The 50,986-nt window shown below is 45.6% G+C and overlaps 5 protein-coding genes across 11 annotated transcripts; 2 read left to right on the forward strand and 3 right to left on the reverse strand.

Annotated features, from left to right (window-relative positions):
* Positions 1–274: 274 nt before the first annotated feature.
* LOC136746566 (SID1 transmembrane family member 1) lies at positions 275–21,486 on the reverse strand. Of its 2 annotated transcripts, XM_066699150.1 has the most exons (26): positions 21,092–21,486; positions 13,778–13,899; positions 13,232–13,402; positions 12,807–12,852; positions 12,460–12,561; positions 12,242–12,325; positions 12,027–12,117; positions 11,711–11,782; positions 11,328–11,421; positions 11,038–11,084; positions 10,860–10,931; positions 10,257–10,396; positions 10,028–10,101; positions 9,674–9,740; positions 9,459–9,532; positions 8,797–8,920; positions 8,522–8,639; positions 7,965–8,101; positions 7,463–7,571; positions 6,661–6,675; positions 6,108–6,184; positions 5,384–5,430; positions 4,961–5,066; positions 4,584–4,694; positions 4,113–4,226; positions 275–3,813 (listed from the first exon to the last, which is right to left on the reverse strand). In XM_066699150.1, the coding sequence occupies exons 1-26, from the start codon at positions 21,296–21,298 to the stop codon at positions 3,751–3,753; spliced, it is 2,484 nt and encodes an 827-aa protein (XP_066555247.1). In that variant the 5' UTR covers positions 21,299–21,486; the 3' UTR covers positions 275–3,750. The 2 variants fall into 2 exon arrangements, with proteins under 2 accessions (XP_066555247.1, XP_066555248.1); XM_066699151.1 differs by lacking the exon at positions 6,661–6,675.
* Positions 21,487–22,173: 687 nt separating this feature from the next.
* On the forward strand, positions 22,174–28,737 carry spice1 (spindle and centriole associated protein 1). 3 transcript variants are annotated; one of them, XM_066699155.1, is made up of 17 exons: positions 22,174–22,320; positions 22,584–22,716; positions 22,859–22,906; positions 23,095–23,241; positions 23,374–23,476; positions 23,997–24,118; positions 24,318–24,424; positions 24,513–24,667; positions 25,069–25,206; positions 25,352–25,629; positions 25,797–25,928; positions 26,141–26,453; positions 26,590–27,041; positions 27,344–27,515; positions 27,709–27,808; positions 27,997–28,090; positions 28,405–28,737. In XM_066699155.1, the coding sequence occupies exons 2-17, from the start codon at positions 22,618–22,620 to the stop codon at positions 28,456–28,458; spliced, it is 2,514 nt and encodes an 837-aa protein (XP_066555252.1). In that variant the 5' UTR covers positions 22,174–22,320; positions 22,584–22,617; the 3' UTR covers positions 28,459–28,737. The 3 variants fall into 3 exon arrangements, with proteins under 3 accessions (XP_066555252.1, XP_066555251.1, XP_066555249.1); XM_066699154.1 differs by having other exon boundaries at positions 22,175–22,320; positions 25,072–25,206; positions 27,341–27,515; XM_066699152.1 differs by having other exon boundaries at positions 22,176–22,320; positions 27,341–27,515.
* Positions 28,738–29,184: 447 nt separating this feature from the next.
* On the reverse strand, positions 29,185–34,930 carry LOC136746568 (uncharacterized). 2 transcript variants are annotated; one of them, XM_066699157.1, is made up of 10 exons: positions 34,628–34,930; positions 34,438–34,506; positions 33,319–33,615; positions 32,931–32,951; positions 32,266–32,517; positions 32,133–32,180; positions 31,839–31,898; positions 31,686–31,751; positions 31,303–31,539; positions 29,185–30,860 (listed from the first exon to the last, which is right to left on the reverse strand). In XM_066699157.1, the coding sequence occupies exons 2-10, from the start codon at positions 34,475–34,477 to the stop codon at positions 29,566–29,568; spliced, it is 2,316 nt and encodes a 771-aa protein (XP_066555254.1). In that variant the 5' UTR covers positions 34,478–34,506; positions 34,628–34,930; the 3' UTR covers positions 29,185–29,565. The 2 variants fall into 2 exon arrangements, with proteins under 2 accessions (XP_066555254.1, XP_066555253.1); XM_066699156.1 differs by having other exon boundaries at positions 34,624–34,930.
* Positions 34,931–35,423: 493 nt separating this feature from the next.
* LOC136746569 (pyruvate dehydrogenase E1 component subunit alpha, mitochondrial) lies at positions 35,424–43,133 on the reverse strand. Of its 2 annotated transcripts, XM_066699158.1 has the most exons (12): positions 42,958–43,133; positions 41,965–41,979; positions 40,120–40,188; positions 39,740–39,913; positions 39,344–39,470; positions 39,084–39,175; positions 38,579–38,671; positions 38,341–38,496; positions 37,965–38,036; positions 37,722–37,789; positions 37,338–37,446; positions 35,424–37,033 (listed from the first exon to the last, which is right to left on the reverse strand). In XM_066699158.1, the coding sequence occupies exons 1-12, from the start codon at positions 43,012–43,014 to the stop codon at positions 36,869–36,871; spliced, it is 1,197 nt and encodes a 398-aa protein (XP_066555255.1). In that variant the 5' UTR covers positions 43,015–43,133; the 3' UTR covers positions 35,424–36,868. The 2 variants fall into 2 exon arrangements, with proteins under 2 accessions (XP_066555255.1, XP_066555256.1); XM_066699159.1 differs by lacking the exon at positions 41,965–41,979.
* A 750-nt stretch (positions 43,134–43,883) lies between these two features.
* On the forward strand, positions 43,884–47,728 carry prdx4 (peroxiredoxin 4). 2 transcript variants are annotated; one of them, XM_066699161.1, is made up of 8 exons: positions 43,884–44,110; positions 45,014–45,131; positions 45,428–45,544; positions 45,721–45,843; positions 46,295–46,425; positions 46,782–46,816; positions 47,278–47,324; positions 47,567–47,728. In XM_066699161.1, the coding sequence occupies exons 1-8, from the start codon at positions 43,930–43,932 to the stop codon at positions 47,568–47,570; spliced, it is 756 nt and encodes a 251-aa protein (XP_066555258.1). In that variant the 5' UTR covers positions 43,884–43,929; the 3' UTR covers positions 47,571–47,728. The 2 variants fall into 2 exon arrangements, with proteins under 2 accessions (XP_066555258.1, XP_066555257.1); XM_066699160.1 differs by lacking the exon at positions 47,278–47,324 and having other exon boundaries at positions 43,886–44,110.
* Positions 47,729–50,986: the final 3,258 nt, after the last annotated feature.

The raw sequence follows: 50,986 nt of genomic DNA on the forward strand, positions 1-50,986 counted from the left end.
ATTCATAAGGGATAATTTGCCAAAACACATCTTTTATTTGCACCCTGCTGGCCAGAGAGGGATCCATAAAGCATTAAATAAACTCTCTCATTTATTTTATTTTATTGTTTTCTTCTTAATAGATTTGAAATAACCAGGACTTGGCTCCTGAATTCCACCAATCTTTTTCTTTGAAGGGTTCACTAAAGAGCTGTGTGTGTGATTAGTGGTTAGAAATCCTGATATTACACAAAATTATAATCATTGAGGTATAAATGACCAATTAGACTTTATTAAAATGCAAAATTTATTAAAACATGCCTTTTCCATTTATATATGTACTTTATCATAAGCATCAAAATAATCAACACAGACCATATAGAAAATAGAAAAGCAAAGGAGCTTAATGGCCATTTATAATAAAACGTATAGTAAACAACAGGCACATTTTGAAAACTCATACACAGTAGGCTCATGAGGGTTTTTTCATGTCTGATACAAGGCCTACATTATTGTGTCTGTGGTAGTTTTAGGTGTGGGAGGTCAAAGCAAATATTTTGTTATTTTTGTAAGTCACCCTGGACAAGGGCGTCTGCTAAGAAATAAATAATAATAATAATAATAATAATAATAATAATAATGACAACCTGGAGTAAATGGTTTTGTGAATCTGCTCATCTGCTCTTGGCTTCCTATCTGGTCACATCAAAATTCATTACAGTCAGTAATGATTCCCTCAGGAATGGCCAGGAATTGCATTAGAGACCTTGGGGTGGCTTCAAATGGAAATTCACAACCCAGTGCGGAAAAGCAACATTTATAAACAGATTAATGTCTCGAAAATAATATAAATTTGTATATATATATATATATATATATATATATATATATATATATATATATATATATATATTGTATCCTTTGAAGTTTACAAACAAATTGTTCTGGTTCTCCAGGTTTGTAAGACAAGATGAGTAAGAACTGGTATATTTATCACAATACTAATTTTAGCTCTGTATTTTCAACTTTCATATCAAATTACTTTAAAACACTTGATACATACAGATAGGCGAATTAATCAAAGTATGATTTTCCAGTCGGATCCACAGTGAAGGTGATGCAGTTTGAGTGTTGAGAGCCTTAATGAGCTTCAATCTTCAATGCATCTCAGACAGGCTGACAAACACAGCAGAGGGAATTAATGCACTGCAGGTAAAACATCTTCTACATCAAACACTGTGCATTTCAAAGACAAAACAAATGGATGAAATACAAACAGAGACAAATGTACTGACCGAAGTTTTTTTTTTCTTTGGAGACAGTGAAACAGAATGTTAATGGTCCATTACACAGATTATTTATCTACAATTGGTTTTGAATATATATATATATATATATATATATATATGAATAACTGCATGTCTTTCCCTGCATGTCTGTGTAAACAAGGTCACTGTCTCACGGTCTTACTGTGCTATGGTACTGTGCTATAGTTCAACCCTGATAGCCAGAAGAACAAGGTCTGATAAGAACCAGTTTTCACCAGCAATATGTGCTTGATAATAAGCCCCCCTTATATTAAACATTATGTATGCCTTAATTTTACCCCAGTTTCCTTCCTGCCCAGTTGTCATGCAGAAACTGAATTTCCACTTATCACGGGAATAAATATGTAGGCCTGTTATCTTTCTCTCCTGTCTGGTCTGCATAAAAGTGCCTGTACTTCATAACTCTCCTAATACTGTGCTTGAGATTGCCTTTCCTGGACGTCTTCCGTGCAGCTGCTCGTAATAAATTCCTTTCGCTTGAACATACATCTCTGGATCATGTCAACTTTTCATATATATATATATATATATATATATATATATATATATATATATATATATATATATATATAAAAAAATCACATGGCCCAAGGGTGGGTGATCGAGGGGTGTTACTTCCCAGCCTGTGTCTTTCAGTTTTTACAGGCCAGGATTAAACAAGCTGTCTCGTGCCAGGTGATGGAATGGACAAGGGGAGAGAGGTGCTTCCCCTTGCCCAACACTGAAAAAGAAGGCCAATCGACACACTTAGGGTCAGAGCACCACACCACAAGAGAGAACAGAAGAGTGTGCTTATGTGGGTGAATCAAAACGAACACTAACTGCGTCAATTACTTCGAGCTGATCCTGGCTAACAACCCTATTCTGTACGAGAACCCTGACTCTAAAAACAAACTGAGAACACCTCTCCCATTGGTTCTGTAAAGAGACCGCCCACCGGCGAACAGCCCAGGGGTCACCCCGCATAGCCAGCCCACTCCTAAGCAGAGTAAGGCTCCATGGGGAGCAAGGGTGTCTTTTGGCAGTTTATAACCCCTACCGATTACATTCCTTCAGTCCCCAAAAACCACCTTGTCCTTCATGGTGTGACAATGTATATCTATATAAATAAACAGTGGAACTACAGCCACAAAATCTTCCAGCAGCTGTGACAGGTTTGAGATCTTCACACTTGTACTACTACAAAAGTTATAAAATAGTGTTGGCTTAAAAAAGACAACAAAAAACTGAAAATAAATTTCATAAAGAAGGAAACAAACAAATAAACAAACCATCAAACAGAACAATATGAAAAGCCAGTTTAGATTCTGGCACCATCACCACACACAAGAAACAGGCACTTCACTGATTATACTCTTGGTACTTGCACTGCTGAGAGACCAACACTGTCAACAGAGAAGACGAGACAGCGTTTCCAAAGCACGACAGCAGGGCACATGGGATGCAACCAACGGTTTCATGCAAAACAACGTGGATGAATGATGAACAATGAACAAAGGGGACCAGTGTTAACTAATGGAAGTTCACGCAGACCACTATGACTCTCTGCTTTCCCACACTCACAGCCCTGGTCATGAGGCTTTTGAAACACCAGGTATGTGGTGGGTGGAAAAAGAATTTGAGTTTTGTTGTTGTTGTTTAAGTCCAATGGTGTCGGACTCTTCACTGACAGGCACGTATCCAATGTGGCGTACTCACAGCATTAGCCCACAACACACACTTAGTCCGGCTTCACAGCTCTGTTCCCTCCCCCTCAATTGATTTACCATCAGCATAATTTCCGTTGCTTTAAGAGAAAGACTCTGGGAGTTGTGCCGCACCAGCAGCCAGCCTCTATGCCTTCAGCAGCCTTGCGTGATCTGTGCCTTGAACAAGACCATTGATGTGTATGAGGAGAAGTGTATCTCTCCGATACTGTGTGGTAAAATGGAGTTCAGCTTTAACAGGAACTACTGTTGGCAAGGCATAAATAAATACATTAATAAATATTTGGACAAAATCCTGCATGTAATGACATTAGACAAATTAGCGGTGCTGGGAAAAAACATTTGTTTTGTAATTAAATCTGAAAAAGGAAGTGTCTCAGCACACATAGCTAATTGGCACGAATGAGCTGTTGAGACAATGGCTGCAGCGGAGAAGGACAGGATGTACTTCAGGCTGGTTCCCGCACACACTCGCACCCACACAGCCATCATCTTTACGCTGCAGGTCAGGACAGTGATGAACGAGAAGGGAGCCGTTCGGTTAATCAACAAGCTGGGACTTGATTGAGAAAGAGATCGATGGCAAAAAATTGTGAGTTATTTAATTTGGCTCAGATTGAACTGGAGTTTCGTGGCCCCTGGGTTGCGCATCCTGGCCTCCCTGCCCAACGTAATCCTGCTGCCTCTACTCCCCATCGCACCCCGCTGTGCCCCGTCACACCCCGTCGCCCTCTGGCCTAAAATACTGGGATCTTGTCTCGCCTGACATGGTCCAGGTCATCATCCAGTGTCAGGAGAACCTAAAAAATACAGATTGAGAGGCCATTCAGCTGTTTGACTACAAACCTCTTTTCTGGTATAAAAAGATCCACTTAAATGCTGCACTAAATGTTATCTACATTTCATCTCTGTAGTGCCTTAAAATGCTAACCATTAAAAGATACAAAATATATGCTATAAATGTTATGATATATACAGATTTAGCAAATTGCTATTGTTTGTAGTTAGATGTAGAAAACAAACAAACATAAAAATGTAATTAGAAGTTTGATTTTGCAGTTTCTTGAGAACAGTTCAAGTTCAGAGGTCACTCTCTCACCAGGAGCGAGAAGAACATGGCAGAAGCAGACAGGAAGTGCCAGATGTCATGGTCATCGAAGAAGCTGAGCAGCGTGCAGGGATGGTTCTGCTCTCGCGACTGTGCAGGCGACTCCTGGGGGTCACACAGAGGTCACACAGAGGTTACACGAAGGACACAGGCAAGCCAACAGGACAGGACAAAAAGGGCATCAGGGTCTGTGGCTTTAACACTGCAGCCATGGTAAAAATCTACCATATTAATAATCTCCTGCCTGTCCAGTACAATATATGACAAACCATTAATAAGTTATATTTTGGCATTATTATGTTCACCCTTAATTACAAAGCACTCCTTTAAATACAGATGACTAGATGACTGCTCCTCAAGACAGAGACTAGCCTCTGCACCACACAGCCAGCAGCCCACAGCATGGTAGACATGGGCCAGATGTTTGGTCTCTGTCCCCAGAGCCCAGTTGTGCCGCCTCACCTCCCAGCTGGTCAGATTCTGGAAGAAGAAGTAAAGGGCCGCCCCCCACATGATCGCCGTGGCAATGATACAGAACAATGGGATGGGCTGCAGACTCTCAGAGCTCCGGAGCTGTCAATCAAGACCACAGAGGAAGTGAAGTAAGGACAAGTGACAGAAGAGAATGCTTCAGGGAAGTTTGGAAACCTTCCCCAGTCTTTCAAATTACTGCAGTTCACACTATTTTCAAATTCCTTTGCATATTTTTAAATGCTTTAAGTATTTAGGAATTCACATTCACCCTCTACATGGGAACAGACTCACTACTACTGTAGCAGCTAACATGATTAGATACCTTCATATTGGCACAAATAAATAATCATTTTTGCAGTCTTTACCTTCATGATGATGTAGAAGGCCAGGTAAAGCAGCAGGTTACAGATGAAAATCCCAAGGAGGTAGGAGGCAAAGTCCCTGGGCTTTAAGATAAGCCCACAGATAGCGCTGCAAACATCAAATAAACACACAAACACACACACACACACACACACACACACACACAAACACACACATAAAAGTGGAGACAGAGTTTATTCCCTCCCATCAGCACTGACAGCTGCCCGCCTGTCAGTGAGCGCTCTCACCACAGCCGTGCCTCACCTTATTTAACCCTGCTGTTCTGTTCTCTTATTGTTTTGTTTATTTAAAACACCTGTTGGTTTAACCCAAACCCTCTATGCCCCTCCTCCTGTTACAATATGCAAACAAATTATGATATACTTGGGGTTTTTGGGATATTTGAAAAATGGTGAGCTACTTACAAAGACCAGTTTACCAGATTGCCAAGGATTAGAAGAACCATCCTGTCCTATGGAAATAGAGAGACAAGAAACATCAGACTCCTTGGGCTCACTGACAGACCCAGCCCAGTTATCTGCCTCAGTTCTGTTCCAGTTTTGCCACCATGGTGAACGATGGCTATGGTTTCACGGGAACTTCGGGCTGTCTCCTGAAGGAAGGCCAGCTCTGCTTGTCATATCGTATTACATTTAACTACTAATGTTGTGACGATATGATGACATTGAAGAACGAAAAACAATAATGACACAGTGTGGTTAATTTGTGGTTGAGAATTTGTTTATGATTTCTGTCTTCATATCTGAATTGTTGTCACATTGAATTACATCTATTACAATTTGATAAGCATCTCCAACCATTCCAGCCAAGTTGTGAGCACTTACGCATCCAAGGCCAAAGGTACGCAACACAGGGTAAGTTTCTAGCATGCGTTCCCTGCTTCTCACATTATTGACATTTTCTGTTGTTCAGTAATCAGAGAAATCAAACCCAGATGGCTGAAATCTGCTTCCTGCTTGCTCTGCTCCTACAGCAACCAGGCCACCTAGCAAGCAGTGACACATGGTATCATATCGAATGCTTTTGACAAACACATGTATTCCTGACACATTCCTTTATGGTGCGTAGACATGTGTGTCGATCACACACAAACACTCAGGCAATTTAGGATACAGAATGGTCCCTTACCATGTACATTGGCCTGTTGCACTGCTGAACACAGTCATTGTATAGGACCATCCCGATGCGTCTGAAAATGTTCATATCTGCAAGAGAAAGCAACATTTTGAGCAGTGGCTCATATCCCTGGAGCCTCTGAACAAAGTACATTGTAGAACAGCCCTTTTCAAATGGTACTGATCTCAAAGCACTTAAAGACATTATCCATAGCTTAAAGCCAGCTATTCCCTCCACGTATTACAAAAGGATCAATATTGGTGAAATTGGATAGGACCCTGTAATATGACCAGTAGTGCCTCTCCTTGCGAGGAATTTAAGAGCAGTCTGAGTAAAAGCCCATACTTTTGTCTTTTGAGGGGACAGAAACATCCAACACTATTACTAGTACTACAACTACTACTAAAGTGGCTTATATTGTCCTACAAATGATCATAAATCTTTAAAAAACAATTAAAGACTTTGCCTCCTTGGAGCTCAGAAAGCTTGTCTCCCCAGAACTGAGGGAGGAATTTCACCGGAGGTGCAGAGCTAGAACGATATTAATATTGAGTGTGAACAGTACCTGCGTTTGCAACATCTTCAGCAGAGGAAATAAAAGGGGAAAGGGAGAAAGAGTGAGAGAGAGAGAGAGAGAGAGAGAGAGAGATCAGGAAACATTGAAAATTCACAATACCAGAAAGCAGTCGACGACTGAGCCAGAGAATTTCTCCATAGTTAACAGAGATGAGGAAAACAGACACCAATTTGAGCTTTATTGAACTGCACCATCTCCGTCCTAATAAATTCAGCATAATATCAATTGGATCACAGAATAAAGAAACTCATCTGGTTGACGCACAACCCATGGGGTTTCTGGTTTCAGCTTTTAGAAATCCATCCCGAATAATGGTTCAGTCAATTAATATGGGAAATGTGGGATCCCATTGCTATACACAAGCTTTTCCACCCAGGTGTAATGCAATTTCAGCCATGATTGAAGTCTACTTTCAGATCAGCTGTTTCCTCTCAATTTACATTAAGCACTTGCATGAGAACATTAGGAAAGTACTCGAAAGCAAGAGTAAGAGCTAGAGGGCTCTGTTCAGGGCAAACTCTAGTGCCAGGCTTCGAAAACAGCCCACAGCTGGGTTACTGTGGAATTCCAATCCAGTTTAATTCAATTCCACTTCAGTTTAAGGGCTGATTGTACTCAAAGTATGGATTAGCTGTGTACTGGGCAACAGTCAGTCTGGACCTCTAGTAGAAGAAGAGCTATGAGGTTAGAATAAGGGTTAGGTTGAGGGTTAGAGTCAGAGTGAAGTTCAGGGTTTGGGGGCTGGGGGTAGTGTTAGCAACAGGAAGTCAGGAGCCTCACGGGCACATACCTATCTTGAACCTCCCCATGTAATAGATCTGGGTACTCAGAGCCAGCGATGCCAGGACATGAATGACGGAGAACAGGATCCAAAACCATGTGGCATTCTTCCCAAAAATCTAGAACACACGGGCAGAGAAACATAGTCACCCCTCTGTACTGGGCTGCACTGGGGCAGAGAGACTATATCTGTATATATATATATGTATATATATGTTTGTCTGTGGCCACTTTCACATGCAGTATATAACATTACAATGATGAGTGTGTCACAATACATAAGGTGGAGCAGTGCTACAGAAATAGGTTTTGTTTATTTTCATATACAATACATCCCTCGAATCCTACAAGGACCGGGGGGAGGCAAGAGAGTGAGAGTGAGAAAATGAGAGAGTGAGAGAGTGAATGAGAAAACGAGAGAGAGTGAGGGGTGGAGTGTGACTGTAAGAGTGCGTGGATGTGACAGGGAGAGTGAGACTGAGAGCGAGGAGGGGGGGGCGGCGCTGTCTTACCACCCCCAGCACAGCCAGGAAGATGACTACAGCGAAGGTGGCATAGGCGAAATAGGCACTGGTGTTGACGTCAGGGTGGCGGGTCTGATACAGCTTCAGCATGCACAGCCCCGCCAGCATGTACATAAACGAGGTGTCTGACAGAAACACACAGCACAGGACCTGGGGTTAGGAGCCACAGACGCAGCAGTAATAACAGTTATGTAAATAATAGTAGTAGTTACAGTAGTTGGAGTTTACCAGCAGTACCAGTCAGAGAAGGCATGTCTATAGTATAAGCACTAGTAGACGTAGTTGCAGTAGTAAGTGCAATAGTTTAAAAGTAGTCATATTAGTAGGAGGAGGAACAGTGCCACAAGCATCAGCAGTGAGAAAAGCAGTAGCTGTAGTTAAAATAGTAGCTGACGTTAGTAGTAGGTGCAGTCTCAGTATTATTAGCTGTAGTCAAAACAGTCAAGGTTGCCATAGCAGTTGTCCTAGTCATCCTACAGCTGTGACCTCCATAGCAGGCAGACCCCCTGTCTCTCTCTCTCTCTGAGGCGGCTGGCGTTGCTCACCGAACTGGAAGTTGGAGTAGTTCGGACAGACGTGGTAGCAGGCACTGAGCACCCCCTCCATCATCAGCGCGACGGCCATGGCGTAGAACAGGCCAAAGTGTTTGGGGATACCATACTCCTGAGAGGGACAGAGTTAGTCAATCCACAGCCACTCATGTCCGAACTGTGTCGGCCTGCTGGTGCAGTGAGTGGTGGAGCAGGGGGTGGTGCAGTAGTGCAGTTAGGGGTGTGACGGTGCAGCTGTGTGCTGCTGCTGGTGGGAGGCGGTGTCTCACCATGGCGAAGACATCCCGGGCCTCCAGTGCCCTTTGGTGGAGGAGGTCTCTGCGCAGCACGATCAGCAGGAACAGGAAGCCCAGCAGTACGTAGCCCACATTGCTCAGGATGTTGTTGAAGGAACTGCAACACAGCAGCCCAGCTACACTGAGACACAGCCACACAACCTGCACAACAACCTACACTGCACAAGCCTGAAACAAAGCTTGACAACCCCACCGCGATTCATCGCAACCAGCCACGCCCAGGTCTGCCGACAGCCTTACATCACCACCCCATGAAACAGAGAGTCTACTTCAAAAATGTATATAGATGTACAGTTGTTCTATCACAGCACAGCTGCAACCAGGACATGATCTCATTCATGGCACTGCCCTCCTGTTTCTGAAATTAATTTCAATGCTTTAATCCTGCAGAACATTGTGGGAAGGGAGACAACAGCACCATCATGTGGCTATTAAGTGCTTAAATTCACTATATAGACACATTTGAGTTCTTCTCAAATGGTATATTTGTTGTTTTTCAGGTGTTTTTTTTGTATTAGTCCTAATTTATCATACAGTTTAAAAACAGCTGGTTACTGAGATTGACACTTTGCGTGCAAACTCAACCTGTGCCTTCTCTCTCACACACACACACTTTTGTTTTCCCGGGAGCTCACCTCAATACACCCAGAGGGTGCGCACACAGGAAATTGTAGTAGCAGATGTCCTGATTGCCTGTGACATTCACCACCTGTTGCATAAAAAACATATCTGTTAAGCACACATACAACAGACAGTCAGACAAATAAAGCCCTGTGAGAGTGTGATGTTGACAGCTATTGTACGATGTCATCCATAATAAATCACAGGAGCAGACTGGCAGACGTTTTACCGTCTGGTAGGTGATGACTAGCTGGATGACTGGGAGGGTGTAGAACACTGCGATGGTGGTGATGTTCCTGAGAGGGACAACAACAAAGATCAAACATCAATCAGTACAAAAGACACTCACTCATTGTTCTCTTTGGTGACTTATCCGGAAATGGAAAAAAGGTAAATCAATAATTACAATTGAAATGAGTCTTATCTGATTAATTTCAAACAATGACAGGTCTCATGGTGTAAATTATTTGGCTGGTGTGCTGGGGATAACATGTCTTGTTAAGCACAGAATACACGCAGTGCTCAGTTTAGCCACCTTTGCACGTACAGGGAGGGGAGGTAGGTTTGGCGAGACACTTCTTACCAGAAGTAGATCTTGTACTTCTTGCTGACTGCCTTGCTGTCTTTATGGGAGAGGTCTGACACATACAGGAATGTCTGGAACAGGAGGCAGAGTGGAAAGCGGGTGTGAGGAATTCACAGCAGTATGGAGTACATGTGTGTGAGCATGTGTATGTGAGTATGCGTGTGCATAAGTGTGTGTGTGTGTGTGTGTGTGTTTGCACTGTGTATTCATGCAGTTGTGTTCCCACCTTGTTCCTGTAGATGGCGCTCTCTCGCTCCAGGTCCTGGAGAGTGTGGAAGTCTGTGTCCTCGTCCCCGGAGCTGTCGGAGTAGGAGCGGCAGCGCAGCGTGTCCATGGGTGAAGCGCCGGGGGCGGGGCTGGACTCGTCTGGGGGAGAGAGCATAGTGACCAAGACACGTTACACCACTGCAGGCTGGGCCAGGGAGGATGGATTAACAGGAAGCTGTATCAGATCAATGAATAGATGAAAGTCAAAGCTGAGTGGTGTTGCAGTTCAGTTATGAGCACAAATTTGCAGCACAGAGTGAATTTCGATGATTCTATTATCAAAATTTCCCAGCAGCTACGTTCTCTCCAGAAGACAAGAGAAGTTGCACCAGCACTCAGAAATGTTTCCAAGTGGCATTAAATAGATTTTATTCAAGATGTTCAGCAAGCTCTGGTGCTGATTTCTCCTCATACAGTTATAAGAGTCATCCACCCTGCAGACAAAATGGGATGTTCCACAACACGTCTACATCTGGAGTTTGGATTCGCTGTGGAGGGCCTGAGTTACTGAGGCTTACTGAGAGTGCAGGTATGGGGGGGTTTGGTTGATTTAAGGACTCACCAATGGCACCGTAGCTCCCTCCCTCAGAGGCCCCACTCGCAATGGGATGGGATGCCGCCACTGTGCCCTCTCCTGCCGAGAAATCAAGCTGTTTGAGCCTGGCACTGCTTAATCGTCATCCTCAGACAGCAGAATCACACAGTGCAACCATACATCTTCTCTGGGACCACGGGCCTACCTTCATCATCAGGACTGTACACTCCTCCCAAGCCCTTCCTCTGAATCCTTGAAAGAGAAGAGCAAGGGAGAGAAGGAGATCAAAGGACAGGGAACAGATAATTGCACCCAAAGCAAGCGTGCAGAGCATTCAGAACACAAGGGTTAATTGCAGATTCAGCATCATATTCAGAACACGCTCCAATCTAAAGTGTTTTTACAATGGAGCACTCTTGTACTAAACACTACTACAGTTACATTAATGCTTCACAAATCAAGAATGTTTTAAAAGATGTCTCTGTCTCTCGGTACCTCATGTAGTGAACAAAGGCCACAATCAGAGCGCCCGCGTAGAACAACAGGAAGATGATGAAGGAGAAGAGCAGTGCCTTGATGTACACCCTCTCTGACAGAAAGTGAAAGAGAGAGTGGAAGGTGAACCAATCACACACATTCAAAAGGAGATTTTCATCTCATATAAAATCAAATGTATAAAGAAAGCAATAAAGCTCTTCAAGTTTGCAAAAAAAAGATAAAAGGAACACAAATTAGTTTACATTTACTTTTTAAAAGCTTTATTTGTAAATTCCCTTTTGTTGGATCCTAGTATTTGATAAAGGCTTTGACTGTAAGTGGGGAATCTGCACAATGAATGACTGGCAGCTGCTGGTGGATCCGGCAGCCCTCACACTTACTGGTGATGGATGGCACGATGGTGACGCTGAGGTCCTTGATTCGCTCCTGGTTCCAGGTGTGGTTCCCTTTGCCTTGCAGAGACACAACATGACACATTGAGCCACGTTGCAGAAAACACACTTCACTGCCTGCTATGTAACACCCATAGCACTGGGACAACCGGACACAGCGCAAGAAGAACAGAGACAGGGACAGAGGGGGAGAGAGAGGCAGAAAGCTGGAGACAAAGAGACAGCAAGGGACAGGGAGAGAGACAGGAGTGAGAGTGGGAAAGATGAAAGGAGAGGCAGAGCAGCAGAGAGATGCAGGCCTCACCTTTCATGGAGGGGAAGGAGCCTCCACAGGTATAGTCCTCAGGCTTGATGACAAACACCACGTAGAACTTGCCCCCGGGAAAATCCTTCCTCTGTCAACACAAAGAGGGGTGGTGGCTGTAGGGGTCATCACCTGAGCACACTGCCCCCCCCACACCTGTTGAACTAGTGTAGGGGTACGGACAGACAACAGCCACATCTGACAATTAATTTTACCTGGACAGTAATGGCAGCTTTCACTGTCATGGACTGGTACACCCCGATGAACTCCACGTTGTAATCCAGGTCATACACTGGGCACTGCAACACACACACACTGTAGTTATTAACACAGCTACAGATACAATTGTATGCACTTTTGTATTTGATGCAGTGTTCATTTTAAGCATTTTGTAAAGCGTTAGATTCTGCAAAATGCAACTAGGTTGACTCACCACAATGTCCTGTACAGAAACCACCGCACAGGGCTGCCCCCGCAGAGACATCACCTCAATAACCACGGAGTCCATGTCGACTGGAAACTCATACAGGAAATACTGTAAAGAACAGTTACCAGGGAAAACAATGGGAAGATCTGGGCCTTCTGTTCAACAACATGACAGGGGTTTCCAATGCTTACCTCAAATAGACAACACTTAGACATACTTATAAGACCTCATTAGATATTGCCTCAGATAATAAGACATTATTAATAAAAACGTTATACGCACTCATGCAGTCAATCAATCATGAACACACATGCATACACGCACACAAATACACACATGCCACCTGTACCTACCCTGGGCTGAGAGGGTGTAGCACTGAAATTAAACATCACTCCAGTCCTGCAGAGACAAGGGGGAAGGTCAAGATATGCAGATTTATGAACAGAGTGCTCAGTAAACAGGGAGTGAAAAAACAAAAAGAAAATCAGTGATCATTTTGAACCAAGTCTGAATCATTCCATTCTGTGGTGTAGTACACTGCTTGTACTTCAGTTCTGTTCATGGTTTCCCAGGACATCCACGTATGCATTTGTTCAGCACTTATGGGTTAATTCTCCTGTTAACTACAGTACATAAAATAATATTTGCTTTAGGGTGATTGCACAATGGAACATACTTGGAGTGTTAAGTACTGGAACTGGAAAGACATTACAGACACTGTGTACCCTGTTGTGAGGATTGTGTCCTGACTAGATGCGGGGGGTGGGGGGGTTCTTACTCCAGCGTGAAGTGGCTGACCCGTGTCACCAGCAGCTCATAGTGCACGTTGAATGGAGCCATGGACGCTACATCGACAAACAGGAACTGCTCTGAAGTCACTTCCTCTGATAGCGGCTCCAGGGGACAAAGCGTACGGCTCACTTCCTGGTAGGTGTACATCCTCTGGTAACTAAGGATGGATTGAGGATGGGGGGGATGGGGGAGGGGTTGGGACAAAACAAGACAATATTTTTTGGAACATCAGGTATTTTACCTCATACAGTTCATGGAGGATGTTGGCCCTGGTTCAAGTTACTAGCTGTGCTGACATTATTTCAGTTTAGAAGCACACTGCCGAACAAAAAAAAGTTTGTTGTGTTTTATTTAACATGATGCATTGCCCACTCCATACAAAACTTTCAGTTCTATACAGTTCTACAATCAGATCATCATTACTAACTTTTGTGTTAATAATACTATTATTATTATTTCTGCGAGTGTTTTCTGAGCAGTGGAAAAACCTCTCACAGCCGAGTTTAACGGAGATGCTGTAGGTGGTTCTTACAGGCCGCGGAGGACCAGGGGGACCTGCCAGGACAGCACGGCCTTCTGCTGCCGGACTACAAACACCACCGGGTAGCGCAGGTCCTCAGAGCTGCTGCTGACGTACACCCGCACTGCATCCACCTGCATAGGACAAGACATGACCAATGGGACAAGCCGACACAGAGAAAGAGACACACAGACATAGAGAGACGCAGACAAAAAGGGAGAGAGAGAGATAGGGAGAGACAGAAATATAAGCCACTTCAAAACACAACACCCCGCAAAATAATTTAAACTATGACCCTTTCACAGACCAGTCCCCTTAACAGGTGGGACAGAGCACAGGCCGAGCCAACAGCAGGACAGGTGTGCGTTGAGGTTGGGTCCCCAGAGCGCCAGGTAGGCACACTACTTTACCACAGAGTCAGATGAGCCAGCAAGGAAAATATGACATGCCTCTCTGCAGCTGTGTCACCGCAGAGCACTTCTACAGCTTCACCAGCAGAGGCCATGCATGGCTGCTAATCCAGGTAACGCATGCCTAGCTGGGCTGGTCACAGCATGGATTTCTCCCCCTTTACCCTCCCACCCAACTCACTATTTTTGTGAGTCAATCGTGGACTGACAGTAGAACTGGCAAATGATGCATAAGTAAATGTATTCCTGTTTCTCCTCATCCCAGGGCTTCCTCTCCTGCAGCAGTAATTTAACACTGCCCTGTGAATGCAGAGCCCCTAGGAGCTGAGCTCTCCTGGGGCGCCTTGCTCTCCGAGGTCCCTTGAGCGCCACAAACATCCATCGGCAGAGACAGCACTGAAAATCTGGCCTGTGTATCTGACAGCAAGCTCCTGACGAGTTCTGAAAATTATCCAAAGGCAATATTCTCTTATTGCATTGCTTTGCACATTAATGTTAATCAGGTGTTGGGGATTGAATGGGCTCGAGCAAATCCTCACCTCCTCTGCCCCCGAGACGTGTTTGAGATGTTTGGTGGAAAAACAGCAAATGTGGCATCACTCACAGGATGTTATGACTCCCCCCCGCCGTCTGTGTTGTCGGTGCTCTGCTATCTTTTATTGTCTTTAATGCAAAATTAGAGAGCACGTTGACACATTTCCTGACACTGCACTGACTATAAAGCTGTTTTATGTAAATGTTTCATCTTCTTCATAGAGCATTTAAATGCAATACTAACTTTGCCTGCCTGGAGGGGCAATGTAGAATAAAAAAAATAAAAAATAAAAAAGTGTATTCAATAAAAGCTGTCTGACATTCTGCACAGAGAAAATGAAAGTGTGTATTGAAACTCTACAGTTGCATTAGGGACACAGGGAGGGGTAGATACCTGTTCATTATCCATCAGCTATGAATCAAGTTATACTGGTCTGTTTGGTATCAAACAAACTGCACTACAAACTCATGTATATCTTTATCATTTCTGAATATGCTAGAAAATAATTACATTGGCATTAAATAATCTTAAAGTAGTTAATTAAAAGACCCTTGGATGAACCTTGGTTTAATTCTCTCATTGTTTTAAATCAGATGTTACTCCTCAGTGGATAAAGTAATACTAATTATATATTCCTAATTACTGGTTTACAAGAAGATTACTCTTTATGAACCACCTTCATCAGCAATACTGTGTTTAAGCTGCAGTCATTTTTATTTTAGTTTTTAAGCCAGACATTTAGTGGAAATAAACCTGCAAGCAATCAGGATACACACTCAGCCTGCTGCAAAAAAATGATGTAATTTGTTGTATGTTGTGTGTAACAGACTGCAGGATGTCTATGTTGTCATCACTTGACTAGCTTCTCTGGAGAAAGCAAATCCCCCATTCTCAGGGGCTTCCCTCTCAGTGTAGTGGGTATGTAATTCATTTTGGGCCGTTGGCACAGAGTTTGGGAGGTGTACCTATGACAGTAGCCTAAAGTCAGGGTCTAAGCACTCATCATACAGGTGGGGACATTACACTGATCAGCCATACCATTATGACCACCTGCCTAATATTGTGTAGGTCCCCCTTTTGCCACCAAAACAGCCCTGACCCATCGAGGCATGGACTCCACTAGACCTCTGAAGGTGTGCTGTGGTATCTGGCACCAAGACGTTAGCAGCAGATCCTTTAAGTCCTGTAAGTTGCGAGGTGGGGCCTCCATGGATCGGACTTGTTTGTCCAGCATATCCCACAGATGCTCGATTGGATTGAGATCTGGGGAATTTGGAGGCCAAGTCAACACCTTGAACTCGGGATTCATCAGACCAGGCCACCTTCTTCCATTGCTCCGTGGTCCAGTTCTGATGCTCACGTGCCCATTGTAGGTGCTTTCGGCAGTGGACAGGGGTCAGCATGTACACCCTGACTGGTCTGCGGCTACGCAGCCCCATACGCAACAAACTGCGATGCACTGTGTGTTCTGACACCTTCCTATCAGAACCAGCATGATCTTTTTCAGCAATTTGAGCTACAGTAGCTCGTCTGTTGGATCGGACCACACGGGCCAGCCTTCGCTCCCCACATGCATTAATGAGCCTTGGCCGCCCCCATGACCCTGTCGCCGGTTCACCGCTTTTCCTTCCTTGGACCACTTTTGATAGGTACTGACCACTGCAGACCGGGAACACCCCACAAGAGCTGCAGTTTTGGAGATGATCTGACCCAGTCGTCTAGCCATCACAATTTGGCCCTTGTCAAAGTCGCTCAGATCCTTACACTTGCCAATTTTTCCTGCTTCTAACACATCAACTTTGAGGACAAAATGTTCACTTCCTGCACAATATATCCCACCCACTGACAGGTGCCATGATAACGAGATTATCAGTGTTAATCACTTCACCTGTCAGTGGTCATAATGTTATGGTTGATCGGTGTATATCTAAAGCTCCCATAAAAAGTGTGTGTTGGCTAAGTACTCTCTCTACTGACAGGAAGGAATAACTAATCTGTGCAAGTAATGGCAGCCACAGACTGCAGAGCGTTGTACCCAAGATTAATTGGCAGATTTTCTGGACCTTTGACTTCCAGTAATAATAAATTTTCTTCTGCGCTGTTCCTTCAGGCCTCAATTGATTTCTCTATTGATTGTCCACACACTGTAAACAAGACCCATTACTGTATACGAGTGTAATCAAGGCTATTGACATTTGTTTTAGTCTTGTACTGTAAACCCTGCACTGGTAATGCAGTTATGCACTGTATCATGCTGTATGTTTGTTTGGACTTGTCAGCCCTAGCATTATTATTATTATGATGATAATGATTATTCAAGGAGCACGTTTTGTTCTTCTGGTAAAATTAATGGCTGAACATACTTTAGTACAGTGAGTCAAGATGAGGAGGGCACAACTGTATGGGTAACAATGGGCAGGATTGAATTCCTGTACAGTCCCTGCCAGCTGCCTCCGTTTCCACGCTTGTTACTGAGTGTCAACAGATTTTCACACACACAATTTTTTTTTACACAGCCTGCTCTTTCTTTCTTCATCTTCCTCTCAGCCTTTTCCTCACTAGTAAAACCTGCAAACAGCCCAGTGATGAGCATCTTTCTTAATTCAAAGCAAACAATTCTCTTTGCCCCTTGCTCCCCCACCAGAATGATGCAGATATTTAATCTGGAATGACTCCACGTGTCCATAGCAACAGTTCAATAAGAAGGCGGCTTACATGTGCCATAGCAACTCATCAAGACGGCATCCAAAACAGGGAGACCCGCCCTACCTAGAAATAGGTGGCTTAGGGGCAACTGTGATGTCTGCTGCTGTTACCCAGGATTCCCAGTCATAACAGAGAAATGAAAAGTATGTTTCTACACTGTCAGGCCCCTCCATCTTGACTGTTGTTATGAGTCACTGTGATAAAGAGGTGGGAAGGAGGCCAGACTCAGGGTTGGGGAAACATAGTGACACAACCACACGCTAGCATGGCATTCTTTCCCTTTCACTGTGGAAAATGTGAGTCGGATTCTGAAAGCAGAGTAAGAAGGAGATATTTCAATTGACTCAGGGCGCAATCAAGCACAGAAAACTGTGATGTCTAGGAACAGGGCTGCCAAACACAGCAAGCAACACCCCACGAAACAGGAAATCTCACTGGCATTCAAAATTCTTCCCTCTGAGTGACCGTCTGGATCCCCTGGGGAAAGACTGCTCGGTCATTCTGTCCAATAAATCTTGAAAGGGCTCAATTTCTCAAATTCAAGTTCTGCGAGCTGCAAGTTGCAAATGTCTGCCTGCGCACACTTACTCCACACAAGGTCGAAAGCACTTTTGCACTTTATCAAACCTAAGGCTGAACTTTACTCACAATCTATCTTGTATAAATAACCCCTTTTAGCTGGAGCATTAGCTGAACACTGGCATCCAGAGAAATCGATGGAAATATGAACGGTACAGAGAATTCCAAGTTTCCTTCATCAGCCATGATCATTGGAAAGTGATAAAGAGGTTTAGTGACATGAGTCAAGCCTCCTCCCGAGGGGAAGCACAGAGAAATCAATGCAGTCAGGGAGTAGTATCCGCTCAGGGCTTCCCTTTGTGTGTGTGTTCGTGTGTGTGTGTGTGTGTGTGTGTGTGTGTGTGTGTGTGTGTTTTATGTGGTTTATGAGGACCTTGTTTTAGGTTACAAACTGGTAATTACAAGGTTATTACGCTATAAAGGTGGTTTATGAGGACATTGCCAATGTCCCTATAATTAAAATCGCTTATAAAACATACTAAATTATTTTTTATTGAAAATGTAAAAATGCAGAAAGTTTGTTATTATGGTTAGGGTTAGGGGATAGAATCTATAGTTTGTACAGTATAAAAATCATTATGTCTATGGAGAGTCCTCATAATGATAGCGGCACCAACATGCGTGTGTGTGTGTGTGTGTGTGTGTGTGTGTGTGTGTGTGTGTGTGTGTGTGTGTGTGTGTGCGTGCGTGCGTGCATTTCTGTGTATGTGTGTGAGCTCCATTGTGTGTCAGAGACAATCAGAGGACAATCAACAGACTTTAAGAGAGGGTTGCAAATGAGTACTTTTCCTCAATTGCAAATGACTGTGAGTAAAGAAGAGCTTTTCTTAATGTCTTTAAATTAACTTCAATTACATCAGAGGCAGATGAGGGACATTTTTCAATGAGGAAAACTGACCTTTAAACTAACAGGACTGTAGAACGTGGGAGAAAACCTACTTATGGAATTGTCTAGGAGAAACGTGTCCAATACCAGGGAGGTTCATGGGAAATGAGGGAGAGCTGACCAGTATGTAGCCTGGACTGGCATGTATGGCTGTTTGGCTAGTGTCAGCTCACTTGTTACATGTCCAGAGTGGCCTTGTGTTTGCATTATAAACAGTAAGGTAAATTAGTTCTCCCTGTGGCTTTGTTACATTGAATTAGTCTTCAGTCAGTGCAATCTGATAAGCATGTGTAATTGCTTCTGCAGGCTTCCCTATGTCTGGCAGCTGGTCCCTAACTCTGCTTGAAACGTATTTACTGAACTGCTGTGTGGCAAATATTGACTAGAACACCTCAAATGATGAACACTGCTATGTCCCTATTTTTTCAACTTTCATGTGTATAGCACGTCAATCATTCTGAATATCATGATCTGATATCATTTGATTTCCCTAATTTTCTATCTTTCTATATACATATATATAGGACATGTTATCAGACGTAATGCCATATTCACAAAGCTTTAACACAGAAGTATATGTTCTTATCATTGAGTCTTCCCAGGTCTTGGAATGAAAGTCTCTGTGCTTCTTATTGATTATGGGATGTGCTGAATATTGAACACAAAGGGCCATGGAATGATTTGTCTTATCCCATTTATCCCCCAGGCTTTATAAAGAGACAGATATTTATATTTATATATTTAGTCTTTATAAAGACTCTTTTTCAGACATTGGAGTGGGCAGTGAGGTGATTGGCGCTGAGCTTTCGGCACATGGTCACAGTCTGCGGATGGGACGACAGAGAGTCATGCTGGAGCACTTAAGGGCCTATCATTAGAAGTCTGCAATCAAATATGATTCATAATCCCAGCTATGGCCATTTCGTTATAAACAGGCATTCATCATCAAAGCCTCATTAGGACTCAATTAAGATCAAACAGTTCACTTTAGGAGGCAAATGGCTGTCACATGAGATGAGGGGCATTACATCTAGCAGCAGTTGGCTAAAATGGGGATTCACCGTATTCAGTCCCTGTACCCCTTTCACAAATGGATGAGTGAATAGTGTCTTTCTACAATGGCTATAGACAGGCATCACTGGGCTAGATGAACAGTGATCACTGACCAGCTAACAGCGGTCATTGGGTAGATCCAGTTCTGGCCCTGCACTATATACTGAATACTGTCCACCACTGCCCTACCACCTGGTGAGGCACACAGTGCTGTATGTTTTTGGTTGTGTAGCTAATTAGAAAAGTAAAAAGCACTCATAGTATCGATTCCTGTTTTTTTCACACTTTTTCTCTCTTTTTTGCAATTTATGAAGATAGTGTTAGATAGTTAATCAAAAGTGCTATTTGAGATTCTCAAAAGATATGCACAAATTTGAATAATGTGACTAATAATCAAAATAGCTATAGATATATATCTACATACATTTTGTGTGTGCGTGGGTATTTTTCTCTAAATTTAGACTTCTGGATTAGTATATTATTTTACTAACTTTCACTAACCCTCCTTAGGTGAATATGTGATATTTATTTGTTATATCAGGTACATTGTTTCCAGTATTCTGTTGTCCCAGGAACACAGATCTATCCCAGTTTGATATCACACTGGCTCATCTGATGTCCATCTGGAGGGGGCAATCTTTCATTTTGAAATGGCCACAGACAGATGCTTGCAAAATAAACAGAATAATGCTACTTTTATCCAGTCTGACTTTATAAATAATAAACCAGCCCATAGTAATATGCTGTTGCCTGAATTCCAGAGGGGGAATCTTCCAGATTTATTTGCAATAGGTTATTTGATTCCTTCAATCCTTCATTCAATCGCCAATATACTGCCAGTAATTCTAACGTGTATTCTTGGAAGACTTTGTCCAGCGTCTCTTACATAACTGTAGAAAACAGACGTCGAGACGGGTAATTTCATTTAACGGCACCTTCTTGTGATTCAGAGTATGGTAGCAAAACAACGTTTTTAACTGCATATCTATGATCCATTGCACATTACTCTCTTTGTATGTATGCATTTAGGTATATAGGTATATATATATATATATATTATATATATATATATATACCTAAATGCATACATACAAAGAGAGTAATATATAACGTGCTATCTTTCTATCTATCTATGAAGAGGGGGAAGCCATGCCTACCTCCCCAGGTTTCGTGCTGTAGTTGAACGTGTAGATCTCCTCCACTCCCCTCGTCACAAAGCCAGTGTAGAGCCGATTAAAATCCGCTCCTTTGGCGACTGCGGGTCGGTGGTGATTTTGAAGAGCCCGGCATCCCTGTAGAAGAGCCAGAGCCAGCAACCAGGTGCCAGGCAGCCCCTGGATTGCCCCCCGGCGCCGCTGGTCCATGGCGGTGCAGGTGCGGATGGCGACTCGGACCCGGGCAGCAGAGCCGAGCGCCGCGCGAGCGAGCAGGAGACAGCGCGCGCCGTTGCCACGATCAGACCCCGCGAGCCTGGCTGCGTGTGCACGCGTGTGCGGCGTCCATGCAACACATGCAACACATGCAACACATGCACATATGCAATCTGTCAGGGTCATCTAATCAAATATTGATGTGTTCATCGAGGCTGTCAGTAAGTGGCTGCAGCCCGGCCCTGCTGCGCATGGCAACCGTGAGCCTGGATGCCGAGGACCATTTTATTTTTAATAGGGGAAGACAAAGCGCTTGACCACTGGCTGTGGCTCTGGCGTCATAATTAAAGTTCCTCTCGATAAAGTAACGCCAAAGCAAAAAGTAACGTTGAAATGATAAAAAATAATAGCGTGTCTACACAGCTGAACAGGTGGGCGTCTGAAGTCGAGTATCCTATGTTAATTACTGCCATCTGTTTGGGCAGAGTGCTTCAAACTGATTTTCGGATTACAATCAGCTCTGATAAGATTATAATATTTCGGTAATTAATGTTATGGGTGTATAATGCTTGGGCGTCTCCAGATTCCCTATATACGTGTAATTAATAAATATACAACGTAGTCATGTAAAATGTTTTGTTTATAATTATTGTGTGCTTGCGAAAACAAATATTCTGTTCGTGTATATGACATGAATAATAATAATAATAATAATAATAATAATAATTTTTTTTTGTTTGTGTGACCATTTTACCTCTCATATTCGCTCCAATATTGAAGGCATGTTTTATTATTATTGTAGGCTCTGTCGAAGAGGCTGCTAAAACTTCATTTCCCACAATCCTTCAGTCCAAAAGCGTCGGTCGTCCTGGTAACAGGCGGAAGTGAACCCCGGCTCAGTGCAGGCGCGAGAGCGGAGGCGGAGGCGGCAGAGGAACTGAAGCTCAAAACTTAACAACACTAAACAAATACCAACATCACACATATGCGTGGATGAAAGACGCGTTTGTTTTCAGGTTAGTCTGGAAGGCGAACAGGGCGTGCAAACGTTTATAAATTGGCTTGTTTGGTCTGGTCGTTTGTAACACCATTGCTGGCATTTCTACCTTGAATTAGAAGTAGTGCAATTTCTAGTGATGTTGCAGTGCTAAATCATCGATTGTGTACTGTATGAATTAGCTCGGATCAGACTTTTGTCATTACCTTACAGAAAAACAAAACAAAAAAAACGCAACATTTCTCATTACATGGAAACATTTTCACCTCCCCTTTCAAACAGACAGAAAGCCGAGTCTCGTTGCGTTGCCTGACAGATGTCGTTCGTCAGAGTGAACCGCTCCTACCAGCCGCACGGCCTGGGAAAGAGGACGGGGAGGGCCAGGAAAAAGACATCGGCGAGACAGGAATGGGTGGTAAGTCTCACCCGAGTGGATTAGATGTATCTGTGAATATCCTTAACCAAGTCCTCATGTATTCACACTAGGTTTTCCCGTTTTATAATCAAACAGCTGTTATGACGTGATCATCTGCTAATCGATATCTGTTTCCCGTTAGAGCACCGTGCATGACCTCAGCGTGCATCGGGCGACTCCTGAAGAACTGGTAAGAGTCAGCAAATACCACGGCAAACTGTTTTAAAATGATCATTATTAACCACTAATCTTTGGCATGTCTCAACGAGAATTGAAAAGAAACATCACATGCAAGCACACCCAGCGCAGGAGTGTTATGTCAGCCTGTGTTGGACAGGTGGCTGTCCTGTCTCAGGGCGTGTTGTGTTGTGTCTGCAGAACCGGCGCCATGAGATGCACAGGTCCAAGAACAGAGCGGCGGCGCAATGGGAGCTCAGGGAGCGGGCCCTCAGGAGGAAACTGAGGAGGCAGGGCCCGGCTAGCCCAGACCCGCTGGACAGAGCCAAACTGGCCATCATGAGGGAGGTGTGTTTGCTAGGAGTGCAGTGTCCATTGCCTTTGGGATGGGGTCTGTATAAAACCTGAAAGGAGCTAAGGGTGGGTGACCGACAGCCTAGGTCCTGTGATGCTCAGTGTGACCTGACTGTGTGGCTGCAGGTGCTGGCGGACCAGTATCAGATGCAGGAGGTGCTGGAGAGGTCCGACCGGGCCATGGCTGTGGTGAAGGATTTATTTGGTGATGCACCCCGCAGAAAAACAGGTAATCTTTCTCCCCTTTCTCTCTGCCTCTCGTCTTTCTTTCCCCTGCTGTATCCCAGACACTTGCCACTAATCCGCTGTCTCCATTATCCTGCCTGAGGCCCAGTGTGACCCAGGTCACAGACACACACAGGTGCTCCAGTTTATATTGTAGGGTAGTTACTTACAGGAAATAAATACAACTGAATGCACGTGAAATAATGAGTTGAAACTATTTAGCTACTCTTATGTTTTCATTTTTTTCACTTGATCTCATCTGAAGATAAAAAAAACATTGAATTGAATCAAATTGCTTCAAAATTAAATTAGAAGTTAGCCTTGTCATCTATAGTTGAGCTGTCAGACGTGCAAAGCTGGTAAACCAAAATTAGTTTTACTTTTTAAGTCAGTTTCACTCTGCTGCTTAATTGTGACACCCAGCGTGTACTTTTCTGTGACACAACTTCACTGACATTGCAGCTTCAAAGAAGTAGATCTTCATGTGTGCTGGCCGGGTGGGTGATGCTGTGCTGTGTCCCCAGGCTTCCCCAATGTGACTGTGGCCCCCGACTGTGACCTGGAGACCTCAGTGCTGCCGGTACTGCAGAGGCCAGAGCCACCCACACAGCTGTCCATCCTCAGCCAGTCGGTATTGAACTCCCAGGTATGAGTTCCTGTGGCACTGTGCCGTGTCCCTCTCAGCTGCGGTTAGGTTAGGTTAGGTTCTCTTTTAAGGGATTAGAAACTGGGTGCATTTTTTTTATTCTGCCGTTAAAAACAAATGTATAGGATCCCATCCAAATGCAGTACGAGCACAGCAGGGCAGTAGCAGGTTGGGCGTCATTGCTGGCTGTGTGTTTCAGGCTCTGAATGAGCTGGGAGAAGACAGCCTGAGCGACGGCGAGCCGGAGGACAGCAAGGAGGCCAGGAGCCCATCTGTGTCTGCCATCTCCAACATGGACATGGGCAGGTACAGCACTGCTTCACACTGTGTACGTGCTTGGGAGTGCGTCTGTGCAAATGCTGATGTCCAGTGCCTCTCCCTCCTGTGGTTGCAGGTATAGCCAGTATCTGCAGGAGGAAGATCCACCAACCCAGGACAGGAGGCCTGCAGATAAGCAGCAAAGCCGATTACACCCCTCCACAGCGCCTGACACTGCCGTGACTCCTCGCACCCCCCACAACGCAGCCCTGTCCTCGGGGGTGCAGGCAGGTGAGCACAGTGACTGCAGATACTGATCTTTCAGCTGGATGCATCTGGCCGGGCAATCCATTGAGTGCTGGGAAAGAAAGTCTGGCTCGGCCTCAAAGCCCTGAAAAAATTCAGTCACAGCCGCTTGTATGTGCGTTTGTAAAGTCTGACATCAAAATAATAAATATTTAAAAAGCCAAGGCACTTCCAGGTACTGTTAATGTTTTTAATGGAGGTTGTGTGTTCAGAAGTGTCACCTTTCTAAAAATGGCAGCAGAAAAGCTTCATAGAATTCTTCTTCACAGAGGAAAAAAAGTGTGTGGGCTCTGGGATGGCAGTTTGTTCAGAGATTCACTTAATTGATTGCTAACTGTCAGTCAGTGTGACCCTTGTCTCGGTGTGCTCTTCCCTGCCCTGTACAGCAGCACTGAATGCCACAGCCAAGGTACGGAGAGTGAGGCCCCAGCGGCAGGGCACAGAGCAGAGCCCAGCCTCCCCATCACGCCTCTCCACCCTTGTCACCCACGTCCTCAACCCGGACGCGCCAAGGCCCAGGACAGGTGAGCCTACAGTCCTGCAGCCGGCACAGGGGCTGGGGCTGTTTCCACAGCAATAGTTCATAATGAGTCAAGTAAGCACTGCTTTTCCGAGTCATTTACTGTATCCTGATTATTTCCCCAAATGAGAGTTTGTTTTGCTTTGCAGGGAGGAAGAGCCAGTCCTCGCGTTCCCTTAGGAGGCGCTGTGAGCAGCCGCCCGTCCTGGACAGCTCGGCCCTCACCTCTCTGAGTGGGAACCAGTCTAGCCTGGAGCTGCTGCAAGACATGCTGGGAGAAGTGGAGCAGGAGCTGGACTCCCTAGATCTCCACGGATCCCAAGAGCTGCCCCCCACCGCAGAGCGCCCACACCGAGCACCGGGACTTACCGGCTTCTCTGTGTCCCTGGTGTCCACCCTCCGCAGGCTGGCCCAGCACCTCAGACAGGTATAAGCAGGTTCCGAAACTCTGCTTGGGGAACAGGGTGGAGGATTGGGGGTGTGTGGGCATTGAGGTGGAGAGTGAAGTCACTGAGCGGAGGTATGGTGCTATGCAGTAGTGGGAGCCAGTCTGTGAGGGGGTGACGGTGAAAGCGTTGTGGTGTTCCCTGGCAGAGCGAGGGCGTGCTGCAGCAAGAAACTGTCGAGAGGAGGCGACTGGAGGATGAGACACAGGAGCAGCGCAGACTGATCGACGCCCTGACCGCCGAGATGCTCGCCCTGCGGGAGGAGAGTGCAGCCATGCAGGTACACACACACACACACACACACACACACACCCCCCCCGCCGGAGTGATCACTGTTGGAGGGGGAGAAAAATTCCTCCTATGCTTGATTCAAATTCAGACTTTTCTCTGTATAAAGGTGGTATCTCTCCCAGGTGGTATAAAGATGGTGGTGTCTTCACAGCTCTTGCCAGATCTCGCGCTCAGCTGCCCGTCTCTGTAATCCCCACGCAGGCCCAGCTGCAGCAGCACACGGCCATGACCGAGCACCAGCTGAGCTCCCTGAGGCAGGAGCTGAGAGCCCTGGGGGGCAAGAGTGACGTTGCAGAGCCGCAGCCTAACCCTGCCCCCACTGGCGCACCCCTAGCTGCGGGGAGTGCTGCTTCAGACGGGGTGTTGCTTGTGGAGACGATGCCCTGTCCTGACCGAGAGAGTGTGGAGCAGCAACCCCCCAGCAGGGCCCTGCCCCCGCACCTGTTCCACTCCGCCGTGCTGCTGTCCCCCCCCCGCCAGAGAGACAGCCAGCCCCCCCGCACAGCACCCTCAGGTGAGAGACTAGGGAGGGGAAGGGTTATGCTGTACTTTTCTTCCCTCGGTCATAGACCAAGATATCTCTAACCACTAAGAAAACACAGAATGATGTTCTAATGCTACACAATGACTTTTCCCCGTCTCCTGTTTAGTTGTGAGGAACGTCTTTGTGGAAAGTCAGGATCCAAACCACAGGGAACAGGGTGTTGACAGGGAGCGGTCGGGGCCGGGCTGGGAGGCGGCCTGCCAGTCCACCCAGGATGAGCTGGAGGAGCTTAGTGTGGCCTCGTCCTTTGCCAGCCTCCCCCGCTCGGGCCTACTGCCCACAGCTGGCTTCCGTGTGGCTGAGCCGCCCACCACCATGTGGAAGCAGGGGACAGAGGCGGCAGCCAGCAGGAAACAAGAGCGCCCCCAGCTCTCGCAGACACAGGACTCGCTGCTCAGCCACATCGCGGAGCTCAGCCTGCAGAACTCCCTCATCAGGGCACAGCTGGGGCAGATTCGAGCCCAGCCAGGGGAGGCTGTGGTGACCCAGGAGCACAGGAGTCCAGTAACGGGGCCAACTGCCACAGCGAAAGGAGTGCCTTCCTCTGGGACAGAGCAGGTGAGGCCTTCCCAGCTCTGTGCCAGAAAACACACCTGCAGAGAAAGGAGTATGCATGTACGTAGCAAATGTTTGTCTATGTCGGAAGAGCCGAGCTTCAGATTCTGTATTAGAAAGCGGAACTGAACTCGCTGCACTGGAAAGCAGAACCTGAGCTCCATGAATTGAGAACAGTTTTTGGCTGTAGATGGGAAGTGACTGGACGACGCCTCGATCAGAGCTCTGCAGCAGCTGTAGCCCCGTCACCACCTTCCTGTCCCACAGTTCCTCTGACTGTGTTTGTGTTGTGCTGGCTCCAGCAGGTGGCGCTCCCTCTGCCCTCCCTGTCCAGCGTGGAGCAGCGCATCGCCGAGCTGAACCGGCAGAGCGCAGAGGCGCGTGGCAGACTGCTGGAGCTGATTGAGCAGCAGCGGCAGGTGTCCTCTGTCTCCCCCAGCATCTCCCCCATCCCGACTCACGAACCCCACAAAGCAGGTGAGAGAGCCCCCCCCCCCACACACTACTGATTTCCCATGTGCATTTTGTACTTACACACTTAATTATGATCCTTTAAACTAAAACTGAATACTGGCCTGTGTCCTAGAAGTGGGAGAGTTTAGATGTTTGATTGCCTGAACAGTTGCAAAACTGCACAGCTCATGTAAAGTTGTTGTGTTTTTGCATGTAGGTAATGGAGGAAGGATGCTAGAGGTGTCCATCCCACAGCCTGACATGGACTCCTCCACTGGGACGACCCCTTCCTCTGTGGGCCGTAGCTGTGGGAGAAGGTGAGCGATTCACTACCTTCCAAGTTACTTATTTCTCAATCCTTATTGACGCTGTTCCTTTTTTTTTGTTTTGCTGATATTTGTGGTAGAAATGCTCTCTAATGCTCCCTAATTATCTACAACGTTCCAGAACATTGTGTGCCGTGCCCAGTGTGGCAGGCAAGACTCAGCTGTGTCTGTTTCCTCAGGTCTGCAGGCTCTGGGACTGGCAGCAGGACTGGTTCCCCTCTGAGCACCAGTATGGGAGAGGGCAGGACAGTGTCTAGCCAGCACAGGGCACAGGTGAGCAGGAGTTAGTCAATGTCTACACATAAAGAACATTTTACCAGCCTGGTGCAATCAGTAAATGAATAGCTAAAACATCATGAAATGTGTAAAATAATCTGTGCCTCTGAAATCAAGTGAAGCTAAATGTAATAATCTTGCAGTACAAAGACACTGTTGTTTTATTTCACACCCGTGTGGATTTGTACTTGGCAATAGTACGTCCACACAGGAAACACTTTCTGCTTCGCAAGTTCTTCTCTAGTTCCCCTTCGATCATATTCCCACCAAATGAGGAAGTCTGACAGGTTTCTTTTTCTGTTTTCTAACAGACGCACAAGTTAAAAAATGAAGGATGGTTCGCCTTATCAACGCACATTAAATAGACCGGCTGGCAGATGGGAAAGACTTGAAATGAAGGGCGCCTGTTTTTGTTTTTTAAATTAGTTTAACTGGCCCTGTGCAAATAAACAGCTTTATCAAGTGCAGCCTGTTCACATGGATAAGAAAGAAGTGTGCACTTTGTACTGGCAATCTAATGAAGAATATTTTTATTTAAGGTTTCCTTTTATATAGCTGGTATTATATTTGTAATGCAATACAGAGAACCTTTATTATAAAATATAATGACATTGTTTGTGAAATAAAAATAACTCAATTTTAAAGGCTTCTGAGGTCTTATTAGTAATTCTGCTATTGGTCAAGAGTCACTGGTGTTTCACAATAAGATGCAGTGAGTTTTTTTAACACAGTGCCACTTCTGTAAAAACAAATGTATTAGTGGTTTGTAATTGTAGGCAGACAAATACTACACAACAGCATCCAAATACAGGCAGTATGAGCTCTCCTGGGTTCTGTTTGAAAGTGGAAAAGCTACCCAGTTCTGAATGCCTGGACTCTTCAGTTGTAAGTGTGGGAAGACATCACGCCTGCTGCCATCTGCTCTAAACACAGTACACATTACAATGGAAATGTGTTTATTTTTAATATATACTTAAATATTCAAGTTTCTGTAAAACACCACAAATAGAACACTTTAAAAATATATGGCCCAAAATGAGCCCTTATTTTTCAGATTCAGTACAGGGGAAAAAATAAAAATAAACTTGGCATTAGATCTGTAACTGTCTTTACCAACATAATTGAACAAGCACTGAACTGATCTCAGTATCGTATTGCTATTCAAATCAATGCCAACCTCAATACTGTTATTAAAATTGATTTTAAAATTTAAAAAAAAAAAAAAAATCCTGAGCATCTCCAGAGAGGTGGCTGGTGCTTATTACCTGCAGTACTGTGAAGACCTGTGACGAGGACTCATGGCTTCTTAAGTTTAATTCATTTTCCAGTCCCTTTGCTACAACTTGGATTGGGACCACTGGTTCTTTGGTGTAACATTATCCATATCTGAACTCAGAGAAGTTAACCCAGTCTGAACATGCAGCTGGCCAGCAGGTGACGTGTTCTTTGCACTTGGACCACCTGTGTGAAATTCACAGGACACTGCAGTTCTCTGTTGTGGCCGAGATCTTTCCATGCTTGAACGTGACCTTGACTTCACACTCCTCCCCGGTGGTGGTAATGAGGACACAGCAGCTGCCTTCCTCCAGCACGGCATTGTGCCGCTCTGCGAAAGCCTGCAACCTGCTGCCCAGCCCATCCTGGCTCCCCTCCCTGAGCCACACGTGCCCCCGGTCAACAGCCAGCACCACAGCTCCTTGGCTCTCCAACTCATCCAGGGCGGAGTCCGACAGGCCCGAGATGTGGAACGAGCGCGGCTGGCTGCTCTGGAAGTACTCCTGGTCTCTGTAGCCATGGCAGGACAACCACAGCAGGAAGGAGGCCGGCTCCGACATTGAGAACCGAAAGACTTCCTCCACCCCGCCGTCCATGGCCACAGGGCCCCTCTCACTGCGAACGCCTCGCAGCTCCGCCCTGCTGCTCACCATCCGCACGGCCTCCGGGACAAACTGGAAGGAGTGCCTGTCGCTGCTCCTCAGGTACTCCCCCAGGAGCTGCAGCGTGTGGCTGTGCAGGTTTACCAGCGAGTGCACGCCCGCTGTCACGGGGTCGAACTGGGCCACGGACAGGATGCAGTGTTTGACACCAGTATCGAAGGCGTCCGACCCGAACTTCGGCTGGGAAAGGGTCGACTGGATCTCCTGCAGTGCTTCCGAGAGTCCAGCCGCCTGCGTCAGGGCGCTGCTGTGCCCCTGTGGAGCCACCCTGGCCAGCAGGCGAGCCATTTGGAGGCAAATGGCTTCATACTGAGCGGCCACTGCGGCTCTGTCAAGCAACGAGTCCGGGTCCATCTTCAGACACTGGGGTCCGTTACGTGGCAGCACCCTGTAGATGGTTCGGGTGGACAGGCCAACGAAGCGCGTGACCCTGTTCAGGAAGCGCGGCCTGCAGTGGTACACCTCGCCCTGCAGCTGAAGGGTGAATTTCGCAGCGTCCAGATGGGGGTGCATGTCCTTCAGCAGTTGAGCCAGGACACGCAGGCTCTGCAGGAGGCTCTCTGCCATCCCATCTGTCCAGCACTCCTGCAGCTCCTGTGCCAGGGCCGGGTCCACCCGCCCACTCTCCCTTAGCTGCTGCACAGCACCCAGATGCCCCGGCCAGGGCGCTGCCGTGGGGTCCTCCTCCACCTTGGCCAGGCAGTCCCACAGCAGGAAGCTGAAGATGTTCCAGCACTTCTGAATCTCCTCCTTCTGGCCACTGCCAAGAAGGGCTGCGGCTTCCTGCAGCAACTCCAGCACTAGTGTGCCCCTCTCAGACAGCATCAGGCCTAGAAACAACAGCAGAGGTAAAAGAGGGGAGTCCCTTACAGTCAAACTTGTTATCTCAGGAATAAATGATCTAATGTCAACATGCAGACAAATCACCTCAACCCCCCTGAACAACAAACTGATCAGCTGGCAATTCAGTAGAGTATTGGACCAAATATCTCAGTACTACCAGTGAATTGCCATTACTGTATCCAGGGTTTGTCCCTGACATGTGGTTGACCCCATGCTTGGTCTCCAGTCCTGGTCCTACTGGCAGGAGTTGTTTCATTGGTCTTAAGACAATAAAGAAATAGTTGAAATTGGTACTTAATTCCCAAGTGGAACAGACAGACTCGGGACACTGCTGCCCTCCAGAGCTAGGACTAAGGCTGTGCTACACCATGGAACAGCAGACACCACTGGGCCTCCCTCTGCACGGATGGGATAGCCATGCACACGTACTCTTGGTGTGGCAGGCGGCCAGCTTGCTCAGGAGCCGGGCGGGGTCCCGCGTTTTCTCCAGGAAGCAGTGCACCAGGGCAGCCAGCTGTGGCAGGTCCTCAATGCTCTCCAGCTCCAGCAGACACTCCCGGACCACCTGGCGTGGCAGGCCCAGCACCGTGCCCAGCTCACACACGTTCAGAGTCATCCTAGAGTCCGGCGCCACGCCCAGCTGCTCAATCACCTGTCGGAGGACATCTGATAGGGAGAGATGCACAGAAGACGAAGGTCACAACCACAAATGACAGGGAGGGTGTACAGAGGGTTATGCTTGGCTGGTTTCTAGTGGCTAATCCTGTTTTTTGCTGGAGGCAGAAGACAAGTGCCAATCAATGCTGACCCACCTTTCTCCTCAGTAGGCAGCTCAATCTCCTCCCCGTATTCTGTCTTCAGGGTCAGGTTCAGGATCTCTGCCACAACACCAACACACACCAGTCAGTCAACCGCTGTGCCAGATTCACTCACAAGATAAATGTACTAATTATAATTCTACGTACGGTCTCCAAGGGGGTTTGTTTCCTCTACAGCTACTGAACATCTGGTTACCACTGAAGCGTCTGAAAGAGAGGCATGGACATCCTTCAGGTTTTCCACTGCAGGTCAGGACACAGGACTCTCCCCTGACCTGGACGCCTGCTACATCCATACATCACACCACCTAGCCAACTACAGATCTAACCAACTACAACTGAAACTTTGGCTAGACCAGATTACAGTTTCATTTATTGTTGGAAGCCACTTTATACTAAACTGACTCACTCTTGACTACAGTTCCTAAAGATGCGTGTTACCTGAAAAGGGCTGGAAAGCTTCGAGGGCAGCAGCAGAGTTGGTGCATTCTACAAAATATGAATGAATGAATTAATGACCAGCCCTGGATGAGGATGGACGTTAGACAAAGACGTTAAAACTGGAGTCGCTCACCGTCAATGGCCGTAGCCAGGAAGCTGTCCTGGGAGTGCAGGGCCTGGTAGAATCGTTGGCAGGCAGCCTCCCCCCGCGCCAGGCACAGGCTCAGGAGCTTTTGGCTCTGCAGGAAGGGGGTGGGACAGGCCTGCACCTGGTCCACCTCGAACTGCGACAGCACCTCTCCCGAGAACAGCTGCAGGGACAAGGGTAGGACCAGGTAGCCCAAACGGCTGCAAAGCTCACTGAACTGCGCCCGCAGTCTCTGTTCTGTAAGGCGAACAGACAAGACACTTCTGTTTTAGCCAATAGTCTCCTCTAGGGTGATTTGTGATACCAACTGTGACAGAGTTCTCCAGGATGGGTGCTGAACACCAGTGATTTCCACAGATCAGGGATGGGCAGCTCCAGGCCTGAGGTGGCACAGGCACTGCTGCTGTTCCTCACACTCCAGATCTTAATTACTGCATTGAATTAACTCCTTGGACAAGAAGTCACATCACCTGTCATTTCCAGGTCAGTAGCTATTTATTTTTCATTTCTTGGCAAACGATACTTATTTCTATTTGGATGATACGTCTTAAACCTGCATGAACCTGCCCCTGGAGGACTGGAGATGCCCATCCGTGACACACAGCACTTCCCCCAGGCCCTGATTTTAGAGCAGTGGAACAGACACACACCTGTTGGCCCTCGGCTGATACCTGTAAGAGAGAAAAACAAAACTGCATCAGCACCAGAGAATATTCGTCCTGGGAACTTGTTCAGTGATGTTCTCAGTTAGCCCTCCATCCTTAATCTTCATCACAAACTATGACCATCTATAAAATTGCTTCTATACATTATTAGTGATGTGCTTACATTAAGATAGCACACCATTCTGAAGTCTTTGTGCCGATCATTCTACACCAACGCAAGATACAATTCCTACATTAAGTTACCTTCCGAAGATGCTAGTTGTATAATACACGTTTATAAATACCTGCAAGACCAGGTATTTTGTACGCATTTGATTTATATTTCTAATAGGTGTTGCACGGCCTGAACAGAGAGTGTAAAAGAGCCACTTACTGGGATCAGTGTTGAGCCAGTCTCGCAATCGGGGATAGTCCTTCCGGCATTTCTTCAGGCAATCTAGGAAGTGCAGGGCCTTGTCCTCATCCATCTGGTGCTGCACCACCTCCAGCAGCTTGCGGACCTTGTTCTTGGGTGTGTTCTCGGCGATCACGTCGTAGTAGTTGTCCTCGGTCAGGAGGTGCGTGGCAATCATGTGGTCCAGCAGTGGCGCGATGTTGTACATGGACTCCACCAGCAGCTCCCGCGAGTTCTGAATGTGGGTCTTCAGCGGCTCGCTGCATCTGCTGTCGTCTGTCAGGAAAACAGTGACATCACCAGCACCTATCAATCACAGCACTCATGTCCCCTGCTAGACCAGTCTAACCCAGTGAGCCGTGCCTTTCCAGTGGTCCTTCTGGCTTTAACAGGTGCGTTACACATGAGGTAAATACAATAACATATGAATGACAATAAATAAGACTTACACACAGATTGGTGTGGGGAAAAATATTTGAAACTAAGTAGGTGTATTCTGTTGTAATACATCAACAGATTACCTACCCCTATTAAATACAGACATGTTGACTTCATACATGGATGATTAAAGATTCTAATTCATTATTTAAATATTCTACACTGACACTGCATTGCTATGCAGAAAGGTCTTATCACTATAACCCACAGTCAGTAGAAAGGTAACCCTAAAACTACCAAAATCCTACATTTCCAACATTAACCCCAGCCCTAGCCTGGACCAGAATGTAATCCTAATTGTAACAATTATTATATTTAACTATATAAAAAGCTAAGTTACTGAAAATAATGCTCTATAAAAAAACAAAAAAACAGAAGAACAGCGGTCTTAAATATCCAAATCCCAAATATTCACATTTTGCTGATATTAATTATTAATTCAAGCTTGGATTATGTAAACAAACAACAACAACAACAACAACAACAACAACAACAAATCTAAATGAAATTTACCCAAACAATAGAAGTGATCTGGTCTGATTTACGTTATTTTTATTATTGTAAATATATATATATATATATATATATATAATTATTATTAATAATAATAATAATAATAATAATAATAATAGCAGCTATTATTATTATTATTCAGCTTACCTTTGTGGGTCTGCATTTGTTGTGTCGATGCCGGGATCATGTCAGAAATGCTGGGACTTGTGTAACAGTCTACAATAAATAAACAGAACTCGTCTGACCTTCTGAGTTTCACCCAAATAATAACTTCTACATTTAAAATACAGATACATCCTCCTAATTATTCTGCAATATAACACTGACACATACTCACGTATTTGTAAACGATGTCCATTAAAAAATCATTCCATTAGTAACAATTAATTAACCAACATAAACGACCAGCCCTGTTGTTGTTCCGGGTCTGGCACTGTACAACTCCAATGATACAAGCATTATAATATACTAACAATCCGATTATACGTCATTTCTTGGTAGTATGAAGTTAACTAAACTGTCTGCTTTTAAGACGTTTTAGTCTTGGTAACTTGTCAAAGAAGGCATCCAACAACCAGAAAGCGGCACAGACCGCTGGCTCGGCTCGGCCCCGGCAACTCCCGCACAGGCTTGTGGGTGACGCCCGACGGCTTGCATCACTTCCGGATGGAAGCGAAACTGCAAGGCAAAGCAGATCTATGGATACAAGCGATAATCAAATTCCTCTAGAGATAGTTAACTGCACAAAAACCGTGTCAAAGCGTGTGATTGAGTCCCCGTGGTGATGTGTTTTATGATCTGATCGATCATCCCGCTCAGGCTGTATCGATACACTGGCGCATGCTCAGTCCCTGTCGCGCCTGCAGTGTGTGCTCCAATCTTCCCATCTTTTACGAGTCGTCTTCTTCTAGGTCTTTTCTCATCTCTTGGGATCCATTCAATAACTCCCTTTGTATAACAAACCTACATTTATGTCAAGTAATTCTGTTCTTGGTGAGCTCAAATCCACTGCAGTTGGCCTGACTATGGAAGCTAGGTCATAATATGAAATGTATATTAATGCTGGATTGAATTCCCTACATTTTCTTTTATATTAATGGGGGGAAGAAAACAAAAAACTCAAACCATTTAACAATGGGATATTTAGATTCTTTATTACTCTAAATCAGACTGTACAAAGACAATTGGTCTGTGAAAAGCACACTCTCCCTTTGGTTTCCAAATAATAAACTCTTCCAATTAAACTATGATGTCACCCCAAACCCCGAAGGAAAAAATAAAAAAATAAAAATGCTGCACACACTGAGAAGGTGTTGTAAATTAACAGTATTTACTGCACTTGCAAATATGTAACAGAAGATAAACATTTACTATCCCACACAGTCATGTTTATGGTGGGTTTTAGAGAGACCAAGAGGACAGGTTTCTGCATTTCAGTGCCTCTGCCACCCACAGCGCACGCACACACACACAAAAGATTAGGGAACAAAGATAAAGAGTTACATTCTTTACATTATACATTTCCAACCAATAAATAAATCAAGATGAGGATCACAGAGATGGTCTGTTGATTTGTTTATTTTTTCTGACTCATAAAATCAGTGACATCAGCTTCCCCGCCCTCAATTCCTAATCACGTGAATGTATCGGGTTGGGAGTGTTGGTATGAAGATACAATTGTGTCATGCACAGGAGTGGGAGAGGCAAGATTTCACAGGGCATGAAGACCAGTGTGAAAAGATGTACAGACAGACGGGCGCTGCAAAAGAGCGGGGGTCTCAATTTCAATTTGTGGAGGGCTGCAGCATCTAACTTTCATTCTGCCCACCCCAGCTCTCAAATACCAACATATCCAGTTGAGCTCCAGGCGTCTAACACTCGCTACTGGGTCACCAAACAATTTTAATACCGTATGTCAAGTGTTTAGTTTGACCTTGAATAGTACAAGCAAATTCTAATAATGTAGACATTGAGAGCTGAAGTCAGGAGCCAAACCAGAGGACTCTGCAGCCCCAAGGTCTGACATGACTGCAGGAGCCAATGCCCTCTAGACCAGACTCCAGTCAAGAGAACAGAGGTCTCCACGGCTCGTTTCATTAAGCCTACAGACAGGGCTGTGTTCAGATTCTTATCTATTCCTCTATAGGATCTTACAAGGTTTATAATGAGCCTATTAAGTACTACGACAGAATTTATTAGAGATCAGGAGGTTAGTATCCGATCAGCCCGACTGATTCCTGTGAGCCAAAAAGACAGCAGAGACCTCTGCTTCCCTGGCTTGAAGTCCAGAGAGGCCTCTCTCAGCATGCACACAGGTGGGAAAAGTGCACCGTTTCTTGGAGAAAAAATGAAAATATATAAAATGAAATGTGTAAAACTTTTAATGTCAGCACCTGCTAGGAGTTCTGACATTAAAAGTGTTCTGTAGGTTTATTTTAAAAGTGAAGATGAGGTGTATAACTCTGATGTGCGTTGGTTTGGCGGTTGTTTTTCCACGACACCCACTGCCGTTCCAGCTGGGCAAACGTGGAGACGGGGCGGCCGCAGAGACCACCCCAGTGCATCAGTGCGTCTGCTCTTAGCTGGCAGATTTATATTTCACCCAGGGGCTGGTGCCGCGCACCTCGATGGGGGGGTTGTTGGAGTAGATGTGGTTACACAGATCATCCAGGGCCGGCTCGGGGTCGGTAGTGGCGAACTGCGCCGCGTCCTCGATCTCCTTCCTCACTTCCACATCGATCTCCTGCAGAACGAGACACAGGGCTGAGACCAAGACCACACCCCATGGCGTAGCAATCCAACAGATGTAAAGATTTTAAAACAGCTTAATATGTGGGATAGAAATCCCAGGACTGGAACTGTGCATCAATGCTTCCCATGGAGGATTCACATGATTCATAGAAGAGCACAATGAAGTTGTGAAAAAAATATACAATGACAAATCATGAATTAAGGCAGCAGGACAAAGCTCCTTAAAGGACCCCATCATCCACAACACTGAGAGCAACAACACAGAATGGACTGAAAGACACTGCACTGGATCGCACCTTGAGCTCCTCCACGCTGGCCATGTTGTTGCTCAGTATCCGGTCCTTCAGCAGCGAGATGGGGTCACTCTTGCTGCGCACTTCCTGGATCTCTTCTCTGGTACGGTAACTGCATGGGGGTACGATAGAAAGTATAAGACTGAGTGAGTGAGGGAGGGAGAGAATGATCACCTACTGACTTCCCAGCAGATTTCCTGCCCACACTGCACTCCACACGCTGCAGAATCAGCAACTCCTCCATTAACACACCGCGCTGAGACCGGCTAACGAGAGGCTCTTGTTAAAATGCCTGTATGTGAAGTGACATTTCTCCCCTATAGTAATATTACAGTCAAGTAATTCTGCACTCAGTTCACGCAGAAGGAAACAAAGGTCAAATCTCACCTGACCCCAGGGTCACTCATACTGTGTCCATGATAACGGTAGGTCTGCAATTCCATGAGAATAGGCCCCTGACAAAGAAAAGTGAAAAGCTTTCAGATACGGCCTAATCAAAACTGACACTTTGCCTTTTAACACCATGCACATTCCTACAGAACTAGTGATGCACAATACATCTCCTGCAATCCTGCCACCTGCTGCTGGAGACTAGCATAATCATTTACATTGCAAAAACAAAATCATTACCTTTCCAGATCGGCAGTGATCAGCTGCAAACTTGGTAGCTTCTCTCACACACAGAATATCCATGCCGTCCACCTAGAGAGAGAAAGTGAGAAACGGCAACGCAATATAGGTTTGCAAACCACAGACAATGAATTATTTTGAAACTAAAGGATTGGAAAATAATATACATTTAAAACTGCATGTTCATCAATGGAGTGTGAAGACTGTTGGAGGTGGGACTTGTGCTGTATGCTGTACTGAATCTCATTTACTGTAATAGTATGGTTTTGGGAAAAGTATGTGTTGGGAATACTAGGGTAAGTGCACCTGCCAAGGAAAAATACAAACATGCCCGACCTAGTGTCCCCCAGACCCAGGTCCCTGCACAGTGTCTCACCCTGAGCCCGGGGATGAAGTCTCCTCTCTTGTAATAGTCAGTGCTGGCGGAGGCGCGCTCCACCGAGGTGCCCATGCCGTACTTGTTGTTCTCGCAGATGAAGATGCAGGGCAGCTTCCACAGGGAGGCCATGTTATAGGCCTCGAAGATCTGACCCTGAAAACGACAGCAGTGTCACTTAATCGCTGGTGACACGATCTTCTCACACAGACAGTCCTGGAGCTGCAGCGCACCTTACCTGGTTGGCTGCACCGTCCCCATACAGCGTCACGCACACCTCATTCTTGTCCAGGTACTTCCGGGCCAGTGCCACCCCGGCTCCCAGGGGCACCTGTGCCAGGGGAGAGAGGGCTCAGACACAGGCAGGGGCAATGGCACACATTCCCTTAGCAATTCACACCTGACCGCTAGAGCACACAGAGGCTGACTGCATTCAACAAGGAGACCACACCAAATAACAGTGAAGTGTGTGGAGACGTCACCATTGCCAAGCAGGTAAATGGCTATTAAAGGTCCCCCTCTCGTATCCCTTTTGCACCTGCAATGCACATGAAAGCAGAATCCCTGCACCAAACTGCGAGATGCTAAAAACTAAAGAATCAACTATTACGGGCACTTATTGTTTGTTTATTTATTAAGTTTCCTTCAAGGCTTCAAATACTGCAACACAGCACCTTCACTTCTGACTGAATCTACTCGAAAGGCTCCCCTCCATTGCCCAATAAGCTGACGATGTTTGGTACCTGTGCTCCTACGATGCCATTCCCTCCGTAGAAGTGTTTGGCGTACATGTGCATGGAGCCACCCTTGCCCTTAGCACAGCCCCCCCTCCTGCCTGTGAGAAGAGAGAGAGAGAGAGAGAGAGAGAGAGAGAGAGAGAGAGAGAGAGAGAGAGAGAGAGAGAGGGGCAGAGGAATGCATAGTCAGCCCACAAATCAAGCCATACCTTGCCTGTAATCTGTCTACCGCGATTAGCACTGCCCTGAGCCCCAGACACACCCACCTGTGAGCTCCGCCATGATCTCACGAACGGGGACGCCACGGGTGTAGGTGTAGCCGTGTGCGCGGTACGCGGTGATCAGGTGGTCCGAGGGCGTGATGGCAGCCTCAATGCCCACTGCACAGGCCTCCTATTGGTCACAAGAGCAAACCACACGGGTGAGGATATGACTGAAGTTGACAAAAATGTAAGCATGTCCTCGATTCAATGCAGTTTGCCACATGCTCTGTGTTAATACTTTTTAAATGCATAGTTTGTATTTATTTATTTATTTGTATTTAATATATGAACTCCTTCAAACAACTCCCTCCCTACCCACGATCAGAACCCTGGCTGCTGTCCTGTGAGCAGGGCCAGTCCACCGAAGGGATCAGCTGTGCGGATGAGTGGTGGGCTCACCTGGCCATCGTACAGGTGACAGAAGCCTCTGATGATCTTCTGTTTATACAGCTGGTCGGCCTTCAGCTCCATGCGCCTCAGCACCTGCATGGTGCGGTAATACTTCAGGCCCTCCTCCCGGGTCAGCACGGCCTGCAAGGGGGGACCCTCCTCCAGCCGGTGAATGTCACATTTCTGTAGTCAGGGAGAGTATATCACTTGTTACTGCACTGCACTGTCCTGTCTTGTCCACACACTATTCCTGTACTGTGCGGTACTTTACTACACACATACTGCCCATTACAACACTGTACAGCAAGCTCTCAAACACATATCTCATCACTGCACTGCACTCACACACCAGCCATAAATGTACTGAGCAGCTCCGTCACACCCCTTACCTTGATATCAAAAGAGGCTTCCGATGTGAAGTCAGCATAGCCCCTCGCAGACACCACCGCTCTTGCCGCCTGAAGGGAAAATAGACAGGAATGCTCAAATTCACATACATAAAAATAGTTAAGCAAATTGACATTGCAAAACAAAGGATCAAAACATTGTTTGTTTAGGCTAAATTTTCCCATGAAAAAAATAAATGTATTAAAAAAAAAACAGAGGCCTATCAGTATAAGCAAGCAAGAGCAGAGAGAAATGCAACAATATCTCATATAAACCAACACCTGTCTTCATCAGTACTAGGTCACATCTTCACATGTGCATGCAATGTGCAACTACTGCCCTCTCCTGGGAACATGTTGACAGGTTCAGTATAAACTAAACCAGCCTATTGCATTATAGTCCTCTACAGAAATTTGAGCCAATACACAGCATATTTTTGTAATATTCTGGAGCCCCTGTACACTCTCGTACACCCATCTGTACTAAGAGGCAGTGAAATTGAACTCTTTATGCCATGTTTCGGGCTGGGTTTACATTAAACTACATGCACAGGGTTTCTACATCACATCCTGTAGGCTGGTACTTCGAAGGTCGACAAGCGACAGGTGGCTGAGAGGGAGAGGTAGGGATCAGATGGAATGCACCGTATTAGAAGAAAAACAATTAACCTACATATGGAAAGACAGCCAGTGTTCCTTATGCATTCCAGTACGGACAGAGAGGGGTTAGTGGAGAGGCCTGAGGCAGGGATGCCACCCTGACAGGACAGTACAGCAGGTACAGGACATGCTCCCTGCGTACTGTGTACCCAGGAGGGATGACAAGACACAGGCGGAAGGGGGTGTGTGTACTCGTACTCACAGCACTCTCCAGCAAGGTTAAGTCTGCATATTCTGACTGTAAGGCCAGCAGCTCAAAAACAGCTCTCCTTGGCAAAGAGTGCTTGTGAGGAAAGAACACTCAGTCAGTCAGTACAGACCCCCGAGGAAGCTGTACCTCCGGGCTAGTGCCCATTAACTGCACAGAGACCGACTGGCCAGGACACTACACTCATTCAGGGTGGGAATCACATCATAAACCCCCTGCAGCAGACTGAGGGAAAATTAAGAGCAGCTACTTAACAGGAATTGTATAAATAATTGTTAAAAAATATGAACACATGGTATCAGGGAGTGAAGGTGGAGAGCAGCAGGGGATTCTTTCCAATATGAATTGCTGTCCTTGCCCTACCTGCCAAGCATGAAAAGAAACAGACCGGAACTAAAGTGACCTCTAATAAACCTCAAAGGGCACGGAAATACACTAGCAGGAGAAAACAACTCCACCATAGATTTGTTTTTTAATTTTATTCATTCCTGCACACAAACTGTACAATAAATACTGTGTTCAGGGTCTAAAATACTGTGGATAGAGGCTTCTCACTTCTAAACTTGTTTATTTACAGAATGAATTATACTCATAATTATGGTTTCCTTTAAAAAAATAATAATAAGCAGGTCCTCAGTTCTAGAAACTGACCTAACAGAGTGCAGGGTCCAGCAATATAAGGCCATATGCACTATGCATTTATTGTTAAATTTGCTTTATCCACAGATCACACATGGGTGATGAAATGTGAGCATATTTGATCTGGACTCAAGCTAAAATAAAGAACTAGACGACCAATGGTGAAATACAGACCTTGGGGAATCGCATTTGACCAGCCTGTCAACATGCTCTCGTCAATAGAAGTAACTAATGCTGGGAAAAGCAGAGAGATCTAACATCCCCATATTGCACAAGCCTCAGATTAAGCCAGAGAAAGTGTGACTGTACTATAAGGACTGTATGCCGGCCCTCTCTCTTACCTCAGAGACAGCTCCCTATAATGCAGCCATTGAAGAGAGAGAGAGAAACAAAAGTATTCAATTGTTATATTTTTAAAGTCACAAGATCAAGAATGTTCTTAGCCTAGTTTATAACCACATGTCCACTCCATTTCCATTCACATTTCATGTACTTCTGCAAATGACAGCTTATTTTTCCACTTAGCTTTCAGAAACAAGGACAGTACACATTTGAGGATCAGAGCAAAGGAAGACACACAGATGACGCCACCTAATCGAACAAACACAGACTAGCACCACTGCTCACATAATGATGCATAATATTATCATCATCATCATCAAAACACTGGCATCATATTCAAACTTATGATCACGTTATTTAATTTCCATTGAATAAAAATACCATAAAATGAAAATGAGTGAGTGCGTGAGAGATCTTGGTGCAGACAGCTGGGCCTGCCATGTCCTTGCCGTTGCCTGCGGAGATCACCCAGAAAATCGTGCCGTTTTGTCCGGACTAAGGTTTTTGAAGCAGCGGCAAATCTCTGTAGTGTCGACGTCACGTCTATATAAATCATGACACCGCCACACCAAGAAGGCTGTGCATATCTAGAATAATAAACTGCATGAGCCGATTTAATTAAATGTAGATCTAATGTATTTTATGGACCCTCCTTCGTTACAGAGATACACTTGTTCGGCAGATGAATGACTTTACTGAAGGCTGCTCTGCCATCGATTGTCATAACACGAAACACAACAGCTGCATTGCCAGTTCAAGCTGGTGAAAAGATTGATATACTAAATTAATTAATCAATTTTGAGTGGTCTAAATGCGCAGTGTTAGGCGTGATACAAGTTGTATGGTATATAATTTGTCTGGCACTCAATATCACTAAAGAAATATGCACGCAGGCCTACTCCGTCGCAAGGTCACACACAATATATAGATGTATGACTTACATACGCTGTTCGTGCATACATTCATCGCCCGGCATGGAGAGATATACGTACATTTTTGCTGGCACTGCCTCTGAACACGTTGGAGATGATGGTCAGCATCTTTTGCATGCTACTAAGAACCACAAATCCACAAAATCTCGATCCTTTCCGGCAAAACAAAACACACAGCACAGCTACCTACGTTGGCGGACGCAGGCTGGCCGACCAAAGCTACACCCAGCGTTGAGTTGCTTTGCCAAAGTCACGTGACGTCATCGACTAGAAAGTTAAAAAAAAAAAAAAAAAAAAAAAAGTCATAGCCAAACGTGCAATCATACAGTAACTTCAAAATGTATTAATCACGGGTAATTTTAAGAAACTAAAACTAGACCCTTATATATCATGTTCATGTCGTCTACTGATACATTATAAAGTTGTATTACTCAAACTCTAACATACATCTGATGCCTTGTAGAGGGGTTGGATATATAAGCTCCTGTTACAACCTGTGCCACTGTGGTGTAACGGATAAATACATTATCCACATGCAATTGTACAAAACTGCATATTTGAATACATCTTTCAAGTGAAAACGAATCAAATAAAGATCAATCCTAAATCCGATTGTATGTGTTTGTGTTGGTGTGGGTGGTGGGGGGGGGGACAGGACAGTTCAGGTCAATGTTTTTTGTTCCCCTTTTCTGTGTGTTGTCCTGTGCTTGGTTTGCTTGTTGCAGACACCCTGCGGCCCGGACTGTAAAATCACCTGAACCCCTGCATGGCTCCAAACCCAACCCACTCAGAAGCACGCCTGTTGAACATGAATACTGTTTCATTGTGCGAATGTCCTGACTTGTTACTTGTTTAAATATAAAGAAGGATTTTCCAGTTTAAGTCACAGCGACTTTACATTATTTCAGTAATGATGCATCTAATCACGATTTCACAGCTCGTGCCACACTGCCGCTTTAAACGTGCGCGCCCCCGTGCAGCGGTATCGTCGGCGCAGGCGCTGTAGGGACGTGCGGAGCGCAATCCGGGGAAATGGACGGCAGAGTAACAGCGGGCATCGTCGGTTTATGCTGGGCAATTTTACTGCTCCTCCACGTTGCAAGCGGCAAAAAGGAGCAGGAATGCTATAACTACGCAGGGGGGCATGTGTACCCCGGGGAGGCGTTCCGGGTGCCCGTGTCCGATCACTCCCTGCACCTCAGCAAGGCGAAGAGTGAGTCCGCGCTGCTGCTCCTCTTGTTTAACTTGTTTTTCTGATTGAATTTATTCAGAGCATGCAGATCTAGTGCCTGCATGCTCGCTGCTCTCCTGTATGTGCAATAACGCATAGAAAGTGCACCAGCGTCGCTGCAACGACGAGCAACGCAGCACAGGCCGGGTCCTGAATGCACTTGTGTTAGGGGTTGTGCATCCCTAACCCCTAACACTAGATGCGCGTTTTTGTTTTGTTTTTTTACTTTGTGCAATACACAATCTAGGTGTTTACTATACGGGTTTGCATTGCGGTGTTGTGTGGGTGTCCGCTCTCTCTCCTCGAGTTTAGTGTTTGCTGATTGTTCTGCTCAAACATCTGTAATATTCACTATAACACTGTGGCTCCCAATGATGCACTTCTGTACGGTTTCACTATGCATTGTGTACAAAATGCAATCGAGTATGTATGGAGTGTAGCAATGCCGTCAGATTGCTAATTAATGTAATTAAGTGTATAATACAATCACAACACTACTGAACGAGGTTTTCTGTAAGGGACACGTCACGCTAAAACTCGGCACAAAGCCATTTTTAAAGAAACGACCGCGCCATAGTATAGCCTTGCTATCAAAGATGCAGACACCGCATTACAATGACGTATGATTCACTTTCTCCACGACGCCAGTATTTATTCCCGAGATTGATTAGTTTCTATTACATGTGCTGTCCAAATAAATCAAAGGAGTCTGAATCCGAGCACTGACAAACGTTTTGCATGATTGTTAAAAAAAAGTAGACGATTACCGGTGATGTATGCATAAAGGTTCAATGTGCTGAAGGCTAGGTTGGGTTGCTTTGGCCTAAAGGATTGTAAAGCTGTGTATGGTGTGCTGAGGTGCGATGCTTTGTTCTGTGTTTGCAGTTTCAAAACCCGCTCCACACTGGGAGGGAACAGCTGTCATCAAGGGAGAGTTTAAAGACCTGAAGCTGTCGGATTACAAAGGGAAATACCTTGTATTCTTCTTCTACCCTCTGGATTTGTGAGCACCTAATTTTCCCTTCAGATCAACAAGCTTCTTGACATTGCACAGGCCATGTTAGGTTTTACACTAGAGATGATACGATTTTAGGTTGTCCTCTAGAACATAATGTATTTTCTTTCAAGATGATTCCAGTTATCCAATGTTAAAAATAATTTCACATGAATCATAAATGCTCTTGTGTATTGTGTGTGCTGAGCAGTGCACTCTACATAGTTTTTTTTTTAAATACAATGCTCTAAAAAAGTATTGAACCTGCACAGCTGGCTCATATGTTTTTTTTTTTCGGTTGGCAGTACTTTTGTGTGCCCCACTGAGATCATCGCGTTCAGTGACCGGGTGGAGGAGTTCAGAGCCATCAACGCCGAGGTTGTCGCCTGCTCTGTGGACTCGCAGTTCACACACCTGGCCTGGTGAGTCCCCCACTTTCCCTTCAACAGCCCATTCTTAATCAGGGCTACACAAACATTGGTCCTAGGTTAATTTTATATCTGAAGGTTTTTAGAGGAAGGGGGGAGATGCCTGGGACCTGTTTGAGAAGAGTCGCTGTGTGGCCTCTGACCTGGAAGGTCTCTTGCATTTTAACCAGGATCAACACACCCCGCAAGCAGGGCGGCCTGGGCCAGATGAAGATTCCCCTGCTGTCGGACCTCAGCCACCAGATCGCCAAGGACTATGGTGTTTTCCTGGAGGACCAGGGCCACACACTCAGGTACAGCACTCACTCACCCCGGGGTTTATTCTGCTGCCAAGACCCGTAGTGATTCTCGCTGCAGGGAGTCTCCCAGCATAGTGGAGCTTTGAGCCAACCCCAGTGCTGTGCAATTCATTTTGAGACCTATTCTGTGCAATTTATGGTAGATTGCACATTAAACCCTTGTTTCATAGGAGTTGTAAAGCACTGTAGACTGAAGGGAAAAAATAACTGGGTTCAAGTTGGATGAAAAACCTGGGCAGTTGGCTGGTTGGGTTGACAAGCCTCGCATTAATGTGCAGCTAATTGGGATTTCTGCTTGTGTTGTACTTTGTATGTTAAAGGCCAAGCTGATTTGGTCTCTCCTACGGCACTAAATCAAACTGTTAGAAAGTTATTGCATCCAGATTCTCAATACTGTAGAAAAGTGTGTCCGCTGATCTGTCCCTTCTGCGCCTTCTACCCCCAGAGGCCTGTTCATCATCGATGATAAGGGAGTCCTGCGGCAGATCACCATGAATGACCTCCCCGTGGGGCGGTCTGTGGACGAGACTCTGCGCCTGGTGCAGGCCTTCCAGTACACGGACAAGCATGGCGAGGGTAAGACGGGACGGGGGGAGATGCACCCTCTTCTATTTATATTGTTGTCCTGTCTGAGCTCTTCACTGAACCAATATCCTATTCTATGAAACATGAAACTCATGCTGCATTCTCATCTTCCTGTAAGTTTTTATTTTTTGGGGGGTATGAAAGTGATTTCCACAACATTTTGGAAGATATTTTTGCTTTAGTCTCTTTCCTTGATTTTTTCCATTTAATCCCATCTGTGTTCACATGTTGGCATATCTCGTACAGGTAAGACAAAAAAGGTTGTTCAGGGTTGTCATGTGAAAAGGTTCAAAACGTTGTTTGCTGGGGCCGTTGTGCACCTCAGTGACTGGTTCTCTCTGTTTCAGTGTGTCCGGCCGGCTGGAAACCTGGCAGTGAGACGGTATGTACACCGCGCCGCTGGGGTTCAGGTTATTGTTCAGACTGGTTATGTCTGGTCTGCCTATGTTGTGCTGCCCACTGTGCAGAAGTTAACAAGCCTTTTGAAGGCTGACCAGTTTGATTCCACTCATCTCCCATTCTTTTGGCAGTGGTTTGAGATCAAAAGAAATTGGCAACAAAATTTGAGAGAGAGACACACACACACCCCCCCCCACACACACACACACTTCAGAATTCTAAGAATGTTATCTTTTATGGAATGCCAACTGAGTTCCATGTACGTTGATGACTTCTTCAACTGTACAGATCCCATTCGCTGTGCATACAATCACTCTTCCGGGTCATCATACTATACACATTGTTGGTTAGGTGCAGGAATAGATTTTTGAAGGTTACATCTTTGCAACCCAAAATATTTTAAGGAATCATGCCTTTCTTTCCCTGCTGTTTTGGTCCAATCAGATTAATCCAGAGGAAGCTATAAAAGCTTGGTGGCCAAGGCAAGAGCTGTGAGTAACCTCTCTTTGGAACAGCTTGTAGCTCAAACCCAAATCGCACAATATTACCATGCTGGTACTCGGTACTATGTCAGTGATTCAACCACGACCACAAAAATAAAACTGCAGGGAATTTAATTGTGCAATTTTGTTTTTAGTTTGGTAGGCTTCTTGGTGCCAGTCTTTGTGGGATATGGATTACTAATTGGAATTCAAGATTTGGAAGATTCACCTCTTTTTCTCTGTTTTAACAGATAATCCCAGATCCATCAGGGAAGCTGAAGTATTTTGATAAACTGAACTAACCAACATGCAACACCAGCGTTTGTCCACCTCCCACTAATTTAGTATCTATGAAGATCTATGAAGAGGTCTAATGTTACAATCTACTGTTCAAATAAATACAATTTTGTTAATTTGTGTGTTAGTCATTTGTAATTTAGTGGTTAAGAGATTATTCATTACATTTAAATGCCATATGCAATAAGTGTTTTACCCAAATTGGTGACAGTAGCAATAATTTAACCATTACCGAATAAAGTTTGGCCTTGTGTTAAGCTTTTATCTATAGATTATAATATATACACAATATATATAATACATGTAATATATACACTCACCTAAAGGATTATTAGGAACACTTTCAATTTCTCATTAATGCAATTATCTAACCAACCAATCACATGGCAGTTGCTTCAATGCATTTAGGGGTGTGGTCCTGGTCAAGACAATCTCCTGAACTCCAAACTGAATGTCTGAATGGGAAAGAAAGGTGATTTAAGCAATTTTGAGCGTGGCATGGTTGTTGGTGCCAGACGGGCCGGTCTGAGTATTTCACAATCTGCTCAGTTACTGGGATTTTCACGCACAACCATTTCTAGGGTTTACAAAGAATGGTGTGAAAAGGGAAAAACATCCAGTATGCGGCAGTCCTGTGGGCGAAAATGCCTTGTTGATGCTAGAGGTCAGAGGAGAATGGGCCGACTGATTCAAGCTGATAGAAGAGCAACTTTGACAGAAATAACCACTCGTTACAACCGAGGTATGCAGCAAAGCATTTGTGAAGCCACAACACGTACAACCTTGAGGCGGATGGGCTACAACAGCAGAAGACCTCACCGGGTACCACTCATCTCCACTACAAATAGGAAAAAGAGGCTACAATTTGCACAAGCTCACCAAAATTGGACAGTTGAAGACTGGAAAAATGTTGCCTGGTCTGATGAGTCTCGATTTCTGTTGAGACATTCAGATGGTAGAGTCAGAATTTGGCGTAAACAGAATGAGAACATGGATCCATCATGCCTTGTTACCACTGTGCAGGCTGGTGGTGGTGGTGTAATGGTATGGGGGATGTTTTCTTGGCACACTTTAGGCCCCTTAGTGCCAATTGGGCATCGTTTAAATGCCACGGCCTACCTGAGCATTGTTTCTGACCATGTCCATCCCTTTATGACCACCATGTACCCATCCTCTGATGGCTACTTCCAGCAGGATAATACACCATGTCACAAAGGTCGAATCATTTCAAATTGGTTTCTTGAACATGACAATGAGTTCACTGTACTAAACTGGCCCCCACAGTCACCAGATCTCAACCCAATAGAGCATCTTTGGGATGTGGTGGAACGGGAGCTTGGTGCCCTGGATGTGCATCCCACAAATCTCCATCAACTGCAAGATGCTATCCTATCAATATGGGCCAACATTTCTAAAGAATGCTTTCAGCACCTTGTTGAATCAATGCCATGTAGAATTAAGGCAGTTCTGAAGGCGAAAGGGGGTCAAACACAGTATTAGTATGGTGTTCCTAATAATCCTTTAGGTGAGTGTGTGTGTATATATAATCTCTATCTAGCATATACACCGATCAGCCATAACATGACCACCTGCCTAATATTGTGTAGGTCCCCCTTTTGCTGCCAAAACAGCCCTGACCCGTTGAGGCATGGACTCCACTAAACCTCTGAAGGTGTGCTGTGGTATCTGGCACCAAGACGTTAGCAGCAGATCCTTTAAGTCCTGTAAGTTGTGAGGTGGGGCCTCAATGGATTGGACTTGTTTGTCCAGCACATCCCACAGATGCTCGATTGGATTGAGATCTGTGGAATTTGGAGGCCAAGTCAACACCTTGAACTTGTGATTCATCAGACCAGGCCACCTTCTTCCATCACTCTGTGGTCCAGTTCTGGGCACCCTGACTGGTCTGTGGCTACACAGCCCCATACGCAACAAACTGCAATGCACTGTGTGTTCTGACACCTTTCTATCAGAACCAGGATTCACTTTTTCAGCAATTTGAGCTACAGTAGCTCGTCTGTTGGATCGGACCACACGGGCCAGCCTTCGCTCCCCACGTGCATCAATGAGCCTTGGCCGCCCATGACCCTGTCGCTGGTTCACTGCTTTTCCTTCCTTGGACCACTTTTGATAGGTACTGACCACTGCAGACCGGGAACACCCCACAAGAGCTGCAGTTTTGGAGATGCTCTGACCCAGTCGTCTAGCCATCACAATGTGGCCCTTGTCAAAGTCGCTCAGATCCTTACGCTTGCCCATTTTTCCTGCTTCTAACACATCAACTTTGAGGACAAAATGTTCACTTGCTGCCTAATATATCCCACCCACTGACAGGTGCTAAGATAACGAGATTATCAGTGTTATCACTTCGCCTGTCAGTGGTCATAATGTTATGGCTGATCGGTGTATAAACTAAATAAAAAAAGAAACGTCCCTTTTTCAGGACACTGTATTTTAAAAATAATTTTGTAAAAATCCAAATAACTTTCAAGATCTTTATTGTAAAGGGTTTAAACAATGTTTTCCATGCTTGTTCAATGAACCATAAACAATTAATGAACATGCACCTGTGGAACGGTCGTTAAGACACCAACAACTTACAGACGGTAGGCAAGGTAAGTAAGGTCACAGTTATGAAAACATAGGACACTAAAGAGACCTTTCTACTGACTCTGAAAAACACCAAAAGAAAGAGGCCCAGGGTCCCTGCTCATCTGCATGAACGTGCCTTAGGCATGCTGCAAGGAGGCGTGAGGACTGCAGATGTGGCCAGGACAATAAATTGCAATGTCCGTACTGTGAGACGTCTAAGACAGCACTACAGGGAGACCGGAAGGACAGCTGATCGTCCTCGCAGTGGCAGACCACGTGTAACAGCACCCGCACAGGATCGGTACATCCGAATATCACACCTGTGGGACAGGACGGCAACAACAACTGCCCAAGTTACACCAGGAACGCACAATCCCTCCATCAGTGCTCAGACTGTCCACAATAGGCTGAGAGAGGCTGGACTGAGGGCTTGTAGGCCAGATGTAAGGCAGGTCCTTACCAGACATCAGCGGCAACAACGTTGCCTACGGGCACAAACCCACCTTCACTGCACGTGATTTCCTGTTCTGACGTGTTCTGCCATGGCCAGGGAAAAGAGCCCGGATCTCAATCCCACTGGGCATGTCTGGGACCTGCTGGATCGGAGGCTGAGGGCTACGGCCATTCCCCCCAGAAATGTCCGGGAACTTGCAAGTGCTTTGGTGGAAGAGTGGGGTAACATCTCACAGCAAGAACTGGCAAATCTGGGTCAGTCCATGAGGAGGAGATGCACTGCAGTGCTTAATGCAGCTGGTGGCCACACCAGATACTGACTGTTACTT

This window comes from Amia ocellicauda, chromosome 3, assembly GCF_036373705.1.
Source record: "Amia ocellicauda isolate fAmiCal2 chromosome 3, fAmiCal2.hap1, whole genome shotgun sequence".
In the NCBI taxonomy this organism is placed as follows: Eukaryota; Metazoa; Chordata; class Actinopteri; order Amiiformes; family Amiidae; genus Amia; species Amia ocellicauda.

What these genes read in the sequence shown, in the direction of transcription:
- LOC136746566 (XM_066699150.1), bottom strand. Translation starts at nt 21,298, where the DNA reads ATGGACCAGCGGCGCCGGGGGGCAATCCAGGGGCTGCCTGGCACCTGG. An exon ending in GTCAGCCACTTCACGCTGGA is followed by an intron (nt 12,853 to 13,231) that starts GTAAGAACCCCC and finishes TTGTCTCTGCAG; the next exon opens with GACTGGAGTGATGTTTAATT. An exon ending in CTCCTTCCCCTCCATGAAAG is followed by an intron (nt 11,783 to 12,026) that starts GTGAGGCCTGCA and finishes TGTCTCTGCAAG; the next exon opens with GCAAAGGGAACCACACCTGG.
- spice1 (XM_066699152.1), top strand. Translation starts at nt 22,618, where the DNA reads ATGTCGTTCGTCAGAGTGAACCGCTCCTACCAGCCGCACGGCCTGGGA. An exon ending in AGGAGAGTGCAGCCATGCAG is followed by an intron (nt 25,929 to 26,140) that starts GTACACACACAC and finishes ATCCCCACGCAG; the next exon opens with GCCCAGCTGCAGCAGCACAC. An exon ending in GGCCGTAGCTGTGGGAGAAG is followed by an intron (nt 27,809 to 27,996) that starts GTGAGCGATTCA and finishes CTGTTTCCTCAG; the next exon opens with GTCTGCAGGCTCTGGGACTG.
- LOC136746568 (XM_066699156.1), bottom strand. Translation starts at nt 34,648, where the DNA reads ATGGACATCGTTTACAAATACGTGA. An exon ending in CCTGGCTACGGCCATTGACG is followed by an intron (nt 32,181 to 32,265) that starts GTGAGCGACTCC and finishes CATATTTTGTAG; the next exon opens with AATGCACCAACTCTGCTGCT. An exon ending in GCTGCCTACTGAGGAGAAAG is followed by an intron (nt 31,540 to 31,685) that starts GTGGGTCAGCAT and finishes TCTCCCTATCAG; the next exon opens with ATGTCCTCCGACAGGTGATT.
- LOC136746569 (XM_066699158.1), bottom strand. Translation starts at nt 43,014, where the DNA reads ATGCAAAAGATGCTGACCATCATCTCCAACGTGTTCAGAGGCAGTGCC. An exon ending in ACTTCATCCCCGGGCTCAGG is followed by an intron (nt 38,037 to 38,340) that starts GTGAGACACTGT and finishes TTCTCTCTCTAG; the next exon opens with GTGGACGGCATGGATATTCT. An exon ending in CCAGCGTGGAGGAGCTCAAG is followed by an intron (nt 37,034 to 37,337) that starts GTGCGATCCAGT and finishes CTCGTTCTGCAG; the next exon opens with GAGATCGATGTGGAAGTGAG.
- prdx4 (XM_066699161.1), top strand. Translation starts at nt 43,930, where the DNA reads ATGGACGGCAGAGTAACAGCGGGCATCGTCGGTTTATGCTGGGCAATT. An exon ending in TTCTTCTACCCTCTGGATTT is followed by an intron (nt 45,132 to 45,427) that starts GTGAGCACCTAA and finishes TTCGGTTGGCAG; the next exon opens with TACTTTTGTGTGCCCCACTG. An exon ending in CAGTTCACACACCTGGCCTG is followed by an intron (nt 45,545 to 45,720) that starts GTGAGTCCCCCA and finishes CATTTTAACCAG; the next exon opens with GATCAACACACCCCGCAAGC.